General features: G+C 38.3%; 3 protein-coding genes and 1 pseudogene across 4 annotated transcripts in view; 3 read left to right on the top strand and 1 right to left on the bottom strand.

Moving 5' to 3' along the window:
• LOC121799333 (protein CASP-like) overlaps positions 1-4,716 on the top strand; it is a 10,312-nt gene extending 5,596 nt beyond the window's left edge. Inside the window, exons 10-19 of the mRNA XM_042198658.1 lie at positions 121-213; positions 1,422-1,550; positions 1,869-1,988; positions 2,212-2,292; positions 2,959-3,066; positions 3,170-3,313; positions 3,390-3,491; positions 3,806-3,885; positions 4,273-4,365; positions 4,450-4,716. Coding sequence (XP_042054592.1) covers positions 121-213; positions 1,422-1,550; positions 1,869-1,988; positions 2,212-2,292; positions 2,959-3,066; positions 3,170-3,313; positions 3,390-3,491; positions 3,806-3,885; positions 4,273-4,365; positions 4,450-4,510 — 1,011 coding nt within the window. The 3' untranslated portion in view covers positions 4,511-4,716. The remainder of the gene's footprint in view (positions 1-120; positions 214-1,421; positions 1,551-1,868; positions 1,989-2,211; positions 2,293-2,958; positions 3,067-3,169; positions 3,314-3,389; positions 3,492-3,805; positions 3,886-4,272; positions 4,366-4,449) is intronic.
• Positions 4,717-17,809: 13,093 nt separating this feature from the next.
• LOC121799332 lies at positions 17,810-24,277 on the top strand (annotated as a pseudogene).
• Positions 24,278-25,251: 974 nt separating this feature from the next.
• LOC121799331 (lysine-specific demethylase JMJ25-like) lies at positions 25,252-32,725 on the bottom strand. Of its 2 annotated transcripts, none has more exons than XM_042198655.1 (13): positions 31,797-32,725; positions 31,588-31,700; positions 31,227-31,326; positions 30,984-31,137; positions 30,676-30,739; positions 29,866-30,595; positions 29,193-29,531; positions 28,246-28,587; positions 27,226-27,298; positions 27,049-27,134; positions 26,035-26,154; positions 25,742-25,853; positions 25,252-25,571 (listed from the first exon to the last, which is right to left on the bottom strand). In XM_042198655.1, the coding sequence occupies exons 1-13, from the start codon at positions 32,547-32,549 to the stop codon at positions 25,564-25,566; spliced, it is 2,994 nt and encodes a 997-aa protein (XP_042054589.1). In that variant the 5' UTR covers positions 32,550-32,725; the 3' UTR covers positions 25,252-25,563. The 2 variants fall into 2 exon arrangements, with proteins under 2 accessions (XP_042054589.1, XP_042054590.1); XM_042198656.1 differs by having other exon boundaries at positions 25,742-25,841; positions 31,797-32,724.
• A 2,182-nt stretch (positions 32,726-34,907) lies between these two features.
• Positions 34,908-37,115, top strand: LOC121800926 (protein FAR1-RELATED SEQUENCE 5-like). Its single transcript, XM_042200413.1, has 5 exons — positions 34,908-35,486; positions 35,568-35,711; positions 35,993-36,616; positions 36,689-36,796; positions 37,005-37,115. Exons 1-5 carry the CDS (start codon positions 34,908-34,910, stop codon positions 37,113-37,115), a joined length of 1,566 nt encoding a protein of 521 aa, XP_042056347.1.
• Positions 37,116-72,089: the final 34,974 nt, after the last annotated feature.

Below are 72,089 nucleotides of genomic sequence, written 5' to 3'. Positions count from 1 at the left end.
TACCTGTGATTTCTGCTTGACATTTTTTTTCCATTTGTCCTTGCAAATGCTTCAAGTTATCTTCCCTAGACATATCTTTAATTCATATTCATCGGTCTCTTAATTGTAAAACATGTGCAGGAACTTGAACTTGAGGAGTTGAAAAAGGAGATTCAAACACGACCAACTGAAAAACTAGTTGAGGATTTGCGGAAGAAAGTAAAAATTTTGCAGGTGATATGAAACTCTGGGGAAATCTAACATTAACTTCTTGTGCTTTGACTGAGTAAAATTAGAGTACATTGATGAAGTCTTGATTGGTTGTTAGGCTGGGAGTGAGTAATATTGAACTATTAACATAAAGAACAATATGGGAACCATGAAGGTATAAAAGTAGTATTTGTCAAGGTGTATAACAACTATCCAAATTTTGGCTTCTCCAACTATAACAACATGCTCCTGGGGCGTGGGGCGGCGAGTAAAATTAACTTCTTGTGCTTTGACTGAGTAAAATTAGAGTACATTGATGAAGTCTTGATTGGTTGTTAGGCTGGGAGTGAGTAATATTGAACTATTAACATAAAGAACAATATGGGAACCATGAAGGTATAAAAGTTGTATTTGTCAAGGTGTATAACAACCAAATTTTGGCTTCTCCAACTATAACAACATGCTCCTGGGGCGTGGGGCGGCGAGGCAAGGCCGGTATCGCTCCGAGGTGGCTGGGGTGAGTAAGATGCAGGGGGCGTGGTGACAGATCTCTCTCTCTCTCCCTCTCCCTACTTGATCATCCCAATCTCTCTCTCTCCGTCATTAATGTGTCAAAATGGTTTATACATGTGCACTCTACTTTAAAGTTGATCCTCCCAATCTCTCTCTCTCTAACTGGTTGGCACCATGTGCTTTACTCTAGTTTCACCATTAATGTGTCAAACCATGGGAACCTATATTCATCTGTACCTCTTCACCTCCATTAATATTAGTCTGCTATACTCATTTATACTACCCTACATACATACAAATTCAAACACATGAAACATTAGTGCTCCCCAATTCGTAGTGTGCCCGTTCCACCTAATTGACCAGAGTGCCCCACTCCCCTAACAATATTGAATGTAGCATGTGAATATTTTTCTCAGACTTCTCTACCTATTCTGTTTCATTACAGATTATTACACCCTTTAGTGGGTCACTCTTTGAAAAATTTAACCTTATTTTATACATCACGATTCCTTCTCTAGACCAACTGACCAAGTGAACAATAAATTTTGGTAGTGTCTAAGTCTTTTATCAAAATCAAATGGGTAGTGACGGCAGTCCTAATTATGAGCTTAGTTTCATAACTTCTTATACCTAAAAAATTATATAGAAGATTGTTCTGAAAGTATGACCATGTTTACTAAATTGATTTTGGAGTTGACCGACCATTGTTATATTCTTAGGCTGTTGGCTATAATTCAATTGAAGCCGAGGATTGGGAAACAGCTACTAGCGGGGAAGAAATGAGCAAATTGGAGTCATTACTCCTAGACAAGAATCGGAAAATGGAGCACGAAGTGACTCAGTATAAGGTACATTCTGAGGACATGATATCTGTTACTATTTCTCTGGCAAACTAACCATGAGATGAAGTTCCCAGGAGAAACAGATTAAATGAAAATTGAGGTAAATTAGACTGGATGGTCCTGTTAAACCAGGAACCAGCAATTAATACATTTCCATGGGCTAAACTAAAATATATAAATCATTTTTCACCCAATGGCAAGCCAAATAATTCGGTCTAAACCAGTTTGGTTCTTTCTTTTTTCTAATTTCTTTTTATTATATTCAGGGAGTATGTATATAAGTTTTTAAAAATCAAATTGTCTTCGTTGTCTCTTTACTCTTAGGTCAAAATTGCCGAAAAGTCCTCTTTACTGGAAGCAGCTGAAATTAAGATTAAAGACTTAACAACACAGATTGATGAACAACAAAGGCTTATCCAAAAACTTGAAGATGATATTCTAAAGGTTAGTTATTTTTCCTGTTCTTCTTCTGGACTTGTACTGCTGGAATTTATTACTATATGTTTGATTTTTATTCCCCATTGAAGTATATCTACATGTTTCCATTGTCTGTTGCTTATCTTGCGATTGGGATTGTCTTGCCAGTGTCTTAATAATTTTGTGTACCACAGTTAAAACATTAGTAGGTTATCACCACCAAGTATTTTGATTAACTACTTCAATGCAGGGTTACAGTTCCAATGATAAAAAAGGCAGCTTCTTCAATGACTGGGACCTGTCAGAATCTGGAGGGACAAATCAAGTTGAGGTGAGTTGTGTTATTCTAGGTGCTTGTGTATTTGCTTTGGGTGATTGATATTTCAAGGCGTCAAATATATCCACTACTTTGTATCCCCAATTGTCAGAACTTTTTCTGGGAGTGAGCTAACTTTGTTTCTCACTGAGTCTGTCTAAACTTCTGGTTGATTGTTGTATTATAGAGTACATATTATTAAGCATTAGAAAACCAGAAAAGAAATCATATGCTGATGTTGTAACTTGGAACAATGAAGTCAGTTTTGGTACACTAAGGAAACATTGTTGTCCTTCTTAGAAAGTTGAAGAGTTAATCATTATTATATGTGCTGACACTTGGTTCTGAACAAGGTAAGAGAGTCTTGTATTCAAATTTATTTTTATTATGAAAACAACTATTTTAAATATTTCATTTTGATTTAACAGTTATAGTATTTTGGTATGACATATGCATAGGTTTTGACATTCGTGTAATATGGGGATAGACAATAAATTAGGATGATGGAGGGTTTTAATAATAGTCGCATACTGAAGCTCTTTCGTAGATGAATCTTTCTTAATTGCAAGAGCTCAATTTAGTAAGGATTTGTGTGTGACTTCATGCGATCCCAATATGAAAGCATGTATGATCGGTGACCGCTATGCTTCAAAATTTTCTGCTAAATGCTTCATGGGACAGAATGCAGAACAAAGGCGTGCTCCTGCTGATTTAGACCAAAGCTCTATGCTTAAGGTGATATGCAACCAGCGTGATCGATTTCGGGCACGTTTGCGGGAGACTGAAGAGGTCTACATTCTCTGACCTTTTTTATTCTAACAGGGACTGGAACATGATTCTGGTTCGGTTTTCTTTTCTGCTTTTGAAAGTGTTAACTTAACTTGGTCCCCAGGAAATAAGAATACTGAATGAGAAGATAGGAAGCCTTACCACCGAGCTCGAGAAAACAAAGGCAGATAATGTCAAACTCTATGGGAAAATACGCTATGTTCAGGATTATAATTCTGAGAAAGTTGTGTCTAGAGGATCAAAGAAGGTGCCGACATTAAAATGCTACATTATATTTCAAGCCACTTGTACATATCTTAAATCATCTGTGTACTCATTTTCAGTATGCTGAAGATCTGGAGGGTGGTTTTAGTTCTGATGTTGAATCAAAGTATAAGAAAATATATGAGGACGATATTAATCCATTTGCAGCATTTTCAAAGAAGGTGGGTCATCTTGAAATCTAATTCACATTTTCTTTGCAGTGTATTCTTCTACTCTTTCTGAATGCTTCCCTATTCTTTTCATTTCCTAAAAATATATGGTCTTCTACATGTTTTTTCAAATTTATTGCAGGTTATTAAAATTGAATTTTATTTTTCCGGCCCTTTTCCACATCATATGATTTATATGCACTCTTAAAGACTTAGCATTATTTTTTTTATGAGTTAAATGAGTTACAGTAAGTGTTTTCTGTACCTGTTTTTGATCTATATCCTAACTGATTTATTTAATACTTTTCATGATAATGGAAAAACAGGAAAGAGATCAAAGGTACAAGGAACTAGGCTTGAGGGACAAAATTACCCTTAGCAGTGGACGGTTTCTTCTTGGAAACAAGTATGCTTCCCTTTCTTTTCGATATATTTAATTCAACTCTGGTTAGTCAAATTCTGGTTTTCATGTCTATTCGGGTGTTGCCTGACTGCATTACCTTGCTCAATTTATAGAGATCACTGCTTGCTGTTTGGGATACAAACTGAAACATAGTGCAATGGTGTTGTATCTGTACAATTTTTTTCTTAAACATATTTTAGCGGATTATATATTGAGAAAAACAAGTATTCTTCAATCTCCAGCACTGAACATTAGTCCAACTAGATTTTTTTGACACATGTTTACAAGAACTTATTTGCATCATTAATCCAATAGTATTCCTGATGCTCCGTTGTCTGAGGTGACATAACTTGAATATCACCTTATCCTAACTGACATTCGATCTTTCAGGTATGCGAGAACCTTTGCGTTTTTCTATACAATAGGATTGCACATATTGGTATTTACCTGCCTCTACAGGATGTCTGCCTTGAGCTACCTCAGGTGATGTAAATTTAGATCTAAACTGCTCCGACGTTTCTTTCATTTTGAGAGGTGATGTAAATTTCTTGTCTATGTTCACTGCAGCCACGGACCCGAAGAAACCTTTACTGCAGAAAATGTCGTCAATCTTCCACATCCTCAATGACCTTGAACATTTTTCGCATTGTGTTTAAGTTTAATCCTTCTCCTTTAATATCATGAAAATCCTTTTGTATACGTAGGTAGTGAGTTGTGCCTGGAAATAGGTTGAGTTGAATGTGTCAAGTCATGTATAATGTCTTTTATAAATATTGGAGTAAAAGATTGAGAAATCTGCTTGCCTAGAGAGAGGTCATTATTGTTTGCTTAAAACCTCAGGGGCTAGCTTATATATTACTCTCCCCGTCCCACCAAAGATAACACATTTTTCTTTTTAGTTTATCCCAAGATGACTCATTATTAAAAATAGAAACACTTCAATCTCTACTTTATTTTATTTCTCTTACTTTATTCTTTCCACCTAACATACAAAACAAAATTGCATAAAATGATGAGAATTTATCTATAAAGATTTGTGCGCATTTTAATACCTACTGATGATCCGAATGAATTTTTATAGTTTATACGCATTTATAAATCAAATGTATTGAAAATAGTCATAATTTAAGTATAAGATTTGAATATTATTACAACAATGAAAGTATAAGATTTTTAGTACCAATAATGAATATAGTGAATTTACTATAAGTATAAGATTTGAATATTATTACAATAAAAAATGAATTGTGAAAATACACATTATAGAGAAAACCACCATAATTATAAAAAAATGGACGCACTTTTTTTACGCAAGGCAAAGGAGTAATTACACTTGTCGAATCATAGGTTTCATCCTAAAACCAAGTGGTAATAGAAGAAGTGAGTGACCCTTGAGATTTATATACTAGTTTCAGTTTTCTCTTGAAAATAAAAATAAAAAAATAGATGGGCTCGGATCCTTTGCATGATTTCATGTGAGGAGCCACCTTTGATGGGCTTTAATTTGGATAGATCCAGCGGGCCTTCTTGCACGGTGTCACGACCGCCCTTACTAAGGATAGTGAAGACGGGGAAAACGTGACGAGGGGAGGGACTAAGGAGCGGGGAAGAAAATGGGGACGCAATGAAAGACAACAATAAAGGACGGGATTGAATATGAAAACCCAATTAACTTCAAAAAGAAATATTTTGGTCTATCGAATAGTTAAACAACGGATTAATGTCTCGAGGTAAATATTGTCATAAAGTAGTGTAGAGCAAAACGAAAGACTTTATCAAAAAAACGATTCGAAACAAGGCAGCGGAAAAACAAGTATCAAAGGAGAGTCATAGGATGACGCCCATGTATGAAGACACGACGCATCCGGGAATTCCCAAAGCTCACTCAACATCTGCTGCAACATCCCGCTCAACCTGCACATAGGGAAAACATATGGAGGGCTGAGTACTTGTTGTACTCAATGGGCTCATGCCGAAAACATTTTATAACAGTTATGTCATCCATACCAGTGAACTCGAGTTTTACATGTAGTTAAGAAATATCATCGAGAACACAAAAACATTTTCATAGTCTGACCAGACAAAACAATCTCCCCACTTTCTCATCAATCAATCAATCATTCACATCCTCTTACCATAGTGCGATGAAAGTGTGGCCACACTATTCGCCCACGAGACCGGCCGACTAGCAAGGACGGCTCACGACCCCCTCTGTGTACACAACCTGATAGGGTTTGCGGCCCTACTCAGACCCGAATTCGTTTATCATAGCCCTATAGCCTAATGGAGCGAACTCACAAACTAGGCATCAAACACAATCTCAACATAGCCCTATAGCCTAACGGAGCAAGCTCAAACGAACTAGGCATCAAGCACAATCTCAACATAGCCCTATAGCCTAACGGAGCAAGCTCAAACGAACTAGGCATCAGGCAACAATCTCATAAACAAAACATCATGGCATGACATAACAAGTTAAACCACCCTTATAACACCACATCATATTTTCGGAAAATAAAAGATTTATAAAAGAAAGCTCACCTCGATTGCTTACAAACACGGTTCACAACTTTATTGAAATCCATGCTCTTCGTACCCACGTACACACAACAACCCTTATCAACATCATAACCACATAATACAACACAATCAGCCTTCCATCAATACAATTTATCATGCATGTCCTATCGTTCCTTTCATCGTTCTCTTAAATTACTCATCCCAAACATTCATCAACATAATGAAAACATGCCATAATATTTCTCAACGTGTCACACATAACCACGCCATAAGATACGTTCCTTAATCACACATGTATCATTTATTCACTCAAAACTTGACAACAAGTATTATTTTAACATGACAGAAATCTGGCAGAACTGCGCGGTTGTTTTGTAAAAATCATTAAAATTCCATCCGACCTCCGATGGGGATGAAATTTTACCACAACACGGTAGACACATCAAAGATCATCCAGTTAAAATTTCACATCAAAATTACATCTTTAGGTTGGTAAAATCAAAAACGAAACTCACTGGACGAGAATACAAATTCTGAAAAATTCATTAAAATTTCATCTTTCGTCAAAAGAGGCTAAAATTTATACACAACACAGAAGACATCTCAAATTTTACTCAGTTAAAAATCCGTGCCAAAATAAGATTGTTTGGTTGGTCAAACACACGTCGGAATCTACTGTTCGAACACCACAGTTTTCATGCTTCACAAATTCGAATTAGGGTTTATCTATCATTCATCTAAACCCAATTTTTCATGCTCCCCACACACAAACATGCTTCAAAAGGTTTTCACAATCATGTTCTCATATAATCACACATCATTCACCAATGAATCATTCAAACTTCACACATATTCATTCAAAATCACATATTCACAAATCTCCTCATACGAAACACAAATTCCCACTGATTAATTATGCGATCTATGATTCCTACACTCACTATATGCATGAGGGAATCAAGAACAAGGATTCAATGGAAAAGATGAGAAAGATAATTCAAATATACCTTTCTTGTTCAAAAACAATCGGTAGGAAAGATAATTGATGTGATTCTTCGATGAATCTTGAATTTCCAACTCCAAATTGATGCAAGAACAAATGATTGGTGAAGAATTGGTGGAGAAAGAGAGGAAGAGAGGAATAAAACGTGTGGGAGAGAGGAGAGGGAGAGAAAAATGCGTTGAAATAATGGGGCTAGGGTTTGGGTTTCTCCCTTTTTATATTCTAGGATTAATTCTCCACTTAAATAAACAAAAATAAAAATAAAAAAAAATTGTGGAGTGAAAATAGGGAAAAGGGACGTGTACTAGGGGAGTATTTTAAAAAAAATATTTAAATCCTCAATTAAATAGGAATAGGATTTAAATTGGTAATTTTCCTGTAGGAAAAGACTCCCACAAAATAGGTAACAAATAAATTAATCCCACAAGTAATTGAAAGGCATATGGGCGAAAATTATGTAGAATAGCATAGGGATAATTTGGTTCGGATTTAATTTAGATAAATATCCCAAAGCAATTAATTAAATCCAAGAAAGAAAGTATTATTTCCAATGGATAGGAGGGCCGAAAATTCCAAATAATATGGCTAGAAATATATGCATGATCCCACTTAACTTAATTCACACATTGGAAGCTTAATCACATTAACTCACATAACCCACAACAACTAATTTTACATAATTAACTCAAACACATAGAGACTCAATTTCCACAAAATAAATTCTTATTCAACATCCACATTAATTAAAAAAAAGCCATCAAATAAAAAAAATAAAAAGTCACAATTTTCCGGGGTGCTACACACGGGCTTGGGCTTTCTTAACCTTAACACGGCTCATTTGTTGACGACTCAGTACATGGATGTCACGAGTCTATTGGCATAGAATATGGAATCTTTTCCACGTAAGCTGGTTGTACAAAGTTTGTTTGTTCATACGGGCTATGCGATTTGGGGATCTTTAGCTTGCTCCGCAAGGTGGCCAGAGATAGCCAGTTTTTCATTAAAGAGACATGATAGTCTTCAACTGCATAAAAGTAGTGCAGAGAACTAGCCAGAATTGCGCCTGCCATCCGATTCGTGACGTGGATGATCCGCCGAATCTTCACCGCGATTGATTAGGTGAAACAGTTCTACAAATTTTGTTTATTCGCGTGCTTATAGTAGTAAGAATTGTGCCAGCCATGCGATTCGTACTGCATGGCGATATTACTCTACCACTGTAAGAGCATCTCCAGTAAGACTGGACGTCAAATAGCCCTCACATAGCCTTCACACTGCCACATCATCAGCACTACAATTCTCCTGCCACATCAGCTTGCCACATCAACTGAACATCAAATAGCCCTCACATAGCCTTCACACTACCTATCCACATCACTAATAACAATTATATAATTTAATTTACACTCGTATCAACATACGGAATTTAATTTACGAGACAAATACGGAAAATTCGAATAATAATATTAAAACTTAAAAAGTACATTAATTTTTTAAAAAAAGTACAATAATTTAAAAAAAGTAAATTAAAAAGTACATTAATTTAAAAAAGTAAAACAAAATCACTCCTCGCCGCCGTCCTCGTCTCCGTCGTCGCCCAGCGCTTCTTCACCATCGTCGCCGCCGCCTCTGTCGCCACCTACGCCGCGGCTATTCCCGCCGGTGTCCCTCCTCATCGCCTCCAATTCTTCACGCTGGCTCTGGAGCAATACACGAAGAAAATCCTTCACCTCGGGGTCCACCGCCGCTTGGAAGTCGGCTAAGGTCTTCACCATTTGAGCGCGCGTTTGTTGGCGCGCGAAGAATTTGAGCTCCTCGGTAGACCTGCCGAGGGGGGATGTCGAATGGACCCCCTGGGAACTCGGGGTGCCCCCCCTCGCAACCTGTTGCGCTCGCCTTTGGCCAACCGGGCGAGGTCGGCGACCGAACGAACGAGGAGTCGGGACCTCCTAGGCCGTCTCGGGGAGGTCTGTCGAACCACCGCTGCTGCCGCTATAATCTCCGGTATAGTTCAGTTTCTGCCTCTTCGGCCAGCCAGCGTCGACGCGTGCCCGGAATTTCTCCGACTCGTTGAGCACAACGTAGCAGTTCCAGTAGGTGAACTCATAGTACTTCTTCTGCGGATCGGGGTAGGCTCTTTCCGCAATCCTCCTGCAGTCTTCCTCTGTATGGCCACTGGTCTGCATGCGGAGGGCGTTGGCGTACAAACCCGAAAATCGAGAGACGCCAGACCTGATTCGGTCCCAGTACTTCCGGACCTCCTCCCCGGTGCACGGTCTCCCTTCAGGGAAAAATGCCCTGTAGGCTGCGGCTACCTTGGCCCACAAGTTGACGATCCTCTGGTTGTTCGAAACGAGAGGATCGTCGCAGACACTCACCCACGCCTTGGTAACCGCAACGTTCTCCGCGTCCGTCCACTTCCTCCGGCCCCGGATTTCCACCTCCGGCTGCGACGACTCGCCGACCTTCTTGGCCTTGCCCTTCTTCTTACCCCGCCGCCCTACTCCCTGGCTTTGAATGAGAGTTTCCGGAACCTCGTTCATATCAAAACCCAAGTCTGCTAAGGAGAAGGTCTCCGTATACTGTGCATCCGTTGGGGTCGATGTGTGCGAAGAACCGGTGGAAAAATCAAAATTCGGCCGATAGGCGTTGTCCCCCCGTGCGTCCCCTGCGCCGGGGGAATCATCTGCTGCGCCGGTGGAATCATCTGCTGCGCCGGTGGCTGCATCCCGGGTGCCCACCTCGGCATCATCTGCATAGGGGGCTGCATGCCGGGTGCCCACCCCTACATCATCTGCTGCCACGGGTACATGTTGTAGTACCCGGTCATCGGAGGCCAACCACCTCCCCCAGGAGCCGGGGAAGTATGGACCCTACCCCGGGAGTCGGGGCCGTCTGAGACCCTACACCGGGAGGCGGGGGAGTCTGAGACCATCCCCCGGGAGTCACTGGAGTACCTTCGTAGTTGTTCTCCATTGCTCGTTATTGATCTTGAACAGAAAGTAAGGTAGAGAGAGTACTCGTTAAAACAAGTGGTGCGAATGAAAATGACGTTCAAAGCGCGTGTATATAGTGTTTTCAAAAGAAAAAAAAATAAAAAATAAAATCTGACACCGGTTTGACGTCGATCCGGGACCCACAATGGCGCCGTGAGGATCGGCGTCGGAACCGGCGTCATCGCGCGAATCGGCATGGCCACGCCGATTTCGCCGACGCCGGTTCCAATGGTTCGGCGTCAGAACCGGCGTCGGCGAAAAGTCGGCGTCGCGATTTTGACGCCGTTACTGGAGATGCTCTAATATGTGAATGCCCACACCAATTTTATTGGATGATATATTGCGCTCTACAAAAATTAATTTCTTTGAATAAAAACTCTTACACTTTAGTTTGCTATAAAATATTATGATAAAAAATTTATTCAAATATTTTTACACTATTATCCTATCCTATTTATTTTTAGAGAGATTATATATGGTAAGTAGGTTTAAGATGATTCATTACATGCTGCACATAAGCAATCGTAATCTTGATGAGTCGAGATTTAGATTGTGTAATAACTAGGGGTGGACAAAAATACCGAAAAAACGGTATATCGATCGTATAGTACCGAAAAATATCAAAAATTTTCAAATTTTCGGTATACCGTAATTTTCGATATGATACGATACTGTACCCTAAGTTTTCGTTACGATAACAGTATGAATTTTCTTATACTGTTATATACCGAAAGTCTGATATATATACCGAAATCAATACATATCAAATTAACGATATACCGTTTATATCGATAAAAATAATAATATAAATTAATATTTTGGATTAAAACCACAAATATATTCATTAATAATTTATAAAGTTATTTATATAATTTTCGGTATAAAGTTATACAAAACTGTACCGTATAACAGTATATTGTACCGAAATTCGGTATGGTATAATGAAATATCGATACGGTAACGGTAGTGATATTGTCTATACCGAAAGTTCAGTATACCAAAACTTTCGGTACGGTAACGGTATACATTATATCGTACTGACCCAACCCTAGTAACAACTTTGTCATGGTCAATAATCTCAGCACTTATATCTACAAAAATAGAAGTCGAGACAATAATAATAATAATAATATAATGGCAAAAGTAGTAAAAAGTACTCCCCAAAGAGCCTTTCCAGGTAATATTTTGATATGCTTGTTTAGATCAAATGTCTTAAACGAATACATAAATCTTGGAAATTTGGGGTCGTTGACTTCAGATATTCATGTTTTGGAGCACATAGTAATTACGAAATCATGACCTGTAATACGAGTATGTACTCTATTTTTTTAAATGGCAAATAGTAACAATTTATCCTTCCTTAATTTGGTCAAAAAAACTTATTTTGTAAATTAAGGGGAAACCTGCCTTGAATCCCAGTTCCCTGCATAGAAAAAATAGACAAGTAAATAGTTTTGGATAAATAACTAAAAAAACTTAATAAGATAAGAAACGACAATTATACCATACGATCATGGAAAACACATTCCATGAAGATTACATTGGATTCGTTTCCAAGTTTAATGAATTCATAAACACACATGCACTGGACTCGAATGACTGACGAAGTATTGCTAGGATGTAGATCATAAAGAAAGGTGAATTCCATGGTTTCAACAAATTCTTATCTAATCGCAACAAACACTTTGGCCGGCTCTATAACTGAGTTGATTGATCACAAGTATTCACATGCTACTTTTTTCTCCCTTCAACTGTTTGTTGCATCGATTTGGAGTTGCAGAATATGGTTTAGGCGGGGATTTTGTAATTACATATATTTATGAAATTAGGTTTCGTATGATGATATGGTTTATTATTTTATAAAATTTTTTCAAATTGTAAAATATGTGCGAAGAAAATAAAATGAGTTGTGCATCGCACGGATATGATACTAGTTTTACAGTGTTTTACTTTTACTTATGGCCCACTGTTCTATGTTCAACGCGTAAGCAAGCTTCTCCACGTTTTTTCATGTCTTTCAAAAAATTTAATCTATGTCGCGAATCCTGTTACGCACTTGATGCTGAATCAATGTCCGATGCTCCAGAAATGTCAACTACTGTTGTAGATGTATCATTTTCGGCATTTGATAAACAATGTCTTGAGCTGGTTAAAGAAGAGTTAGTGTTGTTTGGTGGGACGTCATAATCAAAGGATTTATATACATTCCAAATACTGGAGACTGTATGGAAGTCTTGGGTACACTGCTTAGTCATAATCAATGACTGGTTTTATTGGTCCTGGAGTGATGGATGGGCAGGACACCAACAAGCCATCCTCCAAACAATCCAATTAAGTTCTCCAATATAAAATTCATTGGAGGGTCTGCAGTGCCTTTCGTTATGTAAGGGTTATGCACTTAATTGGTTTTATAGATTAATAGGCTTGTGCATAAATAAGGAATAATATACTGTATAGGTTATGTTTGGCTGCCAGGATTCTATCCGAAAAGTAATCTGATTCCTTAAATTTTAAAATTCTGTGTTTGTTTCGGTTTTTAATCAAATTGGGGAAGTAATCTGAATCCCGAGACAAAGAAAGTTAGTACAACTTTCCAGGATTCTGAATCCTAACTTTTCATAGGTATTCTTTTTCCAAGTCTTGGGATTCTTACATATTTTATTATTATTATTATTATTATTATTATTATTATTATTATTATTATTATTATTATTATTATTATTATTATTAATTACAATGTATAAAAAATAGTTTAAAATTATAAACCATACTTAATTATGGTATAATAAATAACTATAAATAAAATTATCATAATTATAACTATATTATTATAATATTTATATATATTTGTTATTATCATAATAATAATTAATAATTTATTAAATTATTAAAATATTATCATATAATATAAATTATGTAATAATAAATAAAAATTATTATTTAATAAATTAATAATTAAACAATAAAGTCATAGTGGAATTTCAAATTATAAAATTTATTATTATAATATCCGTAAATATGTATAGTTATAATTAAAATAATCATGTTTATGATTATAATAATCCATGTAACTATAATTGCAATTATATTATTATATATTATGATGGATAATTCATATTTAAACTAATAAATATAATAATATAATATCATTTATAATTAATAATTTATTAAAATTTTATATTATTATTCTTGTTTATAAGTAAAAATAATACTTCCTCCATCCCATAAAAATATGGGCGGATGAGATGACACTGAATTAAGACAAAATTGATAAAGTAAGAGAGATGAGAAGAATGATATGGTAAAGTAAGAGAGAGGAGGAGAATGGTAGTTAAAGTAGAGATAGTGGATAGTGAGACCTACATTATTAAATTGATATAACCTTCCAAAAATGGAAAGCACATATTTTTATGAGACAGATGAAAATTAAAAGTGCATAATTTTTTATGGGACAGAGGGAGTAATAAGTAGGAGTGTAATTTTAGTTGATGTTTAAATCAAATATAAATTTAAAATCTTGTTATTTTCCAAACACGGGAAAGTAAAGTTATTAGGAATCACATTCTCCGGATTCATTTTTCCAGAAATCATTTTCCTTGTCAACTTTACTTTCCCGTCAACCAAACATGGCCATAAAGGTTTTCAATTTACAAGATTATGTCTCGTGACTAAATATGTAGTATTATGTTTGGTTCATAAGATTGAATTCCACAACTTAATTTTAGATGAATTATCATATGTTAACTATTTATTGCAACCGAACGGCACCACACACTACATAGTATATATGGTATAGACTATTTCCTCTATTAAGGCCTTTTCTTTTCGGTACGTGTTTTAAAAAATGTAAAAGAAAATATGTTGAAAAGGTTAGTGGAATATGGATATCACATTTATATATTTGTTTTATTGAGTCATAAATTGTGATTAATATGAGTAGGGTCTATTTACCATTTATAGTAAAAGTGAAATTGGACATTTATTGATAGACTGATGCAAATGATAAAAATAGACAATTAATAAAGAACAAAGGGAGTACATCGTATGGTACAAGTTTTGGGGTTGTGCAGCAAAAATTCGCAATTAACAAACGGGTCCCTAAGGATCTATTTAGGTGAATATGATATGAATTCCATTTTTGTGTAAAACAAACAGATCTATGAATATATCACATAAATTACGTAAACTAGATGTGATATGATGAATAATACCTTACAATCCTCCAACGGATTGACTCGGCTGACGCCCTCTCCACGTGTTGTGTCAGTACTCTACCTTGAATCTTCTAACCTATTCTCAAATTCACGTGCATCCATTTGCATGGGCAAATCTCATATTAAACATATAGGAATTGATGGATATGAAGACAATAACCTAGATCTAGAGAATCAGACAAGAAGAATATTATCTCACACATGAATTGAGAGAGAATCCAAAATTCTCTCTACCACATGAAAGTGGGCGCCACCGACAACTCTCCACATGGTTTCTCTCTAATGTGGATTTATAATATTTCCCTTGTCTAAGATGTCAATATCCATTAAATTAATTACTCCTATTTTCTATAAACTACTCCCTCCGTCCCTAAAAAATCGACAACATTTAAAATAACACGAGTTTTAATCTACAATTGGTAAAGTAAGAGCAAGAGATAGAAACAAAAAATGATTGGAGTATTGTTAGTGGAGAATGAGACCCACATTATTAGAGAGAAATTTTTTTCCTTAAATAGAATTACTCTATTCTTAAGGGACATCCCAAAATGGCAAACATGGTCTATGCTTAAGGGGCACGAGAGTATGAATTAAATTTAATATCTTTTCCAAAGAGTTTTCTAGTTTGAACCTTATTTATTACTCATGGAATAAATTCTAACTGATCACTTTTACTGAATAATAAATTCTTTTTCTAAACACCTCTTGGGGATATTATCATACCACACAGGTGATAACACGGATTTTGTATGTTTTTAAGGCCTAGATGTAGCGCCCTGACTTTTTCTATCTTTTAGGCGTTCTCGAAAGGAGGTCGAATTTCAAGCTGAAATTTTTGTCTTTGTTTCTTATGCTCGATTAAGGAAGTACTGATCATTTAATGTCGAGCAAGAGGAATAAATAATATTTCGGACCTTGCTAGAAAATTGAATTGGATTATATTTATTTTGGACCTACCTGATACGCTCGGATTTTGCACGGTTTTAATGCCATTATTTGGTCCGTTTTGAATGTCAAAGTTGCATTACATGTCCATTATTTGCATAATTTGTCTATTTTGGTATTTTGACATGTTTTGTGAGAAATGTGCATATTTGAGCTTAAAAAGGGAGTCAAAACGCGAAATTGGAAATTTGGAGCTGTTCTGCATGTCCAGCAGTCCGCTGCAACACAGCCGGCGACCGCTGGCGCCCAACGACCGCTAAGCCAGTAACGGCCCGCTTCGGGAAAGTTGTGCATGGAAGAAATGACACGCCCAACGACCACTACAAAGAGTCCAGAGAGTTACGGGATGATAGGCAGCGACCGCTGCCCAAGAGTCAGAAGCCTCAGACCAATCCACAGCGACCGCTGGCCAAGGTGCAGTGGCCCGCTGGGAAAAAGTGGCGAGCAGATTTGCCCTACTTTCTCTCCAAGATTTACCATATTTTGCAACTCTTTTCCTTATTTGAAGTGGGGCGATTTTTCCCTTATAAATACTCCCCAAAGCTTCATAAAAAAGGACCTTCTCTTTGCCAAATATCTTTATAGCTTAAAAGTTAGAGTACTTCATTGTGCAAGGGGTTGAAGAAGGAATCTCATCAAGGCTACAAGGATTCAACCTTTGGGTTTTATTTCCTTTAGTTCTTATGTTTTCATTGTCTTCTCTACAATCTATGTTTTTAGCTTATTCAATCATGTGTAACTAAACTCATAGGATTCTAGGGATGTGTTAGTAACGACTTTGGTTATACAATTCTTTTTCCTATTTAATATCCGTTTTGTTCTTACTTTGTTTCTTCCTTAAGTAATTGGATAATGCTTCACGTTTGAGTGACACATTATGTGATGATTTAATATAACTTGCTACATAATAGTGAGAGGAGGTTGGCGAGTTAGATCCACTTAATAAACACTACAATTAGCTTCCTTTAAAACAACATTGTTAATTGAGAGTGAGGACTTTTCAAGGGTCTTAGGAGCTTTTAGGAGTTACGTATTTAGGATTGACAACCCTAATGCTTGTAATCAACGTTTGCATCGCATGAGCATAAGCTAGGTGACTCGTTCTATCAAAGTAAGAACTGTGCTAGGATGTTGTAGTTGGAATTTGTATAACCATAACTGTGAACGCACATCCATGAAATTCCCTTATCTCTATACTTCTATCTCCGTGACTATTTGTAATTAGTTGTTTACTTGCTTCCAAATTGTTTTGTTTTCAAAAAATTCTCCAAAACTTTCGCTTTTCTAAATAGTAATTGAGTTTTAGTAGAGGATAGCCAGTCTGTGTTTGTTTTCCCCGTGATTGATAACTAGTACTAACCTTTAGCTATACTATTCCTACTCTCTATACTTGTAGGTATTTATAGTGCTAATAAAAAGTGCATCACTACCAAATAAATATAAGTACAATTAATTTAATTACAAGTAATTTAGGTTTAAGGAATTAATTTCCAATTGCATCTTTGTTGAGCCCAAAGCTCTAATTTCTTCTTGGAGTCCAAATTGCACAAACCCAAATTTGCTTCTTCACGCAGATTCTTCCTTTTCCCACCAAGCCAATATGCCGTTAGACACGTGTCTTTCTCCCAGCTACTTGTGGGAAGCCCCCTTCATCAACTTCAGCAAATTGGCTAGTGACCTCCTGGTCGCCGCTCGGATCACCAACGCTACCACTTGAAGTGTATTTGCTGTCTGCCCTATTATTCGTCCGTTTCGAGTTGGAGTCCATGCTGGAGTCAATGCCACCAACCACCTATCGATATTCCGAACCTTCTCCCAAGTATTGCCATACTTGAAGGCCCGCTCGTTATCATGTTGGAAGCCATTATAGCCGCCTTCGGAATGTTAGCTCCACCTTGTGATCGGAACTCGTTAGTTTCATGATCCAACCATCGGGCACCACCGCCGCCAAATATCGACATTCCATCGGGCTATTCGGGTTTGGGAAACTGCCGTGATTCATGCTTGAATACTAGTGAGAGAAAATGAGATGGGGGAACAGATTGGAATGAAAGGTGTGAGAATGAACGTAAAAAATGATTATATACATAAAGAAAAAAGCAAATAAAATAAAATAAAATCCGAAAATTATCGTTCAACCTTAAGGTCGTGGACTAATCGACGGATGCTCTCAAATCAAACTCTTTTACTTATGTAGAAGGATAATGAATTGTTGACTTTGTGACTATCAAAGTTGAAATTCTTTTAAAAGGTCTCATTAATGGATTATTTGAATTTTGAAAATGAAGTGATGCTATCAGTCGTCCTTAAACCTCTCTTTACATTTCCCCGCAGAAGAAGAATGACCTCCGCCGCCTGCGGCCGTATGTTTCAGCTCCAAACCGACCCACTCACCGGCAAATCAGAGTGGCTCGTTATCGAAGACGAAGATGATCAACTCCAAACAACCCCCAAATCACTTCTCGCAACCACGTCTTACCTCGACATGCTCAACGATTCCCGCCGCAACGCCGCCTACCGCCTCGCCATCGATAACACCGTCACTACACCCTCTCACGTCCTCGACATTGGGTACTCCTACTACCCTCAACAACTCAGAAACTTCACCCTTCTCGCGCTAATTCCATTAATTACTCTATCACTAGCTTAAATTGCCTCACCTAATTTGACCTAATTTAACAGAATTTCCTCTTTTTTAGTCTGTAGTCATGCTAACAATGGTCACATTCATGTGATTTTTAGGAGATTGTGCTGATTATTGAGTATTTGAGAGTTAGGTAACTGTGTGGTTTGATCAGGGCAGGGACGGGTTTGTTGTCGATGATGGCAGCTCGAGCTATGGGGCTTTGTGATTCGAATGGGATCTCTACTCTAAAGGGATGGTGACGGCTTTTGAGTCATACCTTCCTATGGTGAAGTTAATGAGAAAGGTTGCCATGGAGGGAAAATTCGTCTCATAAATAAGAGGTCCGATGAGTTGGAAGTTGGCTTGGATATCCCATCGCGTGCTGATATTCTCGTGAGTGCCAAATTTGGAGTGTGCTCGTCTTGTTATTATACTGCTATTTATTTTTGATAGAAAATGAGCTAAAACGATGAATTGAAACATCGAAGAAATAAAATGTTGCTGCATTGCATTTGCATTACACTGTGAACAAGGAGATCCCTATTTATAGTAGCTACATCACCCTAAATGGAGGAAATCAGCTAACACACCAATACTTTTACTAAAGCATTAAGAAAGAGACACATGTAAACACTAGCTAACAAACAGCAGAGTTATCCTTTATTTCTCCATATGGATTAGCTGTCGTTTGTTTAATCACTTTACTTTCCTATGCTGAATAGTCTTGCCACCTGGCAAGCTTCATCCTTTTGGACATGATGGAGCTTAGTTTATTAACTTTGCTAACACCATTGGAGTGAAAAAATGGATTCGTTACATTGTTTCTTCTTGAAGGATATTCAAACAGTTGAGAGATGAAAATGGTGATTGGAGGAAGGATGTTATATCTAGTTTGTGGTGCAATTGCTTCACAAACAAAAGCACAAGAAGCATTTATCATCTCTTATGTGAATTTTTTCAATTTTATCAACTTACAATGGCTTGGCTGCGTTTTTTTAGACTGGTGCATTCATCCTCTCTACCGAAACGAACGAAATTAATAAAGTGGTCAACATATGTACTTACATATGCTGCTTATTACTGTATGTGGGAATGGCCTGCTTGCATTTGCTTCCCCGTATCTGAACTGCATGTGAAATAATGTCCAAGTGTCTTCAATGATACCGTTAGTTCAAAATTCTTTTTGATAATGCCTGGGTTTACACCCTTATCAGTTGGTAAAAAGGCCTTTGTTGCAAGAACTCTTAATGCATTTTCTGAGTGTACTTATAGCACAAACCTGTTGCTCTTGGTTATATTAAACATTGAATGCAGGTCAGTGAGATCCTAGACTCGGAATTATTGGGTGAAGGGCTAATTCCAACTTTACAACATGCGCACGACAAGTTATTGGTAGAAAATCCACAAACCGTACCTTACCGGGCCACTACTTACGGTCAGGTAGTTGATTACACTACTCTGGTCCCAACAATATACATGTTTCCTGACTGATTTTTCTAATTTAGACTTTGTTTCACTCTTCTAAGATAGTTGTCTTGTAATCAATGTCAGCTATTTATTTCATATGTTGTGTGTCTTACTATTTTAATAGCGTGCTCCATGTAACCATTTAGATGAAATTGTTTCATTTGTGAGCTCCTCTATTTGTTCAGCTGGTTGAGTGTACATATTTATGGGAGATGCATGATTTAGTTCATGGAGAGGCAGAAGCATCAGATGGCATTCATCTTCTGCCAAGTGGAATTCCCAACCTTTTAGCTGTAAAAAAGAAACAGTTTGCAATGCATTGTAATGCAATTAAAGACGAAATCAAACTAGTAATAAAAATATTCTTTGATAAATTGTTAGTTATTCTGTGTAATTGAAGTTGACAAGCATCCAACTAAATCTGGTACACTGATCCAGCTCTCAGAGCCGTTCAAAGTTTTTGATTTTGAATTTTGGAGGAGGCCAGATAGTTTCCGTGAAGCTGACCTGCACATAAAGGCTAAGAGTGATGGTACAGTTCATGCTATCATCTCATGGTACATGATTCAGCTCATAGGTCATTGTCGTTGATGTATTATCAAGGTTTTTTCCTTTTTCACAACAGAATCATCTAGGCCCCGTTACAAAAAACTCATCCTCCTTCAGGTGGTTACTTCAGCTTGATAGTGAAGGAACAACATTCTATTCTACGGGGCCAAACTGGATACCATATCCTTCTGATGTGAAAGAATTGAAAACATCCTTTGTTAGTAAGTGAATGCTATATATGACTAGTCTGTCTATCATGTGAGATATATTATTTATTTCATTGCTTTAAAATGTGGCTTTGCTCAACATCGGGAACCAGTTCAGGAAGTAGAGGGGTTTTCTTTACATGTCATACATTTCACTTGACTTTTTAGGAAATGAAAAATCTGCTATGAACCAATTTTTTGTATATTGTGCGGTCCTAGGTTCTGGTGATTGGTGTGATCATTGGAAACAATGTGTTTGGTTCATCCCGAGCTCAGGTCTGCCTGTATCGAAAGACAAAGAGGTTTGGTTACATGCTGCTCATACTGAAACCAGCATTTCATATGATTTCAAGACCTCATGCAATGAGAAAGAAGATGCGGATCTTGACCTCCATACTCCAGATGGTCAGCTTTTCCTGTCGCATGAAAGAATAGCTTTGTATGGAGATAGTTGTTGGAGAGATTTGATGCTCAATGCCATTAAGAACGCTGTAAGATTTTTTGTTTCCTAATGGAGCAATATTGTTTAAGAGTGTGTTTTCCCGTAATCCAACCTCTAAAAAGAGAATACAGCTTACCTTGTGAATGTTTTTGATGTCGAGTTTATTCTGCAGCAAAGTTCTCTTGTTTCTTAGTTTCAGACTTTCAGTTCCAATGTGTTCTCTCGTCTCTGATTTCTCCTCTTCATTGTAGTCACTCTTTTTTCTTGAGTAGGCACACGCGATATCCTGGAAACTACCTGTATGATATAATAGATTAAATGAGTTTAGCAAACAAGTTTGTTGTCCTATGGTTAGCTGGAGTCTTTTTTCCCTCTCTCTCTTATGTCTTTCATTAAGTTCTCATAGAGGATTATTGACTGCAAAATCCTTAATATTTGGTCTATTGAAACCCAGTTATTTTTCGAAATAATTAAGACCCCCTTTAGTTACTCCACAACTTTTTTTTTTCTCTTTTATATGAATTATAGGTGTGAGAAAATAGTAGCTTATAGATATTGTTTCATTCAAATGAAGGGGTAAAATAAGTTTTCTGAAGTAATTGTTTGAAGTGTGTTAGGAGGGGGACAAACAAATTTTGGGTTATAGTTTTATCTATCGTACCTTTATTTTTCATTTCTCGTTTCTTTTTCCCTTCTTTATTTTCAGATCCATCAGAAAGTAGATCCCGTGTGCTTAGTTGCAGATGATAGCATCTTCTTGGCAGTTTCCGTTGCTCATCTTTCCAAGACTTCACAAGTGATGCCATTATTCCCTGGTCTTGGAAATAAGGGCATGCAGTATCTGCAAAAAGCTTCTATTGCTAATAGCTTCACTATGGACCGTATAGAGTTCGTAAGAAGAAAGGAATTGCTATCGAGTCTGCAAGGTTCCCCTCATCGAAAGGTAAACTTATTGATCTTTAAATTGGCACAACAACTTTGGAATTGAGAATTGCTTGAGCTAATTATAGTGCCTGCAATTTCATCTTGAACATTAAGTAAGCTGTATCACTTTCTTGATGCATCGCTGTAACTATTGATCTGCAGATTGACTTGTTCATCGCGGAGCCATTCTATTATGGAAATGACAATGTCCTTCCCTGGCAAAATCTGAGATTTTGGTAGGTGTCAGCATCTGGCTTATTTGATAGATTAGAACTCACTAAACTCTAATCTTATTCGTTGCACTTTTTTCGAGTCCAGTTATTTTACTGGACTATATATATTGCTAATAGAGTAATAGGTATCTTATAAACTGTATATATTTGTTGAGAATAAATACATGTAGTAGTTGTAGTTAAAATAAGTAATTGAGTTTGTTGATTCTAGAGGTTATGGGGATCCCACACATTGCACATTTGTGTTTGATTAATTGATTTGAAAAATATTAAAAAGTGAAGTTGAAATTCCAAAATTTTACTATGCAAAAAGATAGTCCACATTGGCAGCAATGCCATCTTTCCAATAGCCGGAAAAATCGGGGAAGCCTTAGTTGCAAAAATGAAAAATATTTGGTATTTATTTGCAAAGATTTGATAACTGAGGTCAAAATTGTAAATTTGTACTCCCTCCGTCCCAACTAAGTTGAGTCGTATTCCTTTTTGGGTTGTCCCTACTAAGTTGTGTCATTTCCTTTCTTGACTAAAAACAAAACATCCCATCACTCTTACTTTTTCCCATCACCCTTACTTTTTCCCATTACCTACTTTACTCTCTCTTTATCTTTTCTACTTTATTCATCTCTCCTACTTTTCAACACAATTTCTTAATCTCCGTGCCCAAAAGTTTTGTATCAACTTAGTTGGGACGGAGGGAGTATAAGTTTGTGATTTATTATGCAATTATCCCAAATGAATGATACCTATAGGTTTGCCAAATATTGTAAGAATAGACACTTTTATAATAGTAATCGATTTAGAGATGTGTAGAAAATCAAGCTTGATCTCAGTTTTGAGCTGCTTTGTAAACCAAGCTTGAGAATTTGATCAAGTGCTGATTGTGTAGAATTTTTCTATTTTTTCTTTTGAATTTCTGAATGGTACTGTAGAATTTATTGCGCTTTATGCTAGCAACTATGCCACGAATGGCTATTGCAATAATAGTCTAATAGTCTATTCTTATTTCATTTCTATGGCAAAAACTTGGAGCTAATAACTAACCTCTGTGTGATCTTTGTAGGAAGGAAAGAACTTTACTTGATCCAGTTCTATCTAAAGATGCGCTCCTAATACCTTGTAGAGGGTTGTTGAAAGCTTGTGCAATGCACCTTCCTGTAAGTCGGTAACGGGAATGCTTTACTTGAATGATTTCAGTACCAGAGAATACCAATAGCTGATTCCATCAATTATCATGTTCTGTAGGATGTTTGGAAAAGCTGTTGTTGCCTGAAAGAGATTGAAGGGTTTGATAATTCAGTCGCAAATACCACATTGGGGGCATGTGGAGGTCTACCGGTTACAGAAGACAGTCCTTTTCTGCCCTATTTTATTTGGCAGTACGGTGAGACAAAGGTATTCTCATGTTTGTCATTTCCGAAGTTTGATGGTAGCATCCTTATTTGTTTGTAACTTTTACCCCAGGTTCTCAGTGAAACGACCACTGTCTTGGAGTTTGATTTTTCAAAACCAATGAGCCCCTGTTCTGGAAAAACTAAGGTACTAGAATATTGCTCCCAACTTGTCGAAGTAGTAACAAAATTTATCATCATAGCTGTTCTAGGGGCTTCAATTTGATTGACTTTCTTACAGGTTCAATTTCGAGAATCTGGGATGTGCCATGGCTTTGTCCTTTGGATTGATTATGTCATGGATACGGAGAACAACGCTGTTCTATCAACAGGACCGGGTTGGTTTTCTTTTGAGGAAACTCTTGATGAAAATATATCTTATTGTTTCTTCAAAGTGTGCTAATTATAGTCAAGCCAAGGAATCACAAGTTTTCATTAAATGACTAAATTATGCTGTGCTAATCTGAAAAATTCAGATAAAAGACATTGGAAACAATGCGTGAAGCTTTTGAACGAGCCAGTAGAGGTTGGGCACGACGGCTTATCCTCAACAGAAATCGAAGCTTCCTTTGAATGGTGAGCTTATTCTGAGACATGCCTTTCTCAGGAATCAAAGGTAGCCTGTGCTCTGGTTCTTGTAAGAGTTTCAAATTCTCTTCTGCACCATTTTCACCTTTTTTACGTGACTTATTTTGATATGTTCGTCTACCTTAATACGACCCCTAGTGTTCGAAAACACGGCTGGTTGACTGGCTGCTTTGCCTGTATACATAAGATTGTGTACATTGCTGTTCTCTCCTTTGAGCATACAACACTGTTACTACCCTCTTTGCGTACATTGTAAAATGGACTATTGAAGGAAATTTTATCGTGGACTTTATATCTGCTCTCTTGAATTTCCATTTAGAGGTAATTTATTTTATGTTTGTCTTGTATACTCCATCCATCCCATAAAATAGATTTTTTATTTTTTATTTTTAACTGTCTTACAAAATTACTACATCCGTCTAACTCAAGATGTCCACAATCTTGAGTGACACGGAGTTTTAGAAAAAAAATATTTAGTCTAATATAATAGAGAAGGAAAGGTAGCTCGGTGTTTTAATGAGGAGAGATGAAAGATAAATTTATTTCTAAATATGAAAAGGGGACATATTAAGTGAGACAAACTAAAAATAAAGGTGGACACTTTGAGTGGGACACGGAGGGAGTAGATCACTTCTATTTTAGCTAACTTTGTCTCTATAATGAGGTGGATCTTATTTTCCATACTTAAATCTCCTTTTTCTTTTTTTGTCTTCCATATTTTATCAATGTTATAAAAGTATCTATCAATGGTGTTGAGTAGGAAAATAAATTGCTTTGCTGACCTTTGGCAGAGTTTAAAAAAAACTGAAGTCCATAATTGGTACTCCATTTTTAGTAGAGGTGTTTTTTTTTGTGGTATGCGATTTAATATATTTTTAAGTGAATTAAATAAAGAGAGAATAAAGTATGAGAGAATGAAATAAAAAAAGAAATGGGTTGCTTTTTTGTCAAAAAATGAAATAACTCAATTATAGTGAGATAACTCGAAAAGAATTCTCCAATTCTTTTATGATTTTGCTGAAAAGTTAGATAGTAGTTAATAAAACTAACAGGATTTAAAATATTTAACCAAAATATATTAACTTAAAATACTAATAAAACTTTTTATGTATTTTATGCAAACTTTAAAATTTTTGTACCAATTTGCGGTGAAATATTTTTGTACCCTAACTTGAAACTAGAGGCGTCGGTTTTTAGGGCATATTTTTGGCCAGTTAGGTTTTTAGGGCATAAGGCATGTTTTGGGCTGGGCCATTGCCCACAGCTCAAATGGAAATTCAGGCCTTAGCCTAATGTAAGTTGGGCCCAAAATTAGGCTGGCCGTTGGCTAGACTCGTTTGCCAACAATAATTTCAGTAATTAATCCTATGGAAAAACTCAACCACTAATGTACAAAAAATACTATTACTGAACCAAAAGAGTAAATACCAAAACACCATCAATCATTCAAGTAGAGAAGACTAACATTAGTAGTGAAACTTAGCATATACTTTGATGACCGATGAGTCCAAAAAGGAGTCTTCCATCACCACACAAAAGGATGTTGGTCAATATTGTATCCAACTACTCTCTTCCCAAACTTAATTACCTAAAATCAACAATATAAAAATCAATAGATGCAAACTGTTGCAGAATTTTTAAAAATGAATTCGAACTAACTACAAAACAAATAGATGAGAGATATAACCAAAACAGAGTATAAAGCAAAACATACTCTAAGAAAGAAACAATTACGACGAGGTTTGTGACGACTATTACCAGTACGGGATGACTTGACTCCCTTTACAGGCTGTGATGACTCGACTCCGTTCACATCATCCACAGCGCTCCTCATTGCATGAATCAACATTTTCTTCACCTGCAAACGAGCCTAGCTTTTTATCAACACATGTACATGTTTACTTCAAAGATGGTATTGCTTCAAAGATTTACCTTGCAACAGATTTACGTGTAATAAAATTTTAGTTTGCGTGTAGTGCCACCCCAAAATGGGATAGCCCGAAACAGGTAGCTAAAACAACTTGAGGGAATTGGAAAAAAAGAAATCAAACCTCCAGCTTGTCTTCCTTAGCCCGATGATCCAAGGGAAGCAGACGAAACTCTTCAGTCAGTTGAAAGCACGAAGGAATATTTTCAGGCGACACAAAATCAAGCGCGACTTTAGTGCAAGACTGCACAAGATAAAACGTGAAACATAATTCATTTCTGGAAGTTCCAGTACATTTATATTTGAGAAGTACACTTCTGCATATAAGCACACACTATTAGTATCACACCACAAAATCCTTTGTACGTACATTATATTTACATAAGAAACTAAGAAAGCATCACAAAAACTAAATGTTGTAAAATGAAGCGATGCAAATATGCATCTTGCAGGGAGATGAGACGTGATTTTTAGGCTAAACTGCAATAGAACAACGTCAGAAATAGTAATTAGGGGTCGAACCCAAAGGGAGGCAGTTTGGATGGAAACCTCCTAAGAAGAGAACGCTAAAAGTGGATGTAAGATGGGGAAGCAAGAATTAATAAAATAAAAGCAATAAAAAGGGACAGAGAGATCAAAAAAAGGACAAGAGCTACTCCTAACTTGATTTGGATTTTACCAACTCAATCCTAAGACATTCTAGTCAATTAAGGACCAGGTTGGTTTTATGCTCTCCTGCAGCTGATCACGTCTCCTATGCTATACTCACTACCCTAATACCCCTACAAGATGCATAGTAGGCTTTAGATTAAAGGTGCTGATACAACATTAAACATGTGGTCTTGCACTGAATGAACGATATGATTAACGGGACAAGTTTGGAAGCTTGCAAATGAGCAAAAAAGGTGAGGTCGTACTCCGTCACAAAAATTAAATACAATAAATAGCCATACATTCATCACTCCACTACTTCATCAACTGAGCATGTTCATACAGCAAGAAAGATTATTGAAACAGCTAGAGTTTCTGGATCTGACCTATAACTATCTTCTTAAGGGTCACAAGGCAGATTAATGACTTCTTGACTACCATACAAACAGCAACAGAAGAAATAATATACCAAAGATAACTAGAGTACCTTCAAATTTCGGACTTGATGAGGGCAGCCCGCTGGTATAATGACTGCATCTCCTAACCTCTGTATAAATGTCCATGGTTCAATTCCTAGAAAGCGCACACAAACAAAACTCACCAAGAAAGCCTCTATATAAGGTGATTTAAAAAGGCAAACAAGTTCAAAAATGAAAAGGCTGACCATATTCCTCCTTAAGTCGTTTTTTGTGCTCTGTTAATAAGTAAATAGTTTGGTCATGAATTGGATGGATAACCTGAAAGTACAAGGCAGTCACAAGTGATTATCACGTAGTGGTCAATAGGATTCTTATAAGTGCTGAATTGGCAAAAGAGTTTTCACTTTCCCAACAAGCTACTAGCTTGCAAATTTAGGTTTAAAGTATTAAAGAGAAACCTATCACCCATTCAGCATAACTCATTACCAGGAATTTGATATCCACTTGCCGCACGGTATACATGCAGTTGATTTTTCCTACCACCTCAAGTAACTAACAAGCTAATTAATGAGATTTTAACATAATTGTAGTGGCCTACTCAGTCAGAGGACAAGCAATGAAACAACAATTTGCCAAAGTACTCAACTGATAAAACAAAAACGATAGCATTGTTAGGAGGAAATTCTTGAGAATACGCTGCCATAAGTTTGCTTCTTTCACAGAATTAAGTATCTCCAACAAGCAATTGCAACAAAATTAGCTCTCCTTATGTTCTTAAGACAGAATACCAGAAAACACAAATTCATCCATTCAATAAATTTGAAATACTTAATAAAAAGAGAAGAGATGGGATAAAGTGGAGAACTGGATACATAAGAGCAGTACAAGTTACATACAGATTCAAAATCATCACTACTATATGATGGTATTTCAACTGTAAAGGAAACATCATCTTGAAAACAATCAGAAGGTGCTACTACATATTATTTCTCAGTGCATGGGAAAGGAGAGAATGTCGACAAGACAATAATCAACTGTAATTACTTCTTTTTATCCATCCAAAATAATAATCACCATGGATGAATTTGACTTTCATTTTAATTACATGAAAATATTGCCCCCGCAAATATGATCAGAATGATCAAACTTCTCAAGTACCATTAAACAGAACCAAATCAGCACATTACAACTAAATGTATTATTAGTTCTATCACCTCAAACTTTTATACAATAAAATTGGATTGAAGTTGATTTTCTTAAATTACCTCTGGAAGCAGATTGCCATAGATATGCCTGAACTCATTGAAGTGCCTTTTGAGATACTCCTCTAGTTTAGGAACGTCTTGTTTCCTAAAGATGTCCCAAAGAGCTCCACTCTCCGCATCATCAAGACTACCACTACACAAATTGAGACCTACATCCACTTTTCCTCCAGAAAGTTGTATCTGATTGTTCATGTTGGCTTTCACTTGTTCATCAATTTCCATCTGAACAACTCCAAAAATCTCCATTTGATCTTGAGCAGCATGTTTTGCTTTGACTTCTTTGATTTTATCAAGATGCTTAGGTTGAATTGAAACTCCTTTTATATGTGTCAAGACATTAACCTAATGTGCATGAAATTAGAATAAGCAGAGACGTAGGCAAAGTTTAGCACAATATGGAATCAGGTGTTCCTTCAAATATCAAGTATACCGCATAACAACAAACATCTTGAAGCAATTTAAATTGTTTTGAACAAGGTCAATTATATAATACTCCTTCCGTCCCATAAAAATAGCACATCTTAGAATGGCACGGATTTTAATGCACAATGGTAAAGTAGGAGAAAGATAGGAAGAAAAAGTGATGGGAGTATTGTTAGTGGAGAATGGGAACCTCATTAGAGAAAAAAGTTACTAAAAATAGAATTATCTATGTTTATGGGACGGACCAAAATGACAAAAAGTAGCCTATTTGTATGGGTCAGAGGGAGTATGTTTTGCTATCATTGTAACTCTTAATAACGTTGTATGACTCATAAATTCATGCCTTTAATGTCAATCAGAAGTAGGAAAAAGATGATCCAAAGAGTAGCCGGCAAACAGAAAGAAAACTATTTATATAATTGCTCAAGTGGGCAAAATGGAGAAAGGAGAATAAGCTACAGGCCTACGATCTAAACTATGATCTGAAAACTCAAGCTACTGATATAAGAAAAGTGAGCACATACCGCATCAGACATATCACAGTGAAGCTTTGTTACAGAATCTCCACGCCCTAGCTCTTCTCTAAATCCATAAGCTATGTAGGTTTTTGGCCCCATATCAGGTTTAATAGACTGTGAAGGAAGCTTAGTTACAAGATTTAAGTGTCCTTCTTCAGGATGTGTATACTCTTTAAACGGTAAGCAGCTTATAAATTCAAGGCCATGGCGAGGCAACAACTTCTCAAATAATGTAGATGGAGGCCAGTCTTTCAGTTTTAGTATTTGAGGCCACCCCTGATCATCAAATTGTGACTTATATGTGTCCGAATACCCATTGAAAAATTGTCGAACATTCACATCCACCTACAAGTAGCAAATAATAAAGAAAAAGACAAGCCACTCGATCATATATCAAGAATCATATATCAAGAAAGCACATAAAATTTAAGTTTAAATGTCATTCAGAAGCAACTTTGAGGAATACCAGCCCACACCAAACAGATGGAGGAGTAATTAATAGTAGAAAATTATACAGATAAAAAAATTGAAATGAAATCAAGATACATTAAGGAACTGACAGAAGTAACATACACTTGTCCATGTAATAGTTTACAGATATGCTGCATTGATATCAACAATGTTGTTATTATCAAATTATTCTAAATGTTTTAAACTGCAGCAGAAGACATAAACATACCTCACACCAATCGAGGCATGTAATAGCAGTCACATCGAGAAGTGTATCGTGGTCAAGGTTTTTAACCTGTCGGAAGGCACGCCACATAACCATAGGTTCCCAACTCAAGCCAAGGGTAGTTTCCAGTACATTGCTCACTATTACTGGCTCACCCTTTGACCAATGCCACTGGAAATGTTTTAGATCCCCATGCTCAATGTCTACAGCTGACGGAGTGTATAAATTATTGTCACTAGAATCTTCTCGCGAGGCTGCTTTACATGTCTTTTGGGCCATGAAATCATCTCCATTCAAGAATTTTGAACAGGAACAGCTTCTCTCGAGGCATTCAGGGGCACATTTAATTTTGGGCGCATCAAATATTTTTTTTGCTTCCACAAGTAAATTTGAAACATAATCATCAGGTAACAAGCAATTCAATACCAAACTTTCTTCACCACAGCCTCCCTTGGTTTTAGGGGGACACAAAATGACATCATTTTCCTCTAATTTCCATTGTGATGGAGAACAGGGACTATCATCCAACTTATTCTCCATTGTCGAAGCCTGAACACTCTTTTTTCCACCATGCAGATAATCATACCCATAGTCGACATATTTAAAAGATGGTCCTTTTTCACCTCCCTGCAAGTGCCCATCCCTAAGTTCTCGACAACAAGTAAGGCAGAGGTCATAGGAGCACCGTGGACAGCTTCTGTGGTAGTCAACAATAGAAGTTCGACAGTTGTCACTGCATCATCATGGACAAACTGAACCACTTAGAAATTATTGGAAGCTATGACATGATTAAAAGTTCTTCCTAAAACATACCAATAAATGCGCTCATCTGCACCCATTGCTGTTTCAATGATTTTAGTGTCTGAAACTGATACTCCTGCAAAGCCAGTAAAATGTTAAATCTAGTATGAAGCCACTACAAGCTTTGATTAACTATCTTTATGATGTAATAGAACAATATCAAAACTCACCATTCTTCCAAAAAAGCACCAGATAAATATTATCTCTAAGAGCTCATACAACGAGCATCCAACATACTTCAGGAATCAGGAATTTTTATTCCACACAAAGTTACAGCATCTAAAATATCTCAAGGAAGAAAAATATATAAGATTGAAAACCTTGAATCTTAGCCTCGAGTTCTCTCTCTATCATTTGTTCTTTGTTAATCTGTTCAATAAATGGCAGGAGAACTTTTATCATGTACTTAGAATACTGAATCTTCTGCTCATCGCCAACTTTGAAGTTCAACTTCTCCTTAATCTTGGCAGCAGTCTACAAGCAGAAAGTGCATTTGAAGCATAAGAAAGATAACAAAAGAAAGAATAAAAGAAACAAATATCAGAGAAAAATTAGACACAAACTTCAATAGGAACTTCCATGCGTAAACATGATTTGCAATTGCAGTTCAGTTGACAAACAGGACACGCCTCTGCAAAAGCTTCAGCTGGCATGTCAGGGTACCTATGAAACAAAGGCAAATGAAGATTGTAGAATGGCAAGTACAAGTCCTCTTATCAAAGAAAAATAGTATGCTAACTATCTTTCTGAAAAGATAGTGTTCCATATAAATTGTGTCAAATAGTGATAGTGTGCTATTTATCTTCACCCAAATGATAGTATTCCGATTAATGGTAAATGTAAACTTTGGTGATGCAATCTTTAACAAATGCAATAAGCCAGCAAGGAGCAGTATATGCTTATATAAGAATAACATCAGCATACCAGGTCTTTATACAGTGAATGCAATACCGCTTCGTCTTACATCTAGTGCACCGAACAATTTCTCTTTTGTCATTTCTCTGACATTGGTGACACATCGTTGATTCCAGAAACCCCTGTAACAGAAATGCAACAAATGACCATAAAATGACTGCTCAAAAGTAACCACAACTGAAGGGAAATTAACACATGACTAGGAAAACTCAGCCTACATTATCATCCTTTTTCCGTCCAACTCTGGTCTTTGCAACACTTTCATTTAGCTCTTCTCCTTCACCCTTCCCCTTCCCTTTACAACGCATACTCCTTCTCAGCTTAGTCTTCTCATCCTCCATTTGGTCTATTTTAGCTCCGACCTCATTATCTTCAAGTGAAGTTCCATTGTTATTCATCTTTCTGTGAATCCCCTTCTTCCCCCTATTTGATAACACATCCTCTTTATCATCACTGACATTCATCAACACTGTTTTTATCTTCTCCATAGCCTTTATCCTTGCCTGTCTAACCCCCAAGCACCACCCTTCACCCTCTACCTTCCTCCTTTCCTTCTCCGAATCATTCCCCTCTTCCTTTCCAGCTACATTATCCCCTAATTCCATCTTTCCCCCTCTACTACACTCTGCATACGAAGAAGAAGAAACACAATTTTCGTTGTCTCCGACATCGTAGCGATTCTCTTTCATATCCAAATCCCCTTCCCATTTCTCTCTCTTCACCCTACCGCGTCTCACGTAAGTCACCATCCGTCGCTCTGATCCTCCAGTTTTCACGACGAGACCGTTACTTTCCCCACAATCTTCGCCGTGATTCACTCCAAGCCGGCGTCTCTTCCTGACATAGAAATTTTCAGTAAGCGATTGCTCCTTCTTTAGGGTATCGATTTCGCCGTTAATTTCGACCAAAATTGCTTCGTCTTTCGACATTGAAGCATGAGCTTCTTCAACCTTCACTTCCTCGCTTTCCATATTACGAGATCAACAAATTTCTAGAGACAATCTCCACTCTGCATAGAGAAACCAAACGAGTTGTGAGTTTTCCCTCCTAAAAATAACGGGAACGGATCCCTGCTGTGGAGAAATCACAGCAGGGGCTGCTAGGCTCAAAACGCAGCGTTTCGGAGTTGGGGAACGGCGTCGTTTTGTGTGTTCACAATTCAATTGACACTTTCTTCCATGTTTTCATTTCAATCTAATTCCTCTCTCTTTCCGATTTTTTTCTTTACTGGAAACTAAATCAATTCAATAAAAATAAGAAATCTAATGTTACGTATACAAATCCAATTATAAACTAAACTAATCTGTGAAGGAGTTACGGAATTGTATTTGGTTAATTTATATAAGGTAATGGGGTATGTTTGCTTGTGATTCAGACCAAATGTAATGCATACTGCTCGAAGAAAATAAAAGACCAAACAACGCCGTATTGCATGCTTAATTCAATAGTAAAAAAGTGCTATAACGTTTTAATTTTCTGCACTTCCTCTCTCTTCCCAAATACACTACTTTGAATATTTTCGTTTCCCTCTTTTTTCTGTATATTAGAATATAGAAATTGAATCATTAACTTTTTCATCTTATTCTTCCCCACCGAAAAGCAGAAAGGATCACCTCATACATAGTATACTACATTTCTTAATACGCTATTAAAAAGTTGACAAATGAATCTCATTTTATGGAAATAAAAGTTATTGCATTCCATGTGGATATTCTATATCAATAAACAATAAGATTTCAATTCTAACTTTCCTAATACATCATCTACTACGCTAATCTAAAATAAAATTTCACTTTTTCCAAATTTCATTGTTTTTTATATTGAAAATAAAGAACTAAACATATTTTTTCAATATAAGAATATTGAAATTTTAGTCCTTTTTATTTTTATAAAAACTGCTCATATGTCTATTTTATGCTATAGTAGTGATAAAAATTGTGAGCAATTACCATCTTTAAAAAAATTATTTAAAAAGTATGAATAATTAACTGAAATAATAATATTCGTTGAATAAAATGAATACTAATAAAATTGTTTATACTTATGAGCTATACAGAAAATGGGAAAAAATATTATATTATATTTTAAATAATATAATAAAAATTGAAAAAACAATAGAAAAGGCCATATGCACGATGACACAAGTTTTGTGTAAATTAATAGCACTAATATTTTGATGATTCATTTTAATAAAATTGATACAAGTTTTGCGTAAATTAATAATACTAAATTACTAATATTTTGATGATTCGTTATAATATAATTGATACTTATACAAACTTAATTTATAAAATGCACATATTGTAATAAGTAGAAAATAACTTTAAATGTTAAATACTAGGCACATCCTATCTTATACGACTTGGCGATAATTTTATTATCATTATTTATTTTATTTCTATTATATTTTAATTATAAAATTAATGAAATTTGGGAAAGTTGAATTTTATTATTTTTGTATTAGCGTAGTAGAAGATATATTAGGAAAGTTGGAATTGAAGTCCTTATTTTTTTATTATAAAGAAAATCCACATGGAATGCAATAACTTTTATTTCCATAAAATGAGATCCATTTGTCAAATTTTTAATAGTGTATTAAGAAATGTAGTATATTAGGTATGAGGTGATCCCTTCCGACCAACAAGGCACGCGCGACTTCTGCTCTCCTTTTTCTCTATGCAATTTTCTTTTTTTTCTCAAAGCTTCTCATTGCTGATAAGCATCAGGTGTTCAATTTAAATGTAAAATCATCTATACATTTGTCTATTATTAATGTTTTGTGGGGATGGAGACATTTTGTAGAGAAATACTCTATTTTCTTAAATTTATCTTCTCATGAATATATTATTGGTTTTGATTGTTATGGAGCTTGATATCTAATATTGAGAGGAACATAACATTGCATATATTCTGTGATTTCGTGTCCTTATACATTTTCTTTTTGTGGCTTTTACAGACTTTTGCAATAATTTGTCACTATGAACAGTCCAGATACTGATTTTAAGCCTAGAATTAGTATGGAATTTGATAGCTTAGATGATGCTTGGATGTTTTGGGTTCAATACGGAGGAAAAGCTGGATTCGGAGTTAGGAAACATTATTTTAACAAATGCAAAAAAACGGGTCGAACAACATCATATAAATATGTTTGTTGTAAGGAAGGAGTGCGTCAAGAAGACAAAAGAGATTCATTGAGAAAAAATCCTCGACTTGAGACTCGAACAGATTGTAAAGTAAGATTAGGGGTGACTTATGTGAATGGTATGTATAAAGTAAAAGAGTTTATCGAAGAGCATAACCATCCTCTTCATCTCCCCGAGACAGTACATATGTTATCTTCTCAACGTCGCATTACAGAAGTTCAAGCCCATGAGATAGATTTGGCAGATGATATTGGGCTCAATCAGAAATCTTCTTTTAATTTGATGAGCAGACAAGTTGGAGGAAGAGATGGCATTGGTTACACTATATTGGATGCTAAGAATTATCTTCGTACTGAGAGACAAAGAAGCATGGTATATGGTGAAGTCGGTTGCCTATTGAAATACTTTCAAGATAAGCTATCCAAAAATCCATCATTCTATCATGCGAACCAAATGGATATGGAAGAGCATATAACTAATGTTTTTTGGGCAGATGTAAGAATATTGACTGACTATGAGTACTTTGGCGATGTTATGTCATTAGATACCACTTATTGTACTAATCGTGATAATAGGCCCCTTGCCGTGTTCTCAGGTTTCAATCATCATAGAAGAGCTGTGATTTTCGGTGCATCACTTTTGTATGATGAAACAATAGCTTCATTTAAATGGTTGTTTGAAACTTTTTTGGAGGCACACAAACACAAAATGCCTCTGATTGTCTTTACCGATCAAGATCAAGCTATGGCAAAAGCTTTGCACGAGGTAATGCCAGATACATTTCATGGATTATGCACATGACACTTAATGCAAAATGGAATCAAACACTTGGGAAATCTTATGAAGGAAGGATCGTGCTTCTTGACAGATTTTAAAAGGTGTATATATGGCTTTGAGGATGAGGCCAAGTTTGAGGAGGCTTGGAGTAACTTATTGACACAGTTTAATCTCCATGACAACATGTGGTTGAAACATATGTACAGCGTGAAGGCAAAATGGGCATTTTGCTATATAAAAGCCTTCACCCTTGGTATGAGAAGCACACAACTTAGTGAAAGTGTCAATTCTGCTATCAAGAATTGTACCATGCCCAACTTAAACATTGCACAATTTTTAAAGAATTTTGAGCGTGTCTGGAGGATAAACGGTATAGCGAACTAAAGTGTGATTTTGAGGCACGCCAAAAATTGCCTAGGTTGAGGTTGGAGAGTTCTCCCATGTTACAACAACTTTCTAAGATCTATACTGCATCCGTTTTTGATCTATTTCAGAATGAGTTCATCTTGTTTGCAGCTGCATATATAGAGCATAAAGATGAGTCAGGATCATTATTCGAATATGTCATCAGACTAATCAATCATGATGGAGAATGGAGGGTGACCTATGATCCTAGTACAAAGATGATTCACTGTAGTTGTCGAAGGTTTGAGATTATAGGATTGATATGTTGTCATTCTGTGAAAGTGTTTGATGTGTTAGACGTGAAGTTGCTTCTAGAGAATTATATTCTTAAAAGATGGACAAGAGAAGCTAGAACTAGTGTAGTGCACGACTATGTAGGCAATGAAGTTGAAGAAAATTCTGAATTTCAAAGTGTTGAGCGGTATAGGAGACTATGTCAAATGCTTATAAGGTTGGCTAATGAAGCTTCTGTTCACCAATCAACCTTCTCCTTGGTGCATGAAACGATGCCTGGTCTCTATAAAAAGGTAATGGAAATGTGTTCAAAAGAAGATGACCAAGAAAATAGGAACAATGCGAAGATTTCCTCAGTTGTCTCTCATATGATGGTATCAAAAGCATTCAAGAAAAAAGTTGGTTCAAAAGGTTCTAAACGATTGAAGAGTTGGGTAGAACTTCAACCAAAACGAAGGAAACCAAATCATAAAGTACAAGTAAGTAGAATTTTTATATTGTTATAGATTTGAAAATGAGTTAGCTAATTACATATTTTGTAATAACTGTAGGTTGTTGGAGCACAAAATTCATTGCATATTGCTAGTCCGGCACTTCCAACATCTAATGCATGCCTTGAAAGGACTGGAAATTATTTAAGTTTAACTGAATTGTTAACGGTATGACTACTTATACTACAACTTTTGGGTGTAATTTGTTGCAATTTATATTTTTCTGTTTTTTAATGTAGGCACCATTAGATCAAACCTTATATTATGTTGATGGAACACATTCCAGTAGAACAAAAAGCTTAAGTCCGAGATGGTACCCTCTTTTATTCTTTGTTCTTAGTTGTGCCCCTCTATAAACTATATCTTTTCTTCTTAGCATGCACATGTTTCATTGATCCAATTATTCGATGCAGCACTAAATGGAGCTCTGGAGGCACATCTAGCATCAACTATCAAGATCATTGAAATTCATGCTTGTACTTTTTGATATAATAGATATCTCATGCATTTGAATATATATTTTTGATGTAAGCATCTCTTGAAGTGTTGAATTATAATTGTTTTTTTGATATAATAGATATCTCATGCATTTGAATATATATTTTTGATGTAGCATCTCTTAAAGTGCCGAATTATAATTGTTATATCTAATGTTAACTATGAATGGAGTATTAATGTTTTAAACATCTACTCTGTTTGGATTATTTCAGTCTGACTTATTGGAGAAATGGGAGAAGACTTATTTTAGAAATGAAAAATCAGAGAACTACTTATTCGTTCCATGGACGGACATATGTATCTCATTTCCCAAACCATATATTGCATATTTTATAAATGAAATTGGGAAATATATATTATTATCGAACAAGGAATCATTATTTTTTACTATCATTTTGTTTGTATATGATTGGCTATTACTAAAAAATAGTGTTGTGGGCAGGACTTATGAAACAAATATTGTATGAATGTAGGCAGGACTTTTTAAATTTCTAAATAAATCCCAAGTAAATTACTTCTCTTGGTCTTTTCTTCGAACACTTGGTATGCATTACCTGGAACATTTGGTCTGAATCGCAAGTATACATACCCCATTGCCTTATACAAATTAACCAAATACAATTCTGTAACTCCTTCACAGATTAGTTTAGTTTATAATTGGATTTGTACACGTAACATCAGATTTCTTGTTTTTATTAAATTGATTTAGTTTCCAATAAAGAAAAAAATCAGAAAGAGAGAGGAATTAGATTGAAATGAAAACATGGAAGAAACTGTCAATTGAATTGTGAAAACACAAAACGACGCCGTTCCCCAACTCCGAAACGCTGCGTTTTGAGCACAGCAGCCCCTGCTGTGATTTCTCCACAGCAGGGGATCCGTTCCCAAAAATAACTGTGGAATTCCAGAAGTCGACTAACTATAACTATAGGCGGGGGAGGAATTTAATACTCCACACAAATATTCCCACATCCACGTGTCTTATTTTGACCCTACACCGATTTTAAGATAAAAAAAATTAATTGAAAAGCTAAAGAGCACCCGCATCACGTCTCGATGCAGGCTCTATCTTGTCTCGGAGAGACGAGACCGCATCGAGACAGCGATGCAGGCTCCGTCTCGTCCCCAGCCCGTCCCTTGCTCGCCGCGGAGAGGCAGCGCGCGAGACAACTCGCCACGCGCGTTGGGCGCGTGGCGAGCGTTGGTTCGTCCGTTTTAATTTCCGTTGAAAATGTTTTTGGCTTTTTTTTAAAAATCAGGAAAAATTCAAAAAAAATCCCAAAAATATACTAGATGTTTATAGCCGTTTTTTACAAATTGTTTATTTTTTTTTTTTTTAAGCCCCCAATCACTTCTATAAATATCAAATCATTCCCACAAATTAATCCACCATAAAAAAACTCTCTATTCTCACTCAAACACTCTACATTCTTCATCTCAAAACATTATTCTTCTCCCAAATTTAATCCATTCATGGAAGAATCGCTAGAAGAAGATCGACGTAGGGAGGAGGAGGAAGCCGCGGCACCTCAAAGGTGATCTCAGATTTACATCCATCGTAACCGGGAGGAAGCCACCGCAAGGTTGGTACGCGATTACTTCTGTGAGAACCCGGTATGGGGAGAGACCCACTTCCGTCGCCGTTTCCGCATGCGGAAACCGTTATTTATGCATATCACAAATACATTGGCAGCCCGGGAAGAGTACTTCCAAGAAGGGTTCGACGCCGTTGGCCGTCCCAGTCACACGACTCTCCAGAAATGTACTGCAGCAATTCGTCAGCTTGCTACTGGACAAACGACAGATTTGTTCGACGAATACCTGCACATTGGGGAAAACACTGGGAGACTGTGTTTGATGAACTTCTGCAAAGGCGTCCGGGCAGCCTTCACCGACGAATTTCTCCGGAAGCCAAGCACCGCAGATAGTCAGTTTCTGCTCCGACTTCACGAACAAGTGCACGGATTCCACGGGATGCTTGGCAGCGTCGATTGCATGCATTGGCAATGGAAGAATTGCCCTGTGGCGTGGAAGGGGTCATACACGAGCTGCCACAAAGGCACCCACCCCACCGTTATACTCGAGGCCGTTGCCGACTACCGGCTATGGATTTGGCATGCGTATTTCGGGGTCCCCGGATCGAATAACGACGTCAACGTGCTCAACTAATCTGACCTCTTCAGCTAAGTTTTGAATGGTAAAGCGTCGGCCATCAACTTCATCGCTAACAACCGCTAGTATAAAATGGGGTACTATCTTGCCGATGACATCTATCCGAAGTGGCCAACCTTCGTGAAGACGTTCAACGGACCGATGAAGGAAAAATAGACTCTTTTTGCGCAGAAGCAAGAGGCTGCTCGCAAGGATGTTGAGAGAGCGTTCGGGGTTCTCCAAGCTCGATTCAACATTATCAAAGCCCGGCTCGTACGTGGTTTATGGAGAATATGGTCAACATCATGTATACGTGCATAATCTTGCACAACATGATTGTCACTGACGAAGGACATGAGGCGAAAAATTGGTTCGACCTTGAAACCCCGGGAAGCTCTACCACAAGTAGTCCGCCTCGCAGTGGAGTGTATCCGTCTTTGCAAGAGCGGCTGTCTGTTCGGGCAAGGACACGTGATTTTACCGCCCACGCCCAACTCCAGGAGGATCTAATGGAGCACATTTGGGTAAAATTTGGCAACCAGTAGACGCACATGATCGTCATTAGACAACTCTTTCTTCTGCTTCTTTGAGTTTTGAGATTTTGAATTTAGAGAGAGTGAGCGGAAGATTTTAAATTATGTATTTTTAATTTTTTTTAAGATTTTAATTATGTGCTTTTTTTTATTTTTTTAGAATATTTAAGTTGTAATTTATTTTATTTAATGAAGTGTGTTTTTATTAATTGAATTTGTTGGAAATAAAAATAAAAAATGAAATTGAATGAATAGTTAAGGGATGAGATGGTTAAGAGACGGTTAAGAGATGGAGGTATGAAGGTGTTGTCTCTTAGTTAAGAGATGGGGTGAAAAGTATAGTGGGGCCCATGAATAGTGAAGAGATGAGACGGTTAAGAGACGGATAAGAGATAGGGATGCGGATGGCCTTGTCAAGATCGTGTTTTTATAAATTCATATTTTATAGAAATAGAGGATTATTTTTTGTTAAAAATAAAAAATGAAATGACTCTATTATTATGAAAGACAACAAGTGCAGAAATTCAACCGTCCCTCACTAAGTGAGTTATTTTATTTTCAGCACAGGATTTAAAAAATGATGTTTTGTTAGTTAAGTGGAAAGAATAAAGTAGTAAGAACTGACTTAGCTTAGGAAGTCTAAAAAGAAATATGAATCACTCAACAAGGGATAGAGGGAGTATAAGTACTGAGCTCCTACCTAATTAAATAAATACTATTTCCTCTGTCCCATAGAAATATGTCATACTCCCTCCTTCCCCAAAGAGTATGAACTTTGGGTTTGAGTTTAACATGAGTTTTAATGCATTATTGGTAAAGTAAGAGAGAGAGAGATAGAGAAATTTTTAAGTATTGTTAGTAGAGAATGAGTCTCACCTAGGGATGTCAATTTAGCCCGGAACTCGTGGGCTGGCCCGAATAGCCCGCCAAATATATAGGGTTAGGGCTGGAAATTTCTAGCCCGATAAAATTAAAACCGGATTAGCCCGCACCCGATTAACTCGCGACCCGTTAGGGCTAGACCCGAAAACCCGATGTGATGGCCCGAAAATCAGAAAAATTTTCTATTATTCTGTTTTTTACTCCTAATTCGACATTTCATTGATTAATTTTATAATATAGATAACTAAAAAATTAACTTTCAATTTTATATTAAATATACAAATTATATATTGAATTTTTATTAATATAATAATTGATAAATAAATTAAAACTTCAAATTCACTTAAAATATATTTAAATTTCTAAAACATGCATTAAAATTTCACGAAATATCTCAAATATTAGTATTTGATCATGTTTATGATTGAGTTTGACCATATATCTCAAATTTATCATATTAAATATTTTACATTTTATGAATATAACTAATTTTCATCATTATTTATTAGATTGATCGCATGTTAATCTTATCGGTAGCAACCCGATTAACCCGCTGGGCTAGCCCGAAACCCGAGCTCTTAGGGTTAGGGTTGAACTTTTACAACCCCGATTAGCCGCACCCGATTGACTCACAACCAGAGTAGGGCCGGCCCGAAACCCGATGGGATTGACATCCCTAGTCTCACCTCATTAAAGAGAAGAGAGTTTCCAAAATTGGAATGTTCATACTCTTTGGGGACGGACGAAAAAGGAAATAGTGCATACTCTTCAAGGACAGAGGGAGTATTTCATTTTCTGTCTTTCTCATAAAAATAATCCATATCCATTTATGTCAACTTTTTTCTCTTTTACTTTATCACTTATCATTTATAGGCCCCTTGAGTATTCATGGTCATTTATAAACATTTGTCTTTTTCCTTCCTCCGCAATAGCCATACCCAACATCTCGATTCCTGAATCTTTGTGAAGCAGATCATTGCAATTTCGAAAACCATCACCTCAAGGTCAGTGATGCATTTTTTAGTAGCACTAAAACTAACTACAAATATAAAATGCTGCAATAGTATAGTTAAAGGGCAGTACCATGATATCGAACACGTGGAAAAGGATTACAATTGACTATCATATAATAGGCGTCAAATGCTACATGGAGACATAGGTTTTGGGTTTATTAAGCTGGACATAAACAAATAAATAAGAAAATAAACAAGGAGTGCAAATTAGACTAAGAATGAAATTCCATAAATATTAATTTCACAACTTGATTATCAATTAATCGTGTTAGTACGAGGAATCACACAATTATTCATTCTGAAGAAAGTAGATTACATAGTTTAAGGTCGTCAATCAAAAGCATGCAACCCTAAATAGTTCCTAGACCCTTAAGAAGCCACAGTTTTGTTCGTTCCACCTCCTTAATCTCCATAGCGTCTCTTGTTAGGATTTGCGGTTTCTATCAATCAAATACAAATCTATTTAGTTTGATTGAATTATTAACATCTATATGTATTGCCCTCAAAACCATTACATTCAACACTCGAGTTTACATAAAGAATGTGTTTGGGAAGGTGTAGTATTGTTATTTTCAATGTTTTAAAAACCGGACCGGCAAGCGAACCGGCGACGTTACTGGTTCACGGTTCAACCGGTCCAACCGATCGAACCACCGGTCTAACCGTTTTACTGTTGCAAATATATATAAAAATATATTAAATTTAGTAAATGATTTACAATTAATAATATATCACAAAACATTAAACCTTTTAGATAATTAGTGATGTATAAATATAAATAATATTAAAATTTAGTAAATATATTCAGATATATATATATATATATATTTAATATTAGTTAGTCTAGATAAAAAATTTAATATTTCATGTATTAAAATAGATAATGTTTATATTAATTTAAGAAAATTTATTTCATAAAATAATATATAATGAAATACGAATTAAGTACTTATTAATTAGTTTAGATAAGATTATTCATTAATGTCAATAGCTAGGGTATATAAATTAAGTATGTAATATAAAAAATTTATTTATTGTAAATAATGAATCTTATATGGTACTAGTAATAATATAGGGGGCAAGTAGAGCATCATTAAAATATAAATGATGATAATTATATATATTATAATTAATAATTATATTAAAGAATAATAAAATTAAAAGGAATTATTAGTTTTTGTAGATAAAATTAATGGTTAATGTATAAAAATATTTAATGTTCAAATTGTTCAATGAGCCCATGTGGCGGAGTGGTAGATGTCTTCTTAACTAGAAGAGAGGTCATGAGTTCAACCTCTATCAACAACAAATTTTAAAAAATTTTGGAAAAAATAGAAAACCGGTTTCCGGTTCACGGTCCAACCGGTCCGACCAGCCGGTTCCACCGGTCACGACGGTTCAATGCAATGGTGGTTTAAAGGGATGAACCGGACCGGACTACCTACCGGTTCGCGGTCCGACCGGTCGAACCGGCCGGTCCGGTCTGGTTTTTAAAACATTGGTTATTTTGTATAATCATATATTGATGCGCCTAAGATGAAATTGTTCTCCAGAGATAATTTGGACAAGGTATTATTATATGAAACCTAATTAGAATTTATTCTAGCTAAATGAATAATGGCTTCGAATATACTATAGGAGATAAAATTAATTAATTTAAGCTAGCAACAAGCTTTAAATTAATTAATGGATATAACGTATTTTAAACATGAAATATAAATTAAATTAAAAAGAAGCTCATATGAATTTGAATGAGTATGTCAAGTATTAATTATGATAATGGCACTAACAAATGTGAATATGTCCAAATAGACTATGATTAAATTGATCTTAGTTAATCAATTCAGAAATCCATTATCAGAGACCAAGTCCGTATCTCTTTGGATCAATAATCAAGTCCATCAGTATTCCATTCCTTCCATCCCACAAGAATATACACCTTTCCTTTTTAGTCCATTCCATAAAAATATGTATTTTCTTATTTTAAAAACTCTTTCTCTCTAATGAGGTGGATTCATTCTCCACTAACAATACTTTAATTATTTTTTCTCTCTACATCTCTCTTACTTTACCAAATTTACTTTAAAATTCGTGCCGAACCCAAAGTGTATATTCTTTGGGGACGGAGGGAGTATAAAACACTACAAAAAACTCGCTATTTAGTGACGAAATTATCTGTCACTAATTAGTGAAATTTCTTCACCTAATTAGTGACATAGTAAGTTTCGGCAGATCCGTCATTAAAAAACTTGTCAATAAAAAATATTAGTGACGGACTCCGTCACTAAAGCTACTAATCCACCCAATGACAGAAAACATAGGCGACTGCTCCGCTTTAGTGACGGATATTCTGTCACTATTTAGTGACTGACGCTTTTCAATCGTTTTTCCGTCACTAATTGTTGAGCTAGCAGCCGCCGCCACTAATTTCCGTCACTATCTAGCGCTTTTTTTAAAGTGAAATATAGGAATGAGAATTAGATTACACCACTTTTAATCACTAGAATTTTTTCCCCCTGAGTGAGATTTTTGAAATCTCTCATGTATGTGATATATTCTCATTCCTAGATATTTAGGATTTGATAAGAGTAATTAATTAGAAAATTTGAGATTCAGATCCATCGGTGGAGTAACAGGAATTGCAAGTTCTTGTCTAAAAAACAGAGGTATTTTCTAATCCATAGGAGCATGCCTTGAATCTTTTTATTTCAGAACTGTTGTTTGTTGATATATCCTGAAATGGTTGTTGTAGGTATTAGTAAATTGGATATGCACAAGCTCCAGTGAACGATTCCGCACGAGATAGCAAGTTGGATTATACTTCCTCCGTTCCATAGTAGTTGAGGCATTTCTTTTCGGCACACGATTTAAGAAAATTGTGTTAAGTGAGTTAAGTAAAGAAAGAATAAAATATGAAATGAAAAAGTTAGAGGGATGAAGAGAAAATAAAGTAAGAGAGATTAAAGTAAGTGAGAATAAATGTGTTGATTATTACCAAAAAAGAAAATGACTCCAGTACAATGGAACGTACCAAAATGCCAAAATGACTACACTACTATGGAATAGAGTGAGTACTAAATAAACACTTTTTTTTGTTTTTGAAATCACGAGGATTTAAATATTTTGCTTATTCAGTTATTAGGCGCATCAGGAGTGAATGTAGAAGAATAATAATTCAGGTTTCTACACTGCTATAATTTTCATGTTTTGGGTTTTTTCTTTTGTTAGGATGATGACGTTGGTTGTGATTTTACAGTTAATATTATGTTTTAACATAAGATCCATATTTTAAATATACGGACATATAAATGAGTCGTGCATTGTGTAAAACTAGTTAATGAATAAAACTGAATAAATGTTTTCAAATCACTTTCAAAATTGAACGCATTTTTCTGTAAGACAATACTTTTTTAAAAAATTACAGTTGAACTTATATAATATTACGAAGAACAAGAAAAAAAAATACTCACTTCTAAAAAAAATAAAAAAATTTCTTTTTATTTAGATCAATAATCAGTCAAACTAAGTTGTAACTTAGTCTTAAACAAAAGGCTAAATTGCTTCTAAAATCATGAACTTTCATAATAGTTTAGTTTTTCCCGTGAACTTTAAAAGTTGTGTAAAAAATCATGAACTTTGCTCCCGTGTGCCGATTTCCCGAGTCGGGTATTCTGGCTAAGTAGAGTGCTGACGTGTGTAAGTGTCTGACGTAGATGATGTTGTGGACGCTGATACGTGCAATGACATGGATTTAAATTTTTTATTTTTAAAATATTCTAACAAGTGTTTTAGAGCATCCACAACCGTGCTCTTGCCAACGAGCACGGTTGTGGGCCCGACCCCACTTTTTCTGCCTGCTCTTAGGCAAGAGCACAACACCCACATCCGTGCTCTTCCGCAATGACGAGCACAAAGGTCCCACCATTCCATTATTCAATTTAAATAAAAACATTTCCACAAAATTAAAATACAATAAAAATACCCAGAATAATATTACAAAATACATTAAAAATTAAAAATTACATAATTAAAATCCTAAAAAATAAAATTTAGATAATTAAAATCCTAAAAATTAAAAATTACAAAATTAAACTCCTACAAATTAAAAATTACATAATTAAACTCCTAAAAATTAAAAATTACATAATTAAAGGCTAAAAATACCTCGTGGAAGACTATTCATCCGACGGCACTACCCCCAATTGTTTTTGGAGGCCCAATATCATGGCCTCATGCAATCGAAGTTGCATGGGGGTCATAGTTGACCTATCGGTCATATTTTTTTTTCTCAAACACCATCACGGCGGGGGGTTAAGGCAGACCCCCAACCTGTCTATATCAAAAAACATCAAAGGAACATACATCAACCAAGCCCAAAAGTGACTCGATCCGCACGAGAGATACAAATCACAAGAGTTAACAAAGCTACTCTGGTATCCCCACAGACCGGGTACTACCCATCTAACTAACGAGAAAACAAACATAACAAAGCAATACATCAAAATAAAAACAAGGATGATGGCCAAAAGATGGCAAGATCCCAAGGAAAACAAAAAACCATAGATCAAAACCACGAACCATGTGAAATAGTCATCCATCTTGATATCTAAATCTGAAGTTCGGATAGCCCAACTGGTCCATCCTCACGAGCGACTTCAAATACCGAGGCGTTGAATCTGCATCAAAGAAGGTGATGGCAGGGGTCTGGACCCCCCTACCTGCCAAAAAATCGGCTGCCCGGTTGCCCTCTCGATAGATGTGAGAGAACATAACCTGCAGCTGTGAGATCAAAGTGCGAATGCGAGACATGTGGTGTCTCACATCCGCCGCTCCTCCGCGTCCTTAACTGAACACCGCAACCACTGCTGCTGCATCCATCTCGACCCAAACCTGCGAGGAGAACTGCATAGCCAGTGTCAACCCGTGAAGAAGAGCTAAAAGCTCCGCCTCGAAGGCCGACCCAGCTACGAGAGGCGTACAAAAGGCCCCCAAGAGAGAACCGTCTGAGCCCCGAACCACTCCCCCATCGCCTGCCTGTCCCGTCGAGGTGATAAAGGCCCCGTCGGTGTTCAGCTTCACCCAAGGATCGTCGGGTGGATGCCAAAGCATTTGCAGGGACCGTAGAACTCGCCGGCGAGGAGGAGCCAAAGGCATGAAGTCAACGGACGAGGTGCAACCGCGCCAATGAAGGGGGACTAGCATACCCGCCGCCACCAACGTCCGCAGGTGCCGAACAACCTGCCAAATAACATGTGAAGAACGAAAAGAAATGCCGCGGTGTTTGCAGCTATTCCTCTCCGTCCAGATAAACCAGTATACCAAGCAGGGAATAATGAAGCTGATGTGCAAGGCGGTGGTGTATTGAGGGTTCAGGGTTTAGGGATACCTGTAATACCCCGACTTTTTCTACCTTTTTATTTATTCTTGAAAGGACGTCGTTTGTACACTCGAAAAATTTCGCCTTTGTTTCCATATTGAGAAAAAAAATACATATTTGGACCTATTAAATTTATTTTTTTTACAAGTCCAATTGATTTTCTTGAGGAAGCCCATTTATTCTTTTGAGCCCTAATTCAATTTCATTATTTTCTGCAAATCAGCCCAACTAATTCCCTAATTTTGCCACGTGTTTGTTTCACAAATCTGTTCCACAAAATCCGAAAGAAGAGAACAAATCGGTCTCTACTCCCCATTCCATGAAATCGGTTCCCCATGATCCCACGTTCATCACTTCCAGTCAGCATCATTTTATTTCACCAGTTTCAGGCTTAGAGTTTCAGAGAGAATGGGAGAGAGAGTCGATGGAGAGATGGAGAGGGATTAGAGACATGAGTGAGCCTCTGATTTCGTAAAATATTGGAGAAGAAAGTTGAGAGTGAGAGAGGGACTGTTTTAGAAAGAAGGAGATGAGAGATGGATGTTTCTCTGATTTTGGGAAGAGATTGGCGTCTGAAGAAGCTCCGATAGTGCAGCGGCGATGGCAGAGGCGGCGCTACACCACCGTGAAAAGTACAGCAGCGACAGATCAGCCGCAAAACCGAACAGCGACGGACAACAGCCGTGTGCGACCGTTCAGCGACGAGCTTGGAGGCAGCGGCGACGGAGAGGCCGGGATGAACGACGGCAGGTTGCAGTGCTGGCTGGACTCGGAGCAGAAGCCGTTGTTCGGTAGTTCCGGGCAGTTTCGGAACAAGGAGATGGCAGCAACGGCATGGCAGACAAGGCTACCGATGTGGATGCGAGAAAGGAGGGAGCTTCCGATTTGAAATTGCCTGAATTTGAGTTTTAGAGAGGTAGATCGATTAGAGAGATAGATGGAAGAGATGAGGTGACAACAATGAGAATTTGGGTTTGAATTTGGGGATTGCTCCGGAATTTGAAAATGAGGAGACGAGAGATGTAGAAATTTAGGAGTGAAGAAGTGAGAACTGACGGAGAAGATAACCGACTGATTTTCCAGCAAGAGGGAGAAGACGGAGGGAGAGCTGGCCAGAAAGAGATAGAGAGAATTACCGACGAGGCGGTGAAGCGAGCTTGTTGTCATGAACGTGGCAGCTGTAACAGAAATTGAGACGGGGAAAGATGGAGAGTGACGGTGGGGCTAGACAGCTGCGAGCACCGATGGAAGAGCTGCAAAGTGAGGAATGGGAAGAGAGAGAGTTTGCTGTCAAAATTGAGAGAAATAGAGGGGGGGGAGAGTGGCAGATGTTGCAAACTAGCGTGAGAGAAAAGAGGGACATTGGAGTTCATTTAGGGGATTTTAATTTCTGGGAACAATACAGAGAGGGGGATCGATTAGAATGGAGGAAAGGAAGTTGTTTCCTTTGTTTGTTGGGCCAACTTTTACTAGAAATTGGGTCAAGTATAATAGTTGGGCTAAAGGATTTCAAATCAGCACTATGTATTAATTTAATTGGGCAAGCTAGATATGTGATGTGGGCTAAATTTATGAGTAACACGCGAGAATTCCCGAATTTCTCAAGAAAGATCGAAGAGTAAGATTTAGCATCACGTAGGATGCATGCTTTGTTTGAATTCAATTTATTTCTCCTAGAGTCTAATTTGTAGTATATTATGTTCTTTCAAAAGGGGATCATTTTTGGCATGCTATTTGAGAACGGAATGGAAAGACAAGTTGAGGAGTTAAGCGATTGAGGTGAGCTTTCTTTTTAAATAAGGGTTATGTCCTAAGTATATTTATTTTTGCGAAATATGTTTGTCATGCCATATTTTTGTGTTGCTATGGGACCTATCTGAAGTGGCTTTTGCCATGTATGGTTAATCGAATTCGGGTCTGACTAGGGAGTGAGTCCCTACTCAGGCTAGTGTACACCCCGTAGATCGTGCGTTATCTCTTTGAGTTGGCCAGTCTAGTGGCTTGGAATGTGGCCACATTCCTTGTCATGTATGTTCAGATATGGTATGGTGATGTTGAGGTTGATGGCGATGATGATGTTAGTGAAATGTTTTAGTGACTCGGGCTCTTTCAAAGTTAAAACCTCGAGGTCACTCGTTAATGGCATGATAAATATTTTTATTGAAAATGTTTTCGACATGAGTCCACTGAGTGCATCAAGTACTCAGCCCTGCATTTCTTTTTTAAAAATGTGCAGGTTGAGCTGTGATGAGCGCGGTGGGTGTTGAGCAGAGCTGGTGAAGATTTGTGTTTGCTTTTAAATGTTCCGAATATATTGTGTCTTCATACATAATATTATTTTTCTTTCGAATGCTTTTGTTGAATGTTGTTTCTTTTGAGTTTATGTATTGTTGAGATATAATCCCTTTGAGTTGTCAATTGTTGAGATGATACTCTGACTTTTATTCGAGCTATTCCCATTTGTTTCGAGCTATGATCAAGTTGTGTTGTTTTCCCCGTTCTTCCCCGCTTCTTTATCCTCCCTAGTCGCGATCAACCGTGTTTTCTATCCTTAAAAAATGCGGGCATGACAAAGTGGTAACAGAGCAATTTTTCTTTCCGCTCTGGACCCGAGAGTCTTTTTCTGTCTTAGTCTAGACTTGTTTCGCTAGACTAAAATAAGGTTAAATTTGGAAGGCTCAACATCCCGCTTCGCTACGCTTAACCAAGAAAGAGGTAATATATTTTTATGTGAAAATTTTTATGAGAAGGTTTCAGAGATAGGACGACGAGAAAATTTTTGAGAAAGAAAGAGGAGAAAATTTTTATTAGAATGAGGAAGTAGAATCTTTCCGTAAGGGATTGATTTCGAGTTGAGAAGAGTATTTGGTGATGTTTGAGAAAAGAACGAGTTTTGATGAGGGACGATGGATTGTTTGTTTTTACATGAAAGATTAAAGCTGATGTTCAAGTATGTTTTGAGTTTTGAGTCAAAACTTGTACTTTAAAGTTGAAAGTGAGATTTTGAATTTTTTTGAGAAAAGTGTGAGTTTTGAAGAAAATGTTTGTTTTGAAAGTAGACGTGAAATGCGAAAGCGTTGTGTTTTGGGAAGCGAAATGTTGTGTATTATATTTGTTATTTGAAGTATGAATGATTTTAAATGTGATATTTATTGATCTATGAGGTGGTGAATTGTGTTGTGAACTTAGAGTGCCTAAGACTAAGCTAGATGGAACGTGCGCGATCCATAGTTGTAAGTTGACAATTTATCTATCGCTTTCCCGAGCGATGAAAATGAACGAGAAAGGGAAAGTGGGGCGAAATTCCTAGATTATCAAGATACGAGACAAGGAGATCGAGAGTAGAATGTTTGCCGGTGAACCATGGAACTTTTGTTATTTCTTTGGAATGGCGCGAAACGTTAGAGCAAGCTTAGTGTGTGAACCATTTTACTATTCTCTATCGTTTTTCGTGAACGATAAGGAAAAAAAGAATACGAGGAAGATTTCAAGAAGATGAGGATAGAGAAGACGAAATGAAGCTTCAAACACGAAAAAGGTGCGAGACAAGAAGAGCTGATGCTAAGTGATGTAGGTATGCAATGACAAGAGATCATACTCGCGATGCAAATCAATATAGCATTATCTCGCGTAATTTTGCTAAAAGTGGCGACACGATGGAGACGACCTTTATAGCGGCAGAGAAGTACACGGATGATTAAAATATTTTAAGAGAATGATTGTTATAATATGCAAGAATATTATGAAGATATGGCTTTTGACTGACTACAATTATTTTGTTGTAATGACGTGATGAATATCAACTTGGAATCCACGGTTTCTTAGAACATTGTTACCATGTTCGGCCTCAGAAAGACGAGCGAACGAGTGCGACCTTCGTAGCTGGGATGAACGATTTTAAATAAACAGTAGTTACTTGGATTCTAAATTCTTTTCGATATATATTGAATAACTTGAGCCCTTGTCTATTTAAACACCTTGGTTGACTCATGTTTTGCAAGTAATGCCCATTATTTTTTTCCCTATATTGAGTCATGACTCACTTTCAATTCTTGAAAATTGGTGCTTGCCTTTGTAACTTTGGACATCTTGATTAGTAGTCTTCTTTGATTCATCTTTCGTAAGGACAATATTTTGACCTTATGAGCTTTCGTCATTGAACTTCATTCCTAAAGTTGTTTGCAGTTATGACCTTCAGTATGATCACATCTCCATACATGTTTCTTCAAAGGATGGAATATTCTTCTTGGAATTTTTATACACCTTTTTATTTCCTAACTATGCATGCGGCAAGTTCTTTCTTGCAGAAGTGAAATTTTTATAGCTCAGTTTCACTACATATATTGTTTCATGCTCAATGATTTTTCTTTCTGCAACACCAAGTGAATGCTATCGTGTTCTCTTTTTCCTTAATGTGTTTGATCTTGCCGATTTTCCTAAAAAGTTCACTTCACGTTGGTTGCAAACCTGTGAATCCATTGATCTGATTTCATTATTCAATAACGTGATGTCGTCGAACCATGATCAGTGCTACATCATGACATTTGTCTATGCTTTTAACCCTCCCACGATTGATCATCTCATGTCATGACATGTTTGAGCCATCATTCATTGATGCCGAAATTTTGCACATTTGATTTGACAATTGAAATATCTTATTTGGCAGCCTACTATGGAATTTGAGACTTAATTCAGTTTCATCCTGTTTTCATGACCTATCTCTTATTCTTTCGAGCTCTCATCAGAAGTAAATTCCCAAGCTCTATGGATTTTATTTGATACCGTTTAAACCATTTAATTCTCAGAATGGATGTGTTAAGTTCAATGGGTTTAGTCTTTGCTTTGTTTACAAACCAATTTTCTCAAGTTGGTGATGGGATTAAGAAGATTCGAGCAAGAAATATTGTTCATGTTTTCTTGATCAATTCTGCAGCCTTTCTGATTAAGACACTTTCAGTAGTGTTGCTACAATTTTGAAATCAGTTCATATCCAAGTAAGACTGCTTGATCAATTTTCGAGTTCTTGATACTAGAGTTGGAGGAAAGGGTGAGGTTGAGCTTTTCGAATGCACACGGGGAATAAGTTTCTATAATCATACATGTGTAAAAGTGATACACCAACTAGAGGCATCAATATAACCAAGAACACGAGGTGTTAAATTAGATTATAAGTTAACGGAGAAATATTTTTATTCGAAGGATGTAAGCAAATTTCGGGACGAAATTTTTTTTAAGATGGGTAGACTGTAATACCCCAACTTTTTCTACCTCTTTATTTATTCTTGAAAGGACGTCGTTTGTACACTCGAAAAATTTTTGCCTTTGTTTCCATATTGAGAAAAAAAATACATATTTAGACCTATTAAATTTATTTTTTTTACAAGTCCAATTGATTTTCTTGAGGAAGCCCATTTATTCTTTTGAGCCCTAATTCAATTTCATTATTTTCTGCAAATCAGCCTAACTAATTCCCTAATTTTGTCACGTGTTTGTTTCACAAATCTGTTACACAAAATCCGGAAGAAGAGAACAAATCGGTCTCTACTCCCCATTCCATGAAATCGGTTCCCCATGATCCCACGTTCATCACTTCCGGTCAGCATCATTTTATTTCACCAGTTTCAGGCTTGAGAGTTTCAGAGAGAATGGGAGAGAGAGTCGATGGAGAGATGGGGAGGGATTAGAGACATGAGTGAGCCTCTGATTTCGTAAAATATTGGAGAAGAAAGTTGAGAGTGAGAGAGGGACTGTTTTAGAAAGAAGAAGGAGATGAGAGATGGATGTTTCTCTGATTTTGGGAAGAGATTGGCGTCTGAAGAAGCTCCGATAGTGCAGCGGCGATGGCAGAGGCGGCGCTACACCACCGTGAAAAGTACAGCAGCGACAGATCAGCCGCGAAACCGAACAGCGACGGACAACAGCCGTGTGCGACCGTTCAGCGATGAGCTTGGAGGCAGCGACGACGGAGAGACCGGGATGAACGGCGGCAGGTTGCAGCGCTGGCTGGACTCGGAGCAGAAGCAGTTGTTCGGTAGTTCCGAGCGATTTCGGAACAAGGAGATGACAGCAACGGCCTGACAAACAAGTGGTCCCCAACACTTGATATGGACATCATTTTCTTCAACAAACACAAACTAAAATCAGATAAAAAGTAAACCAGATTCAACACCATTTAAACACATTTTACCAACTCACGATTCCAAATCTACCACTAAAAATTCCAAATCTAAGATCGAAACCCGAAATTGAAATTCCGCCTACTGGTCAACATAAACGAATATATGAAACACATAACTACACCTTGCATGAAACAAACTCTACGCAATTAAACAGTAAACAGACTATGCTAGCTCGAAGAAATAAACTACGAAACTGGAAACACACGATTCGATACTCAAAACAACCAGAAACACTAGATCTAACCTAACTAGGCAGTAGGAAAAGAAATCAGCGAAGCGAACTGATCACAAAACAACTTCATAGCATAAAACATGTTCGGATCTTCAAACAAAGTACTTCCAAGCAGCGAAATTCAAAAGTATCAAAGATCCAGCGTAAAAGAAAACAAGTAATTTAAACTACGAAAGCGGAATAAAAAGTGTTTTGCCACGCCGGGCGATGGAACTTTCTAACTACGATCTTGCTGACTGGATGAAGAACGTCTGGAACTCCGGAGGCTTCTGGAACTCAGGTGATCATGGTTGTGGCGAGGAATGAGGCTCTGGACTGGGCTGAAGGACTGAACTACCGAGAGAATTCTACCTAAGAATTGGATGATAATCTTCGAAATCCTCCATTCTCTCTCCATGTGGCTTCCTTTTATAGGGAGGCTTACCCTTGATTTTAGGGTAAAACCTTGTGGCGAGATGACTTCTTTGCCCTTAATTGTGGTTGATCAGTCCCAGCCATCCTTCTTCTCTATCTCGAGCCATTTTTGCATGTATACTGGTCAGTATGTAATCGTTCTGACGCCCTTTTCACCTGAAGTATCTGAAGCTTTGCCTACTGGCTAGAACACTCAACCTGCACACTCTGAGCAACTGTTTTGCAGATATAATCAAATTATGCACATCATACTGACCAGTAACCGAGGCCTAGAATACGACTTATCAAACTGCTCACACTTACCACATGCTTTTCCTCAAGCGTGAAGAACAAACAAAAAGAAGTAAGTCGAATTCTAGCCTGGTTACTCCCCTGACCGACTCTATCATACCCTAGACTCTAACTATGACGCAAAGAAAAACACATAACAAAGACAAACACATAAAAGAAAACTCAAACACTTAAGACACATTAACACAGTAATTGGGCTATATTTTCAACCATCCCTCCCCTCGGGATCAGGTGCAATCCGGCCTTAGACAGCCTTGAACTTCCACCGCCCCCCTTTTCTCTCCCAGTCAGTATATCCGCTTGTCAGGATCGGCCACACCTCTCGGCCAAACACTAGGTTCACTCAGTCACTCATACCTCACCAGGAATGTTAGGACTGCATTTCTCTCAATATGCTCAACCACGATTGCTTCAGACTTAGATCTCACGTGTAGCTACTGAAGGGCTTAAAGGTTTGTAACCGGGCTATTGGTTTGTAATGTTTTGGGTGGATGTTCCTAAGGCTCTAGGTTTAAAATTTATGCTTTATTGAGGTGGGGGAACTGTGTGCATTTGGGCTCTTGGTTGTTGCTTCTCTTGGCTGGCGCTTCTGGCTATGATCTCCAACTGGTCAGTAGCTTCTTGTGGCTTCGCCACCCTTATTCCTTCTCTTTCTTTTTTGTGGTCAAGTTTTCTGACCATTTTTCTTCATATTCTTCTCTTTTTTTTCTTTTTCCTTTATGGCTTCGCCACCCTTATACCTTCTTCTTCTTCTTTTTTTATGGACCTGGGATAACTCCCTGGTCGATTTTCTTCCAAACTTTCTTGCCCAGCTGGATTCTGCTTTCTTGTACACCTTCTGGCCAGTAAGCTCCAATCGTCTCATGCCTTGCACACACAATCCCAGTGGCTAGGGTGTATATCTGGGTGCAAATAGTTAAGAAAATGGGTTCTAAAGGTGGTTTTTTTTGGGGGGGGGGGTTTCCTACTGCCTTCAGTGTTCGCTACTCGTGGTCACTTCATCTTAGGTAGTTCGTGGCAGCCGCTCTTTTCTTTTCAAAATATGTGGAAAGTGGTTCCACTTAAAGCTTATAACTCACATTTTAAGAGGGCTTTCGTGTTTGGCTCTAAGGATGGGCTTTTCCCTCATACTTGCGTCATCTATCCTGACTAGGAGGTACTAAGGGGGGTAGTTTCTGTTTTCCAGCATGTCGTATCTCCCTTAATTCCCCTCACCGTCAGCTCAGGACAGTTGAGTTTTAAGCCAAATCAACACACAAAAGAAAAAAAAAAAACTAGACCTAACAAGACATTAACACAAACACTAACTTCACATATACACATGTCATACTGGACAGTGCAATCCCCCTCCCACTTCACACGTGTCTGCCCCGGATGAGGCTGTGAAGTGGAAAAAGGTAATGGCCAGTATGGCCGACACACAGACATACCAAAACACAACAAAACATACTTATACTAAAAACAACAGAAACCAACAAAAACAAAACAACTATATACACAACTCCTCACACTTAGACCATGTAATGGGCTAAGTGTGGGCCAACATGCTTACGAAAAACAATAAACAAGTAAACACAGAAAACATGCGCCAAAGAGACAAACCCTTTACTTCTCACACTTAGACTATTAAGTAGGCTAAGTGTTAGAAATGGGGTTTGCGCACAAACACAAATTATACTACCTAAAAAAACAACTAAAGTACGAAAAACTAAAAAATGAAAATAAAAAGAAAACTAACTGGTCAGTAAATGGTGGTCTATCGGTGTCGCCTGCTCTTTCGCGGCGCAGGTAGTGCAGGTGGTTGTTCCCTATTAGTCCCGGTCTGGTCCTCATCAAACTCCGCCGGCTCCTCGGCATTCGCCGGCACCTCGGCCTCACCTTCTTCTGTCTCAGGTATCTGTTGTTCATCATTCCGGCCACCATGGCCACTCGGTCCAACATCATCCTCCTGTCTTCCTTGTGCTAACACCATCAGTATCTCGTCTATCACAGATATCATCCTGGTCATTTCAGTTATCATCCGGTGGTTTTCCTCTCCTAGCCTGGTTACTATCGTCTCCAAAGCCTCTTGCCTCTGATTCTGCCTTCTCTGTCCTGCAGACTCCTTCAGGATCCCTTCCATTACTGACGCTAACCGGGTCATTTCTGATCTCATCTGTCTGTTTTCCTCTGTTATTTCATCCACAACCTTTTCCATTCTTTCTTGCCTCTGCTCGTGTGCCGGTGCTCCCTGAGCTGCCACTACCCGAGCAGTGGGTAAAGCCTCCTCTCCCATCGCATAGAAGTGTGGCACGCCTTGCCTCATGTATACCGCGTTCGTTCGGACGAACAGGGGGGTATCAAACAAACCTGGTGTGTCCACCATCGTCAAGGGGGATAAGTCTTCTCCCTCCGAGACGGTTATATTGTTCCTCACAAAAACTCCCAGGAAGTGGCAAAGGGAGAGATTCCGTGCTGGGTGGGTAGCGATGAGGTGGCACTGGTACGCTGTCCAGAACCCTAGGTGCAACTTCCTGCCCTTCTTAGCACACCACAAGAGATACAACTCCGTCATTGATGTCCGTACTGCAGAATTCGACAGTCCTAAAAGGTTGAAATCCCAGAAAAGTTGAACCAGGCATAGAGTAGGATCGTTGAGATGGATGGAACGGGAGATAGTGGACTGGAACTGTCCTGCCCCGGGGTGAGTCAGTTCTTCCCAGGCGACCTGGGGCGCAAATTCCACATGTCTACAGGGAATCCCCCGCTCCCTCTCTCTCCACTCAGGCCCTATGGCCTCTTCCAAACTGCACATTCCTAGCCGTACAGTCCATTCAATCAAACTCATCCTAATCTCACCTCCAAACACTCTGAAGCTGATACACTCTTCATCCAGATCAGTAGTGACCTTGAATCGAAAGGTCACAAAAAATTCTCTGGCCAATTTGACCGGGACATTTAAAGCCTCATTTTCTAACAGCCATTCAAAACCCAACGCATGCAAAAGGGCGAGAAACGATTCGCGAGCTTTCAATTCATCTAAAGAATGGAGATGAAGTACCTTCCCACACTTGATCTGCTTGCTTTTGTCGTCCTTGGTGCGGTAGGCATCCTGGAGTTTCTTGTAGTCAAACAATTTCATCTCCTCCACCACGTCGTCTGTGAGCTTCACCGCCCAACGCTTATATCGGAGTCTCTCTGCAGGCGGATGCAATAACTCCCGATGATCGTTTGGAAGTTGTTGCTCCTTGTACTCCTCATCCTCCATGGACGTATCACTGTCCGATTCAGATTCCTCACTGATCTCATACTCACTGTCACTCTGCTCTCGCCGGCTTGATGGGGTCCTCTGAGCAGCCTCAGTGATCACTATGCCAGTGTTCACGATACGCGGTTTCTTGGTACTAGGCTTTTTCTTCATAACGGCTTTTCCTTTCCGTTTCCTCTCTACTTGGTATCTGGCTTCCTCTTCTGCTAATGACTCCTCCTGAGCAGTGGAACGGTTCTCTATATGGGTATCATCCTCCTCCGATCCCTCAGGTTCTACTGACTCGGATGCGAGGTCCAGACCCTCAGCCATCCTTTCAGTATCTTCACCCCGGCCACCTTGTGTCTGAGGGGCTTCATCGACTCCCATTGCAGAATCCCTTGGGTCGGCAGCAGGTAAGGACTCCTCCCCAGGATTTGTGGGAGTTGCCCGTTCGTCTTCACTCACGATCTCAAGCGGGTCTGCCGCTGTGTTCGGTTTAGCCTTCTTGGCTGCCCACTTTCCCAAACACCTCTGTGAAACCCTGTGCGGTTTAGGCCGGTCTACCTTAGGATCAGCCTTCAATACTAGTCTCCGCTTGACGGGCTTGGGCTTTACTACTGGAGGCACAACTGGAGCAGGCGCTTCTATCTCCGGTTCTGCTTCCATTGTTCCCGTTTCTTGTTCTTCCACAAGTGTGTCACCCCCCTCTGCTTCTGGCTGGGATGACCCCGGCAATGTCTCTCCTTCCCTAGTTTGGTTGTCGTCTGCTTGGTCTCCAGACTGGTATGCTGGGCCCTCTGGTATTCTCACTTCCCTAGTCCCCTCAATCTCTCCCACTACCTCCGCGTGGATCACCTTGTTCATTATAGAATCAAACTCTTCGTCAGTCATGAGGTCCCGCTTCTAGGTTGACTCATTCAGATCTATCTCCCCCCTAACAACTTCTTGAAGAACCGGCTCTGCTATCGACGTCTCCTCTGTTTCGCCGCTCACTTCTTGAATTTTCTGTGGTTGACTTGTTCTTGCTTCAAGCTCTTCAGGGTTGGAGTCGTAATGGGCGGCAATGGCGTCGAGGTCCGCTGAATTGGGTACCGAGGCTTTCGATGGCACGGTCGCCGAGGGAGATTCCCCTTCTGATTGTACTTCGGCATGACTCACTGGCTCAGGCGGAACTTCACTGGTTGAGGGTCCTGCTGTGCTTGCTCCGGTTGGGCTCCCCTGTCCTCCGATTTGGCTGAAGTTTTCCAACTTCGCCGCCCAATTTCTGGTCGGATCTTGCTGCCTAAGGAACTCCACCATTGCGTTTAAAGAAATCATCGATGGGGCTTGCGGAGCCGGCACCGATGGTTGTGGGTTTGGTGGTGGCTGGATGGATGGTGGTTCTTCTCGCGGCTGCTGTGTTGCTGTGACTTCTTCCCGGTGGGGTTTGATTTTCTTTGCATAAGCCTTCTTACCCATAGTCGAATAATGGCGACTTTAGTGGTGGAAAGTAGGGTTTGGAACTGGTGGAGATGGGAAAGAAATTCTGGGAGAGAAAATGTAAATGAGGGTTTGTGAGCAAAAATGGGTGAGACGGTATGGTTATTTGGGAGAGAGCGTGCAGTTGTAGGTAGTTGTAACCGGCTATGGGAGGTGTCCGGTCGCGTCGTTTCAAAAGGGAGACGGTTGAGAATGCCGGCTCCTGATTGGCTGGCGTGTCTCCTTTCTCTGCTCACGCGCCCCTTTCAACCGCTGCTACCCTGCAAAAGCTGCACAAGCCTTAATTAAAATTTTCGTCCTCTCCATAATTCCCCCTATACTTACCTAATAAGGAAAATAATATAAATGGGCACTTAAATAAAATTTGAAATTGCACCAGATAAGCAATTTCGTGGGCAATGCGTATTTCAAAGTGATAATTAAGACCTGAAAATATTTTTGGGTTTTCTAAAAATTTAACAGGCAAAGGTTTAAATTAATTAACCACCACATATTTACAATATTTACATTTCTCTTAGGCAATTTAGAATTGTACTTGGCCAGTAAGTGTGGATTTTCAAAAGAATTGGCCCAGTGGAATTCTAAATTCCTATCCTACTGGTCAGTATGCGGCCAAGGTACGTGGTTGTAGTGGAATTTCATCCACTACAGCCACATCACTGTTGTCTCTAAATACCTTGAGCCTATACCCATTCACAATAAAAGGTTCAGAGTTAGGAAGACTGCCTGAAATTTCTACTGCTCCATTGGAATGGAGTGAGGTGATGACATAAGGCCATGTCCATTTCGACTTGAGCTTGCCAGGCATTAACTTCAATCTTGACTGAAAGAGTAGTACTTTCTGGCCTACATTGAGCTCCTTGGTTCTCAGATTTCTATCATGCCACAATTTAGTTCGCTCCTTGTACCACATGGCGGAATCGAACGACTCCAATCTAAGTTCCTCAAGCTCCTGCAGCTGCAGCTTCCTTTCCTCTTCACAGGCTGTAGCATCCATATTCACTTCCTGTACTGCCCAGTATGCCCGGTGTTCAATTCCAACCGGTAAATGGCACATCTTCCCAAAAACGATCCGATACGGGGACATCCCTATGGGGGTCTTGTAGGCTGTTCGGTATGCCCAGAGAGCATCTTCTAACCTAACACTCCAATCCTTCCTAGAAGGGTTTACAGTCTTCTCCAGAATCTTCTTGATCTCGCGGTTAGAAATCTCCGCCTGACCGTTAGCTTGCGGATGGTAGGGACTCGAAAGTCGGTGGTGCACACCGTATTTTTTCATTAAGGCCTCAATCGTGTGATTACAGAAGTGTGTACCTTGATCAGATATGATCGCCCTCGGAACTCCGAACCGGCTGAAGATATGACTCTTTAAGAACTTGGCCACCTCCTTTGCTTCACACGTGCTTGTGGCCTTGGCTTCTATCCACTTGGAGACGTAATCCACAACGACTAAGATATACAGATTGCCATAGGACGAAGGAAACGGCCATGAAGTCCATTCCCCAAATGTCGAACAATTCACATACAATTACCGGAACCTGGGGCATCTCGTCCTTCGCAGATATCCCACCGGTCAGTTGACAGCGCTCACAACTTCTGTAGAACTCGTACGCATCCTTGTTGAGGGTTGGCCAATAGAAGCCGCTATCCAAAATCTTCCTTGCCGTCTTCTTGGATCCGAAATGTCCTCCACATGCTAACGAGTGGCAATGGGTCAGAACGTCTCTTTGCTCCTAGTCAGGTATGCACCTCCTTATCACTTGATCGGATCCCACTCTCCACAGATAGGGGTCGTCCCAAAAGTAGTATTTTGCCTCGCTCTTGATCTTCATTCTTTGGGCATTAGTAATACTCGACACTTCTGGAAGTTCTCCAGTCACCAGGTAGTTGGCTAAGTCTGCATACCATGGTTTTTTCCCTACCTTCTCCTTTCCTTTTCCTGTATCATACTGGCCAGTAAGCTTCATCACTCCTTCCCAGTCAATCTTCATGACCTCAAAAATCACCTCACATAAATGCTCCTCTGGAAACTTGTCGTGCACCTCTTCGCTGTTTCCATCTTGCACTATTCTACTTAAATGGTCCGCCACCTTATTCTCGACTCCTCGCTTATCTTTCACCGCCCAATCAAATTCTTGTAACAAGAGGACCCATCGGATCAAGCGGGGTTTGGATTATTTCTTGGCAATCAGATACTTAATCGCTGCATGGTCAGTATAAACGATGACCTTGGATCCCAACAAATATGGCCGGAACTTCTCGAAAGAATACACCACTGCCAGCATCTCTTTTTCAGTGGTATCGTAATTCCACTGGGCTTGATTCAGTGTCTTAGATGCAGGTTTGCGTAGGTGTCGTTCAAGCAAAGGGTGTATCCTACTGATCAGGATAAACAATCCCCCGCCAAGCCTAAAACCTGGTATCAATAATTCCTCAACCCTCTTCTACTGGGTAGTATAGTGAAGGTAGGGGTCGAATCCCACAGAGATGAATGCGTTTTGGGAATTGTGGTGATATTCTGGAAAGGTTTGGTTAGCTACCACGCTTGGGTTGAGTCTCTACCTAGGCAAGAAAATGAAGGTGGTATCTTAATGGCTAGGAGGTGTGAGAGGATTCTGATATGCCGCTGTGTACGTGGACATGGTGAAAACAGGAAATATTCGAAAAGTACTAGGTTTCTATTTTGGGCTAAACAGAATATCAGAAGGTAGTGATAGTTGTGGTGACTAGGCTGACAGGTCTGCAGGGTATAATTAAAAGTGAAGGACGAAAAGCAAAAAGCATTTTTAAAGAAACAAGTGGTCCCCAACACTTGATATGGACATCATCTTCTTCAACAAACACAAACTAAAATCAGATAACAAGTAAACCAGATTAAACACCATTTAAACACAGTTTACCAACTCACGATTCCAGATCTACCACTAAAAATTCCAAATCTAAGATCGAAACCCGAAACTGAAATTCCGCCTACTGGTCAACATAAACGAATATATGAAACACATAACTACACCTTGCATGAAACAAACTATACGCAATTAAACAGTAAACAGACTATGCTAGCTCGAAGAAATAAACTACGAAACTGGAAACACACGATTCGATACTCAAAACAACCAGAAACACTAGATCTAAGCTAACTAGGCAGAAGGAAAAGAAATCAGCGAAGCGAACTGATCACAAAACAACTTCATAGCATAAAACATGTTCGGATCTTCAAACAAAGTACTTCCAAGCTGCGAAATTCAAAAGTATCAAAGATCCAGCGTAAAAGAAAACAAGTAATTTAAACTACGAAAGCGGAATAAAAAGTGTTTTGCCACCCCGGGTGATGGAACTTTCTAACTACGATCTTGCTGACTGGAGAAGAACGTCTGGAACTCCGGAGGCTTCTGGAACTCAGGTGATCATGGTTGTGGCGAGGAATGAGGCTCTGGACTGGGCTGAAGGACTGAACTACCGAGAGAATTCTACCTAAGAATTGGATGATAATCTTCGAAATCCTCCATTCTCTCTCCATGTGGCTTCCTTTTATAGGGAGGCTTACCCTTGATTTTAGGGTAAAACCTTGTGGCGAGATGACTTATTTGCCCTTAATTGTGGTTGATCAGTCCCAGCTATCCTTCTTCTCCATCTCGAGCCATTTTTGCATGTATACTGGTCAGTACGTAATCGTTCTGACGCCCTTTTCACCTGAAGTATATGAAGCTTTGCCTACTGGCTAGAACACTCAACATGCACACTTTGAGCAACTGTTTTGCAGATATAATCAAATTATGCACATCATACTGACCAGTAACCGAGGCCTAGAATACGACTTATCAACCCCGTAGATCGTGCGCTATCTCTTTGAGTTGGCCGGTCTAGTGGCTTGGAATGTGGCCACATTCCTTGTCATGTATGTTCAGATATGGTATGGTGATGTTGAGGTTGATGGCGATGATGATGTTAGTGAAATGTTTTAGTGACTCGGGCTCTTTCAAAGTTAAAACCTCGAGGTCACTCTTTAATGGCATGATAAATATTTTTATTAAAAATGTTTTCGGCATGAGTCCACTGAGTGCATCAAGTACTCAGCCCTGCATTTCTTTTTTAAAAATGTGCAGGTTGAGCTGTGACGAGCGCGGTGGGTGTTGAGCAGAGCTGGTGAAGATTTGTGTTTGCTTTTAAATGTTCCGAATATATTGTGTCTTCATACATAATATTATTCTTCTCTCGAATGCTTCCGCTGAATGTTGTTTCTTTTGAGTTTATGTATTGTTGAGATATAATCCCTTTGAGTTGTCAATTGTTGAGATGATACTCTGACTTTTTTTCGAGCTATTCCCATTTGTTTCGAGCTATGGTCGAGTTGTGTTGTTTTCCCCTTTCTTCCCCGCTTCTTTAATCCTCCCTAGTCGCGATCAATCGTGTTTTCTATCCTTAGAAAATGCGGGCGTGACAATACCGACCTTGACCTTTTGGAGGAGCCGCTAGAGGAGGATGTTACGCCTCCCCTATACTTCGGATGCGACTGCGTCTCCTGCCAAATGTTGAGGTACTTGAACGACTTGTAGTTCATGGATTGGTGGGTCGACAAGGCGGAACTGATGATGTCGACCTCACTCCGACCGCTCCCCACCGACCGCTCTTCCTGGAGGTAATACCCCTGGAACTTTTGGATTTCTTCGTTGGCTCTGTATATGGCGTTGCGCACCATACTCTCGTTGCGCTCGATTGTTCCCGCCGGTTGGTTTTCATTGTACCGGCGACAGATGCGCCACCAATAATGATCGCCGGATTGGTTCGTGCCAACCTCCGGATCTTCGGAGATTGACAAGAACGCCTTGAACAATTGCTCCATCTCCGCCGGAGTGTACGGTGTGCGGACACCGCGAGTAGGAGGAGTCGGAGTTTGGGAGGGGCCGCTCGACCTTGCTCTAGGCTCGGGTATTCACCCGTATTGCCCTTCGGGGGCATCTTGGTCGTCGATCGGGTAAGGCCGGTAGCCAAACGGAACTCCCAAACTTTGGGTTTGAGGAGAGGCCGAATATTCCGTTTCCGGACTAGGAAACGGTTGTGAACCGAACCAATCGGGGTTCCAACCGTGGGCACCCGGGGGTGATCGCCGTGGCCGGACATTGTTATGTTGTAGGAGTGGAAGAATGATTGAGAATGGAAATGGGAGAATGTAAATGAGAATTGTGTAGTGCGGTGTGAATTTTTGGGTGTGAAAGTGGAGGTATTTATAGATGAAAATGTGTATTTTTAGTGGGGAAATTGAAAAATAAATTAAAAGTGGGTAGAAAACTGATATAATTTTTTGGGAAGTGGGATTTTTTTAATCGGTTTTTTTAATTAAAAACCGATTTAAAAAAAAAATCAAATTGCCAACGGCTATGCCGTTGGCCAATCACCGCCTGCCACGTCGCCTGCTCGCTGGTACGGACGTGCTCGATGCATCGAGCAGCGCCGTGCCAGCGGCGGACAGCGTCTCCGTGCCGCTGACACGGACGTACGGACGAGCTGCAGCACGCCTTTGTGGATGCTCTTAAAACCGGTCTGACCAGTTTAATACATTTTTATTCTATTTTTATTTCCCTGACTCCATTGCTGTCTCTCGAAACGTCGATCTCTTCTCCACTGCCGACCCCTTTTTTTTACTAACGCCGCCTTCCTCTAGTTCAGTCGTACAAAGCGGCGACGATTGCTGGCGTCGATTTCTCAAGCAAAATGGATGGAAAACTTTAGGGATTTATGATTTTGATATAGAATTGGGGGAAAAGATGGATCAAAGGCTGAGGGAGACACGTGACATCAGAAGTTATGGCTGCTTTTGTGGCATGGGTTCTCGACGGAGGAGAGGAAATAACACAGGAAAATCAAAAAAGAGAATGGAGAGAGTATGAAAAGGTTCTGCAAATAAAAACCAAGTATGAAAAGGTTCTGCAAATAAAAACTAAGTGTTGTTTTCCATATATTTCAATTTAAATATTAGTATAAACTAGGCATGCACAATCCGAACCAGACCACCGATTCATGAACCGGAATCGGCGGTTCAAGCGGGTCGGTTCAGGTTAAGAAATATTGCGAACCGGAACCGGCGGTTCGCCGATTCATAACATTAAAAAAAATATTATTTATAAAAATCAACTTTTATATATAAAAATCAATTTTCACAAATAAATAAATACAATAATTTCATAATAGCCCATATTTATTTGATGGGCCTACGATTCTAAGAACCATTCTTGGTTATTTCTTTTTATAGAGACATCCTTAAATATCTTGTGTTTCACTCTCAATTTGGGACAAGATATGTTGAAATATTTTCTTGTATAACTACATGCTTAGATCATTCATTCATCTTTTTTCAATGTGGGATACAAAACTTTCTTTTGTTTTCCACTTTAATTTATTTGTTACTACATTTTATTTTTCACTAACTTTATCTTTATTTTTGTTATGATTCATTTTCTATGACAAATTTATAGATAATAATAGAATCAAATAGAATAGTTCAATTAAATTTGAATATTGCATGTTGCTCATAATTTGTATACTTATAGAATGTGGGTGTGTTCAAATAATAATAATAATTGGATTTAAATGTGCTCACTTTTAAGAATTCTAAGAAATCATTCTTGGTTATTTCTCTTTTATAGAGACATCCTTGAATATTTTTTGTTTCACTTTCAATGTGGGACAAAATATGTTGAATTATTTTTTTTATAACTACATGTTTAGATCATTCATTCATCTTTTTTCCAATGTGGGATACAAAACTTTCTTTTGTTTTCTACTTTTCTTTATTTTTTACTACATTTTATTATTCACTAACTTTATCTTTATTTTTGTTATGATTCTTTTTCTAAGACAAATTTATAGATAATAATAGCATCAACTAGAATAGTTTAATTAAATTTGAATGTTGCATGTTGCTAATAATTTGTATATTTATAGAATGTGAACGTGTTCAAATAATTGGATTTAAATATAAGTATGTTGCTAATTTTTCTCAATATATTGATTAAAATGTGAAAAAACAACAATTAATATAATTGGTATAATAATGATAAAAATAGATATCTAAAGAATGATTTGTTTAGTGGTATAATATAGTTTATATATTTATATATTAGTAGTAGACTAATAGTATGATTTTGTATAATAGTTGTTATTCTAATAGATGTAGTATAATTTATATAAATAAAATTATTATTTGTGAATATATTCTTGATAGATAAGAATAAACAATTATTGAGTAATATGATTTGTATATAGATAAATAATTATTCATATTATAGTTATCACTAGATTAATACAATTTGTATAATAATTATTCTCTTAATGTGTATAATGGTATTTATTAGTTAACATACACATAAACTTATACACAAACAAATCGATAATGATAAAGAATTAAAGAATAATACTTTATGTAATTATATTTGTTGTTAAGTTGTAATAATAGAAGATAGTTAAGATATAAACTAATATAAACAAAGATGATGGAGATGTATCATGTAGTTATAAATAAGGAGTTTTATCCCACATTGAAAGAAAGAGCAACACATCCAAGAACATGAAGCTATAAAAGAGAATCATCCAATACACTCTCTTTCAACCCAAAGGCTAAAGTCCAACATTAAGTGTAAATTGTAACTTATAAGTTGTGACTTGTGACTTGTAGTCTCGTTGAAATAAACACTAAAACGAGAAGAAAAAAAATTTGAACCGCCGAACCGGCTCGGAACCGGCGGTTTCGGCCAAAAACTGGCGGTTTTGAACCGCCTCATGAACCAGCAGTTTTTTTAACCGTAACCGGAACCACCGGGACCCTTGGCGGGCCAGTTCCGATTCCGGTTCATGGAAATGGTGAACCGTGAACCGCCGGTTCCAAATCAGAACCGACGGTTTTTGAACCGTGTGCACACCTAGTATAAACCACTCAAATGAATCCTACTGTTTGTGATATGCAGCGAAATTATTTTCCTCCAACAGCGAAATTGTTTGTGATATACAGCGAAATTTTATTTTATTTTTTTCGCCACACACAAAACGACGTAGTTTTGTGTTCCGGCTGCCTAGTCACGCTTCCGGCTGCCACATAGGATAAGTTTATACCAGAAAACTATCGGTCGGGTCGATTGGGAAATTTGCAAAACCCGGTAAAGTTCATGATTTTTTACGCAACTTTTAAAGTTCACGGGAAAAACTAAACTATTATGAAAGTTCATGATTTTAGAAGTAATTTATCTTAAACAAAAATGATACTACACCCGTCCATAAAAAATAGCATTAATAGTGCATGGCATAAATGTTACTCCGTAATACAAAATTAGTAAAATAAAATAAGTGGGATAGAGATTAAAAAAAAGTGGTAGAATGAGATCCGGCTCATTAAAGAGACAAACTACTCCTAAATAGATAGAGACTCATTTCAGTGAACGAACTGAAATAATAAAAATATAACTATTTGTTTGTAGACGAAGATAGTATATAAAAGGACAAGGCATGAATATAGTATATTTATACATTTTGTGTATATTAATGTAAAATCAGTGAAAATAAGAAAAACAAAAGGGTAAAAGTCATGTATTTGGGGGGTTTCTAGGCATTCAAACCTAATATGAAATGAGTCTCAAGGCCTATATATATACTTGGAAGATAATTATACATAAATAGCCCTTAAAATGGGAGCAAAATAAGCTGAAAATCAAGTTAGTAAGATCCACTCAATTAAGTGGGAGCCTCTGGAGTTGTCAGGAAGGTTCACTCGCCCAAGTGGGAGATTTTGGAGTGCACGGTCTTTGTAAAATGACCACAACTTTCTCTACTAGACTCCGATTGAAGCATTCAAGATATCCAAGGGAAGCTCTATAGAAGATGAAAATATTGGTAGTCTTAAAAGAATGTTTGAAAATCATCTTGATAGATTAATTATTGTTGACATTATGACTTCCTTTATATCTTGACTTTAAGCCTTCACCCTCATGTCGGATCCCAGTAAACCCATTACCCTCAAAACCGTTATGTTACATGATGTGAACACGTGGTGAAGAAATCGGTAGAGGTAATTCAATTCTATTCAGTTCACTGAATTGTATTACAGAGTTACACCTTTATAGGCTAAAATCACCCTATACAAGGTAAACCTAATTTACAATAAGTGACACTCTATTCTCGGCAAGATATACTCTAAATCAATTACATATTATTTCCTGATTCTAAGGGATATTATTCTAACACTCCCCCTCAAGCTAAGTAATGGAGTTTCCAATACTTAGCTTGTACAATACTTCTCGAAAAGACTTTGAGTCCACCGCCTTTGTCAAGATGTCGGTCAGTTGATCTTTGGATTTCACATATGGCATCTCTACAATTTTCGCTTCAAGATTCTCCTTTATGAAGTGTCGATCTACCTCCACATGTTTCGTTCTATCATGTTGAACCGGGTTTTCGGAGATACATATCGCTGCCTTGTTATCACAGAACAATTTGCAAGGATGGATCGAACGAAGGTCCAATTCCGTCATGAGTCGTCGTAGCCATAGAACCTCAGTTAATCCACTCTTGATCCCTCTGAATTCCGCCTCTGCACTTGAAAGCGCTACAACCTTCTTCTTCTTGCTCCTCCACGTAACAAGGTTACCTCCTACGAATGTAAAATACCCTGCAGTAGACTTCCGATCATTCGGATTTCCAGCCCAATCTGCATCAGTGAAACCATGTATCTCGAAATGTCCGTGTTTTCCAAACAGAAGTCCATGCTCCGTTGTTCCCTTCAGATACCGAACAATTCTCAAAACTGCTTCCCAATGTTCTTCTTGCGGTGCGTGCATAAACTGGCTGACTACTCCAACTGCATACGCAATATCCGGTCTAGTATGAGATAAATAAATGAGCTTCCCAACTAACCTCTGATATCTCCCCCTATCGGCCAAGTTTGCTCCCTCCCTTATCTATAATCCATGATTCTGCACCATTGGAGTATCTGCGGACTTGCAGTCGACCATCCCTATTTCTGCCAGCAAATATAGTACATACTTCCTCTGATTTATAAAGATTCCCTTTTTTGACCTTAGTACCTCTATTCCCAAGAAGTACTTGAGAAGACCAAGGTCTTTCATCTCGAACTCATGAAACAAATTCTTCCTTAGTTCGGCTATCTCCTCCTCATCATCTCCAGTAATGATCATGTCGTCTACATATATAATCAAGCACGTGATCTTCCCCTTTCTTTTTTTGATAAACAGAGTATGGTCTGAGTTACTCTGTCTATACTCATACTTCTTCATTACTTCTGTGAATCTCCCAAACCATGCTCATGGGGACTGTTTCAGTCCGTATAATGTCTTCTTGAGCTGACAGACTTCTCCATCAGAAAACTCTTCTGTGAACCCCGGTGGTGGTTTGTTAAGGACCTAAATCCCTAACGATCCGATAAAACGGACAATAACGAGATAAAGATAATCCGGCGCCCGTGAGGGTCGGCGGAGATAAAGATCTGGGCGGCTGTGCGCGGGTTCCAACCCATCGGGCAACGGCTACAGATCAGATATACGTTCTGGATGTGCGCGGGGACCTTCCGTCGGGCAGCAGGTAGCGTAAGGAATTAGGGATTCAAAGAATCACACGTGGACTTGGCCAAAATAATATTGTATTTCATTGAATGAATATTATGGAAGACTCCACACATATTTATAATATGTGTGGATACAAAAAAGATATGCTAAATCCCTATAATATCTAAACAAAATAATAAAAGAAGATATGCTAAATCTCTATGATATCTAAACAAAATAATTATAATAGAAGAGAGTTAGGATCGTATCAACTCCCCCACGGTTGAAATCCACCTTGTCCTCAAGGTAGGAACCATAAAACCACGAAGAGAGTTGAAAGTAGAAGCTCTGGCGAGGTATCTCCTCCTGGATCAAACACATACCGAATAGTTGAATGTATCCCTCGATCACTTCCATAAAAAATCAACCAAGGAGACCTAATGTGGCCGCCAAAATTCTGTGCCAAAATGAAAAACCTGTTCACACCTCCAACAATGCTCAACCATGGCGTGTCATTGCGCGGAGGGATCAACCTTGCATCGGTGTCGAGCGATGTTGATCGATGATTCATACTTGGAACATCACCGACATTCAAATTCACATAGACACAAGCAAGTGCATGTGAACCGGAGTGAGCATCCCCTATCTTACCCAATTCTTCTGCTTTTAATTTAAGCTCATCATCAAACAACCTTCGCTTCATTTCCATTTCCTCTTGACTGTCCTGTTTTTTCATATCAAATCCAGCCTCGATGTCATCAACAAGGCTCTGATTCTCCATGCTCTCTCTCTTGTTCGGCTTCTCACTCAACACACTTAAATCTTTTTCTTTCGGCTCTAAACTAGATCGAAGGGCTTCGGCTTTATTTTCTTTCCCCAGCCAAGTCGCTACATCACCTTTCATCTCCAATTCCTTATGTGTTGGAACACTTATATCATCAATCTTCTCATCATATGCCCGGACGAGCACTTGCAGCGGCGTATTGTTGGTCTTGATGATTTCTTCCAGGGACTCGTCATTTGGTACAACAAGATTAGCACTCCCATTGTGAGCAACGCTGTCGGGAACATCCTCAGCTAGATTATCGTCATCAATATTCTCCTCAAACAATGCATTCACGCAAGCGAGAAGGGCGGCTTGCTCCAATCTACAACTACGTAGCTTCTCGTTGAAATTACTTACGGCAGCTAGTTGGGCCGGGCAAGGCGAACGAACCTTGAGACTGGGAATATTGGGCAGACCACGCTGCTTCCCCGAATCAATAAACCTGCTGGACTGTTGAGGTGAGTGCGTGGCAACGGCAGACAACGGAGCTGTGCGGTGACTCAGCGGTCGGTCATACTTCGTAAGCTGCAAGGTCTGCGGGCAGCGATAGTCGGGCGGATCCCAACGACTAGGCGGACCCAGTGGTGGCTGATCATAATCCGAATATCCTCGCGATGGTTCCCAACAAGAGGGCTGCCACAACTGTAGTGGGTCGTAACAAGTGGCTGGCCGACTAAACTGCCGATCATACCCGTCTATTTGTTGACGATGTTGTTGATATCTTGGTGGGTCCCAACATGAACCCTTGTGATTTCCCCCATCGTGACGATATCGATCTCTCTGCGGGCTGTCACGCGTGCCAAAATTAGGGTTTCTGGGGCGAGGCCCCCCTCTCCCAATTACGTCTCCGTCGTGCCCCATCACCATCAGAATCGTCGTCGTCATACCCTGTTCGCTGATCATACCTGCGGTAGGGGTTTGGTTCAAGATTATCGAACCGGCGATCCATTTCATCCCTCCAAGAATCCCATCTGTCGAGTCTATCTATCAAGCGATCCAATTTATAACCCACGGAATCATCGTGGTCCGCATCCTCCGTTGGGCGACCCTTACGGTCCCCCTCGTCGGTCTGCTGTCGGTTGAAACCGACGCTGTCTCGGCGGCCAATTGCGTTATCACGGCGCGACGAGCCATTCTGAAAGTAGTCGGGTCGGTTTGTGCCCCAACCTTGCCTACCGTTGTTGTTGTATCGTCTCATGAGTACTGGATGAAAGCACCAGTTGTTAAGGACCTAAATCCCTAACGATCCGATAAAACGGACAATAACGAGATAAAGATAATCCGGCGCCCGTGAGGGTCGGCGGAGATAAAGATCTGGGCGGCTGTGCGCGGGTTCCGACCCGTCGGGCAACGGCTACAGATCAGATATACGTTCCGGCTGTGCGCGGAGACCTTCCGTCGGGCAGCAGGTAGCGTAAGGAATTAGGGATTCAAAGAATCACACGTGGACTTGGCCAAAATAATATTGTATTTCATTGAATGAATATTATGGAAGACTCCACACATATTTATAATATGTGTGGATACAAAAAAGATATGCTAAATCCGTATAATATCTAAACAAAATAATAAAAGAAGATATGCTAAATCTCTATGATATCTAAACAAAATAATTATAATAGAAGAGAGTTAGGATCGTATCATGCTTCCATGTATACTGGTTTTGACAACTCCCCATGTAGAAATGCATTTGTCACATCGAACTGGTGAAGAGGCCAGTCCTTGTTGGCTGCGATGGAGAACAATACTCTCACGGTATTAATCTTGGCAACTGGTGAGAATGTTTCACCATAATCCACACCGTATGTCT

Source organism: Salvia splendens, chromosome 4 (genome assembly GCF_004379255.2).
Source record: "Salvia splendens isolate huo1 chromosome 4, SspV2, whole genome shotgun sequence".
NCBI lineage: Eukaryota > Viridiplantae > Streptophyta > Magnoliopsida > Lamiales > Lamiaceae > Salvia > Salvia splendens.
This window is presented reverse-complemented; position numbering and strand designations above follow the sequence as displayed.

Coding starts and splice junctions, on each gene's coding strand:
- LOC121799331 (XM_042198655.1), bottom strand. CDS start 32,549: ATGGAAAGCGAGGAAGTGAAGGTTGAAGAAGCTCATGCTTCAATGTCG. Junction 27,299..28,245: donor ATGGCAATCTGCTTCCAGAG/GTAATTTAAGAA, acceptor TTGTACTTTCAG/GTTATCCATCCAATTCATGA. Junction 26,155..27,048: donor ATCAAGTCCGAAATTTGAAG/GTACTCTAGTTA, acceptor TATCTTGTGCAG/TCTTGCACTAAAGTCGCGCT.
- LOC121800926 (XM_042200413.1), top strand. CDS start 34,908: ATGTTATCTTCTCAACGTCGCATTACAGAAGTTCAAGCCCATGAGATA. Junction 35,487..35,567: donor TGGCAAAAGCTTTGCACGAG/GTAATGCCAGAT, acceptor AATCTTATGAAG/GAAGGATCGTGCTTCTTGAC. Junction 35,712..35,992: donor AACATATGTACAGCGTGAAG/GCAAAATGGGCA, acceptor GATCTATTTCAG/AATGAGTTCATCTTGTTTGC.